The sequence below is a fragment of the Emydura macquarii genome, unplaced genomic scaffold (assembly GCF_026122565.2).
Source record: "Emydura macquarii macquarii isolate MOO-44397 ecotype Brisbane River unplaced genomic scaffold, CSIRO-AGI_Emac_v2 contig_3348, whole genome shotgun sequence".
In the NCBI taxonomy this organism is placed as follows: Eukaryota; Metazoa; Chordata; order Testudines; family Chelidae; genus Emydura; species Emydura macquarii.
The window spans coordinates 5,569,459-5,639,857 of record NW_027133485.1 but is presented as its reverse complement, the minus strand read 5'-3'; the positions used below and the strand labels follow the sequence as shown (position 1 = coordinate 5,639,857).

General features: G+C 42.8%; 3 protein-coding genes and 1 long non-coding RNA gene across 7 annotated transcripts; 3 read left to right on the top strand and 1 right to left on the bottom strand.

Annotated features, from left to right (window-relative positions):
• Positions 1–598: 598 nt before the first annotated feature.
• On the top strand, positions 599–22,753 carry PTP4A2 (protein tyrosine phosphatase 4A2). Of its 2 annotated transcripts, none has more exons than XM_067533921.1 (6): positions 599–781; positions 10,076–10,741; positions 12,720–12,812; positions 17,539–17,669; positions 21,037–21,111; positions 22,319–22,753. In XM_067533921.1, exons 2-6 carry the CDS (start codon positions 10,646–10,648, stop codon positions 22,425–22,427), a joined length of 504 nt encoding a protein of 167 aa, XP_067390022.1. In that variant the 5' UTR covers positions 599–781; positions 10,076–10,645; the 3' UTR covers positions 22,428–22,753. The 2 variants fall into 2 exon arrangements, with proteins under 2 accessions (XP_067390022.1, XP_067390023.1); XM_067533922.1 differs by lacking the exon at positions 599–781 and adding an exon at positions 810–833.
• Positions 22,754–31,589: 8,836 nt separating this feature from the next.
• On the bottom strand, positions 31,590–38,706 carry LOC137143816 (uncharacterized). Of its 3 annotated transcripts, none has more exons than XR_010917267.1 (4): positions 38,549–38,706; positions 37,830–37,988; positions 37,303–37,461; positions 31,590–34,398 (listed from the first exon to the last, which is right to left on the bottom strand). It is a non-coding gene; the product is annotated as an uncharacterized lncRNA (long non-coding RNA). The 3 variants fall into 3 exon arrangements; XR_010917266.1 differs by lacking the exon at positions 38,549–38,706 and adding an exon at positions 38,494–38,539; XR_010917268.1 differs by lacking the exon at positions 37,830–37,988 and having other exon boundaries at positions 38,549–38,694.
• A 265-nt stretch (positions 38,707–38,971) lies between these two features.
• On the top strand, positions 38,972–45,142 carry LOC137143790 (uncharacterized). Its single transcript, XM_067533771.1, has 4 exons — positions 38,972–39,187; positions 39,841–40,720; positions 43,244–44,802; positions 45,120–45,142. Exons 2-4 carry the CDS (start codon positions 40,113–40,115, stop codon positions 45,140–45,142), a joined length of 2,190 nt encoding a protein of 729 aa, XP_067389872.1. The 5' UTR covers positions 38,972–39,187; positions 39,841–40,112.
• A 4,419-nt stretch (positions 45,143–49,561) lies between these two features.
• On the top strand, positions 49,562–68,873 carry SPOCD1 (SPOC domain containing 1). Its single transcript, XM_067533791.1, has 13 exons — positions 49,562–49,835; positions 51,280–51,402; positions 52,207–52,312; positions 56,048–56,192; positions 57,986–58,145; positions 58,796–58,912; positions 59,969–60,094; positions 61,137–61,254; positions 61,899–62,043; positions 63,281–63,434; positions 64,193–64,282; positions 65,268–65,454; positions 67,414–68,873. Exons 1-13 carry the CDS (start codon positions 49,683–49,685, stop codon positions 68,463–68,465), a joined length of 2,676 nt encoding a protein of 891 aa, XP_067389892.1. The 5' UTR covers positions 49,562–49,682; the 3' UTR covers positions 68,466–68,873.
• The last annotated feature ends 1,526 nt before the right edge of the window (positions 68,874–70,399 follow it).

Sequence of the window (70,399 nt, the reverse complement as noted above, 5' to 3'; positions counted from 1 at the left end):
ACCACCGCTATTGTTGGGGCGGAATGGGGCATTCCAACTGTGATCATGAAGTGGAAGGGGCCATCCTGACACTCCTGCTGGGGGGAAGGGGACCTAGGCAGGCCAATGATATTTTGGGGGGAAATGGGTCATTCCAATACTGATTGTAATTCTAGTGGGGTGAGGGGGGAATGGACCAAGCCAATGCTGACTGGGGGGGGGGGGATAGTTCATGCTAATACAGGGAGAGGGGAAATGGCCGGCATTGGCTATACCAACGGATGGGTTATACTAATGCTATATATATTTTTTGGGGATGGAATATACCAATGCGTTTACGGGGAGGGCAACCATACCAATGCCAGTTGGGGGGGGAGGGGCAGGCATGAACGGCACCAATGCTGATTAGAAGGTATGAGCGGCCACATCCTGGCTGGTTGCGGGTAGGAGGCGTGATGATGGGAAGTGACTGTGGGTTATACCAATGCTGGATTCGGGGGTGGGCGGACTATACCAACGGTTTGGGGGGTGGACCATACCAATGCTGATGGGGGAGCGTGCGCGGCAGGCCATGCCATCGCGCGGCGCTGCGCGGGGGGGTGGGGTGGCCTGTCTCTGGCCGAGGCGGAGCTGTTTCCCGCGGGCAGACGAGGCGGCGGGCTCGCCTCGCTCACGGTCTGTGCGGCTCCAGCCGGCGGGGCTCGTTCGTCATTCCCCCTCCGCCGCCGCCTCGCCCCCTCCCCGCCCGCTGTGGGAGGCGCCGGGCCCGCTCGGACGGACATAGCCGCGCTCAATGCCCAGGGTGAGGAGCCGGGGCCGGGTCGGGCCGCAGGGCGGGGAGGGGGCGCCCTCAGGTGAGGAGGAGCCGTGGGGCCGCCCTGGGCCGGCGCCGGGGAGAGGCAGGGCTGGCGGGGGGCAGGCCCGCTCTCCGCGTTTGTGCGGCCCGTGGGAGTTGAGGCGCCGGGTCCCGAGCCGAGGGCGGGCGGGCGGCTAAGGGCAGGGCTCTGAGCAGTGTGGGGCAGAGGTCGGTGCCTGAGTGGGGGAGGGGGGCTGGTGACGTGGGGGGCAGAATCCGGCTGGCTGGTTGTGGGGCGCTGGGCACTTTCGGCTGCCGCGCGGTGGGGGAGGCTGCGGGTCGCACGGCCCGCATGGGCCCGGGGGGGGAGGGGAGGCCGGCCGGCCGGGCCCGGGGGGTGGAGGTAGGGTAGGGTAGGGTGGGGGGGCTGGAAGATAGACCGTGGCTTGGCTTCGGCCCTGAGCTGGGGTCGCTGGGCGGGTCGCTCCTTGGCCTCGCTGGGTTGTGCTGGAGACTTCTTCTGCGGCTCGTTAGCGCCATTAGTCACCCGCTGCCTTTTCTCTCGGGGCATTCTCCGTGGGAGGTGGGAAGCTGGGTGATTTCTTACAAAAGCTCCTGTGAAAATGGATTGTGCACCCCTGAATGAACAGCCCAGGGTCTGACTCAGAATGCGGGGTGGGGGGGAAGGGAAGCGAAGCGAAGCCGGTGTGACTCAAAGTATAGAAATGTTTGACTTCTATAAGCCCAACCGATGGGAAGAAACTATCCATAAGATGCCTCTGTTACCGATTTTCTGTATTGCTGCATCTGAAGAAGAGAGCTGAAGTCTCTCGAAAGCTTATGTCTGCAAATATTAAATGTGTTAGTCTTTAAAGTGCCACAGAACTCTCCTTGTTTTTGCTGTGTACCGACTAACCCGGCTACCCCTCTGGAACTATTTTATAGACTTTGACAAGAGTTAGGACTAGAAACGTCTGATGTGCATGTCTTTTAATGAGACATGGCATTGGCTGTGACTTTTCTGTGTGCCTCTAATAGAAATAGGTCAACTTCGTAAATGTTAATTACCTCTGGTTGTGTCAGTTTTTCAGTTTAGAAAGTGGAATGTATGTTTTCTGTAGTCTGTCTCGGTCTGTCTCACGGCTCTAGCCTCTGTACTTTGCCCTGTTTGTGGAATGCTGCGTTGGCTAACTATTGTAAGGCCTGTGGGAGAGGACTTACTAAAGTACAGTTCTGGAGACTCTATCTAGAGAGAACTGGTATTGTAGATTGCTCATGTAAAGGTGAATTTTTTTATGGGCTTAAATGAGAGAGTCTGTAGATGAGCAAAATGATTCATCAGGCACTATACCTTTTTTTAAGCATCAGATGGTTTCTGCAAACTTTAATGTGGCACTTTTTGATGATTGTTTTTGAGGGGGAAGCACTTTGTCAGCTGTAAGACATGCTAAACTAGTGAATCAGCTTTTTTTGTTATGTATTGCCTACTACAATTAGATTAGTCTGGTACCTTATTCACTTGTTAAAGAGTTGAAGAAAGTGCATAATATCTTCATGTAAATATTACTTACTGTTTGAACACTGAAAGTGCAGCATCTTAAGGTTGGAGATTCAGGGTTAAGGTAACTACCATTTTAAACACACAGGAGTTGCCATGCTCGGTAAGACCAGAGATCCATCTAGGCTAGTATCCTGACTGAAAGTGGCTAATACCAGATACTTCAGATGGGGTGTAAGGAGCCTCATAATAGACCATTTTAAATACTGTAGCCATAGAGGAACTTTTTCTTATCCCTATCAGTTAGTGGATGATTTAAGACCTGAAACATGACTGTTTATATATATTCTAATTTTAATCTTCTCTAATATTAAATGTCTAAGCCTATTCTTAAGCATAGGCATCCATTTCATATCCTCTTGTGGCAGTGAGCTCCATAGGTTAATTGTGTTGGGTGTTTAAAAAAAAAAAAAGTTTCCTTTTATCAGTATTACATTTGTTGCCCTCTCAGTTTCACCGGTGTCTCTGTGATTTATGAGTGTGTACATTAGTGGAAGTATTGGCTTACTCTCTCTGGTCATTGTTTTGTATACCTTTGTCATGTTCTCTTGTTTCCATCCTTTCTACTCTAAGTCATTCTTTTAGGTGTCTCGTACAGAAAGTCTGGCTATGCCTGAAAGCATTGTTGTTGCTCCTCTCTCTGAATTTTAACAATTGTTTATTAAAAACTCAACTTATATTTACTTATAAATTTCAATGGATATTGAACATGGCTCTTGGTGTGCGTGCTCTTGGCAGTTAACTTTCCACTATGCGTCCTCAATTTCCCAGTAGAGACTTGGTAAAATCATACCATACTTTAGTCTATGCTTAAAAAATTAGGTCAACCCGGCTACTTCGCTCAGGGATGTGAAAAATCCACACCCAGAGCAATGTAGTTAAGCTGACCTAACCTTTGGGTGTAGATGGGGGAGGTGGATTACCCATGCCAACAGGCGAACCCTTCCCTTCGGCATAGGTAGTGTCTATATTGAAGTGCTTCAGCGGTGTTTCAAGTGTAGACAAGCTAAAATGAGATGAGTAAAGAACAAAGAATTGAGTTTTCCTGCTCTAACTTTATTTACTGAACACTATCTTTACCCTTTTTTGCTTTAATTCTGTGAAAACACCACTGTGCTTGCTTCCTGTTTGATGGGTTAGTATTTCTCATTTGAGTTGTTATTTTGAATCTTAAGAAAAATATTTGGTTTGTGTTGTCAAGGAATTTAATATATATAGCTCCTGCCTTTCCGAAATATGGCACTGGATGCAAAAAATTTCATACAACTCAGCATCCTTATTTTGGAATGGGCTGTTAAAACTACACAAACCTCACTTTGATATAAGAAGACTGTCAAATGTCGTTTAAGGTCATTTAAAACAATTTATTTGCAATTTAAACACAGTTCTATATTTTGGACATAGCAGCTTTTAAGTTCATCACCCTTCATTAGGTGGGCCCATTGTTGTTGAATATTTTGAAGGTGTTTTCACTTTTAGGAGCCCAGATAGAGTTGTCTGGGAACTGTACTTAAACAATGTTCAAATATGGCTCCTCTGAGCTGGTTTTAGACATGAGGATTGTTAAAAACAAACAAAAAAATTAAAACAGTATTCCCAGTTTCAGAGCTTCTTCTGCCTCTCAGAAAATAGAAACTGTGGCAAAAAGCACATACTCAGTAAACTATCATTGGAAACCCAAATGGCGTATCATTTCCCACTGCTGAACTAGGTTACAGAAATGTTTCCTTTTTCTTGTGTTAAACAGTGTCTGTGGTATTGGTTATATTAGTTGTTTGACTTCACTCAAATTTAGGAAAGGTAAGTGTTTTCTCCCGATCTTCACTGAAGTTTTGATGCATGATTAGTGCCAGATTGGAAAGAGGGTTGTCTTGTGAAAAACACCAGACTGCTTTTATTTTCTCTTGCTAAATTGACTCCTTAGACCGAATATTTGATATGTTTTTCTTAACAAGCAGAAAACTGAGGTAAACCTGCCTTGTTTTACGGTTTAGAACAGAGTGACTTGCTCGTGCAAAAGGAAATGAGTGAGTCACCAGCAGAACTTGTCAGCAAATTAGTAGGGAACTCAGAGGTGGGTGGGTAGCGAGGAACAGTTGAATTTCTTGACCTCACCCCTCTCTTGGCACACGTCATTACGAACAAGCTTCCTTTAGAGATTACGAATTATTTCCAAGAAACTATAGAACTAGTATTCTGTTCTCTATACAGTGAGACAGCATATTTTAGAAAAAAATTGTCATAGAATTCAGTTCTTAGTAGTATGCTGCATGTTTGTCCATTTGCGTTAAACATGTCTAGATTGGAGAACTCTTAGAATCCGGATAAAATCTGTTGCTTACAAAGCACCTTTGAATCCAGCAGAACCCTCAAGGCAGTTCAGAATGTGTCTGTGTAATATTACAGTGACAAGGTAGGTGAGGTAATATCTTTTATTGGACCAACTTCTGTTGGTGAGAGAGACAAGCTTTCAAGGCAGACAGAGCTCTTTCCTGGGACCGACATGGCTACAACTACACTGCATACAACCCATGTAGTATTAACATTCTCACTTCCACCACACGTTGGGTGGAATGTAGCAGTGCTACATGGGGACAGGAAGTGAAGTGTAATGCAGTCAATTGAAATGACAACGGAAGTCTAGTTAGGCCACAGTATAAATGAGAATTGCAATTTTTCTAGGACACAAGTCTTGTAGTGCCTCTCCTCCTTTCCCCCCAAAAACCCCAAAACAAAACTCCATGTCACTTTTTGCAGGTATGTAGGTATAAAACACAGGAATTAAGATTTTTATGAGAGGGCTGGACAGAGAGCAAGTTCTGCAATTCGTGACTATTAAGCAACTTCATTAAAAAAATATCAAATGTAGAATTCAACTAAGAACAAAATGAGTTAAGATAACAGCACCTTGCAATCCAGTTTCTCACAAATACTGAATGTATTCTTTTAATACAGACTGGCAAATTAGTAGGTTTTGCTTTGCATCCTGTGCATGAAGCTATTTTGAAAGGTGATCCAAGTAACCTTTCTCAAAGTATTTGTATCTTGCAGTCCTGGGAAGCTGCAGCTGTTACAATCTGTTTAACTGCCCTGATGTAGCAAGGGAAACACTTGTAAATGTAGGTTTTGGAAGGGGTAGTAAAGCCAGGGAGCCCCTAACGATTGTTGATACTTGCTTGTTGAGAGGACTGTTTGGCTGAACTTGTGCAGGATAAATGCAGAAGTTTAACTGATTTCGCACAATTGAAGGACTTGATTTAGGTAAAGTAGGTAGTATCTGGCAATGACACTTAAGTTTGATTTTATACTTAAAGTTCAAACATTTAACATTGCCTTCTGTCTGTCAAGTCAGGAATCATTTGACTGTTTTTGGTTAATCTAAAAAATAAGTGACAATGATGTAGGATTTTTTTTAAATGAAACTTTAGAAGCTAATATAGGGATCTTCTTCCAACTGTTCGTTTTTATGCATAACTCTTGCAAGTTGTACATTATTTCTGCATATATTTTAGCTAATAAAAATGCCTTTTTAGTCCATATCAAGTGCTATGAGGCTATTATAAGGGGGTCTAAATAGCAAAATTAATCATGTCAATGTGAGGCCTACTCTGGTTTGTAACAGACCAGTCACAGCTTACTGTAGTGCTGAGATTTTAGATGTCGTCTTGCCTCTGTCACATAATGCTTAATGAAATTATCCATAAGAAGACAATGTAGTTGCAATATTTTGGTAGCAATCTACTTTCATTTTCCCACTTTCTGAAGTACAGAAACTGGGAATCAAAACTGTCTGAGAATTTTTCATTTTGTGGCATTCATTGAGGTTGAAGGCATTTCATTCTGATAAATCATGATGGCCAGTCAGTGCTCCCAGGATTAAGTGCTTGTTGGTACCTTGACTGGCAGAGTAGAAGACATTTAAATTGGCTGTCTGGATTTAGGGGCTTTTTGACCTGGCGTGATGGATAATAGAGTTTTCCTAGCCTAATTTCCATAACTTTTTTATTTTATTTTTTTTAAAAGAGTTATCTCATTGATATAAATTATTCCCTTACCTTATGGTATTTAATAGTTTGAGGGCAAATGTTCATATAGACAATCAATTCGTCTTGAGATGCTTATTTAACTTGGCATGCAATATACTTTCTCAAAATGTTCATATATTTCACACTTATAGCATTTCACATCCTTAAATCATTCTTCAGACATTAAATACAAATCTTCACATCTTCAAATAATTCTTTAGACATTAACTAAACACACAATTACTTCCCCCATGGGAGTATTATAGGATTATTATCTCCATTTTACAGATGATGAATTGAGATACTGAGAATAAGGCCTTGTTTATGCTTAAAAGTTAGGTTGACACAGTTACAGTGCTCAGGGGTGTGAAAAATCCTCCCAAGTAGATGCATCTAGGTTGATGGAAGAATTCTTCTGTCAGCCTAGCTTACCGTTGCTCGGGGAGATGAATTACCTACAGCAATGGACAAACCCCTTCTGTCGCTGTGGGAAGCATATACTCTATGATGTTACAGCACTGTCGCTGTGCCACTGTAGCGCTTGTAGTGTAGACATGGCCTAAGTAACTTGCTCAAGGCCACCCAGGGAGCTGTTGTAGAGCCATTAATAGGACTCTTGAGTTTCTGACTCTGTCCCACGCTTAATTCATGAGATATATTGTCTCCTTTGTGTACTGTAATAAAGACATCAAACTTTGTTGATGTTTCTCTTATCCTGGAAAAAGGTACTTGGGGTAGAGAGTAACTGTTTGATTTGTTGTTAAATGAGGAGAAGTGTAACCTCAGTGGCCATATGTTGCTGCAACTCCCACTATTGTTGAATAGAGTTGGAGGAGGCCCCTTCGTTTCAGACAAGTCAGTTGTTTGAAGAATGTCAGAATGCGGGTAGTTTTAGAACAATAGAAGTGTTCTCTCCACCAGAGGCTGTTGTGATTCCATAGTGCTGTCAGGATGCTGGGAACTCTCCTCTCATGTATTGCATGATCAAACTGCTGAACTGTCCCATCTCTTTAAACAGCTTTATCAGGTCCTCAGAAGTAAGGAAGTTAGCTTTGTAATTGTCCTTTTTGATATAACGGTTTTCTTCAGGCCACTGTCTAAAAAATGTCAGTTGACTCTCTAAGTGGGAAAACACTGTTTCTGCCTGAAAGGGACACTGTGCTCTTGCCCAAGAGTTTATAGGTGCTGAAAACATGCATATGCCATGACTTCAGTAATTTTTTTACTAAGTACATCAGAGCTGTAGCAGACTGTAAGACAACACAACTAATCTGTTTGCTTTGAATTCTTGAAATGTGCACAAGATAAATTTGTGACTAGTTTGCATGAATTGACAGGTGCAAGGACTTAACTGTGATGTATTAGTTGGAATTCTTCCTTCTGGGGAGAGAATTTATAATGTAATCCTGTAATTATGAAACTGATAAATATGCCAGGGTTCATTCTAGAAATCTGAATTTCAATCACTTACTAAGAATAAAAACTGTGTTAGGGTTGGGTAAGGTGATTAAAAGCATCCCTGTCTTGCCTCTGGCAACCTAATTAAAAATGTATTTTTGGCTTTGAAAGCAACTCTTTAAGGAACTAATTGCTGTTCTGCAGTTGATTTTTGACTTGGTGTTAGAAAGGGTAGTGTCTCAATATTTAATTTGACTTTTGTTAAATGAGGGCTCCTCAGAATTTTGAGAGCAAAAGGCACCTTAAGAGTTTGGATGGGTGGAAACTTACGATTTTCTCTTAATTGATTGTGTGGGCCAGTTTCAGTTCAAGTTTAGGCTAGTGACTGTCAGATGTCAGTTTTGCATTTCTTATATTTTCCACCATTGGGCAAGGCGGCTGCTTTAAAAAAGAAGTTGCTGTCACACACTTCTTTAGCTTTACGTGTTTTTATTTTTATGCATCTTTTTTTCTTTAGCATAAGGGTCTATTTTGTTTGAAGTTATTGGTAGTGGATAAGACCATGCAGGTGAGGTTTGTCTTACTCTCCGTAGGTAAAGCGGAATTCAGTGTTTAAGGGTGAAAATTTGGTGCTCTTTACTCATTTGTACAACGATTGGTTAATGAAGATTTTTATTCAAAACTTCTTTTCATTTTTACATGAGGAATATGTTACTGACTTCCTTTTTCTCTGCTGGAGGACTTGGCAAAATCTTGGACTGTCATGGTGATATCAGAGGAAGCCAAAACCTGAGTAGTAGCTGTTCCAGCTCAGATTTCAGCCTACTGTCATCACACTCCTCCAAAGGTCTTGCTAAAATTCCCCAGGAAAAGAAGCTCCAACCTGACTTTTCTCTGCTTAAAAACAAGCAGGAAAAAAAAGACACCATAGTTGTCCTGAAGGAGCAGTCAAAGGCCCACTTTCTGTATGCAGATGTGGTCCTTAGGCCAAAAAGTTTGCCCACCCCTGGTCTACACTGAAGCGTTACAGCGGCGCAGTTGCAGCGCTGCAGCTGTGCTGCTGTAGCGGTTTAAGTGTAGACGTAGCCTTAGCTGATGAACGTCCTAACCTTGGTAAGATCAATGCTGATGCAAAGCAGAATTAGAATTTTGCTGTATTCCATTATGTTGTGTGTTCTGTACACTGCTTTGCAAAATGTTAGCTGTGCTGTTATTATTCTCCTTCCTCCTTGTGCTATTCATATTTACTTGAGGGAGGTTATGGTCTCCTAAGTGAAACTCTGTTATCTAGCCATTTTGTGTTGCAACGGAACTTCCATATATAGTTTATGAAAGGTAGTAGGCTGATTTACAGATTAAGAATGGCAGGGATGCAACCCAATGGTCTGGGTGTCCCTAAGCTTCTGACTGCATGAAGCTGGGACTGGATGACGGGGATGGATCACTTAATAATTGCTTTGTTCTGTTCATTCCCACTGAAGCATCTGGCACTGGCCACTGTTGGAAGACAGGATACTAAACTAGACGGACCACTGGTCTGATTTAGTATGGCCTGCCCATCTTGGCTAATAGCCATCTATCCTTTTTGAACTTATCTAATTCTTTTTTGAACCCTATTCTACTTTTGGCCTGCACAGCATCCTATGGCAATGCGTTCCACGGATTGTCTGTGCACTGTGAGAGGAAGTATTTCCTTATGTTTGTTTTAAACCTCCTGCTTATTAATTTCGTTGGGTGACCTCTGGGTCTCGTGTTATGTGAAGATGTAGATAACACTTCCCTATTCACTTTCTCCCCGACATTCATGATTTTATAGACCTCTATGATACACACCCCCTTAGTTGTTTCTTTTCTAAGCAGAACAGTCTGTCTTTTTAATCTCTCCTCATATGGAAGCTGTTCCATACAGATTGTTTAGCTGCTGAGAAAGTCTACTGCTTTCATGTAGCTCATAATTAAACATTTACAATAGTGTGTATGAGATGACAATTATGCTACAAAATCTGTTAATCAAAGATAGAACATAATAAAGGAATGCATCTTGGTACTGCAATAAAAGATGTGATTCAGTGTATCTCAGTGCCTTTCATGGTGAAAAGTTCCAGGGGGTAGCCGTGTTAGTCTGTATACAGCAAAAACAAGGTGCTACAGGACTCGTTGTTTTTAGTGTACATCAAAGTACTTTCAAAAGCAGGCTTGTTTGTTTAAAGATTAATGCTTTAATTACTTTGAGGTTTCTGGGTGCACTGTATTGAATAGCACTATACAATCAGAAACAACAATCCCTTTTAAATATGACATTTTTCTTATTCTTCTTAGGTTTTCTGTTGGAATATACGTCGCACATTTATGGCGATTCTGAGCATCAGGGCAGATTTCTGCCAGGCCCAGCACAACACCCTGGCTGACAAGTGAGCTGGGTGTGGGGGCGTCCTACGTGCCATAATTACTTTGCCTTGAAGACTACAGACCCAGTGGTCCCCTCAAATATATGGGATATCTTCTGCATATTGGAAGCATATTCCTTTTACTGACTGGAGCAAAACTAAGCATCAAGAAAACAAAGTGGAGAGAAGATCTGCCCTTATTTTTTTTTTTGCCTCACCAGTGCCTAAATGTAGTACAGGCTGCCTAGTCTTGCATGTAGTCAGAATTTTTGGCGTCTGAAGGATATCACCTGAAGTTATTGAGGCCTAAACTGAATTCAAGTGGGTTGTAAAGCAAACCTGCTTTTCTTGAAGTGAAAAATCTTAAAGAAAAACAAGTCAATAAAGATAGTTCTGATCAATCCCAGGCATTTTAGTGGTCTTTTTAATGTTTTCTGCTGTGAAACGTTTCAAGGGTTTTTGATTTCTTTTTTGCCCCCACATATACTTTTTGTTTGCCATTATGAACCGTCCAGCCCCAGTGGAGATTACCTATGAGAGTATGCGTTTCCTGATCACTCACAACCCAACCAATGCAACCCTCAACAAATTCACAGAGGTAAGGTAGACACATTTAGTAGTATATTTTTCCATTCCTTGTGTTTTTAAATTTCTACAGCAGCACTAGAGAGACATCTCCCAGATCTTCCATGCGTGATGCCATCAAAAATACCCTTTACAATGAAAAAAAAATTGTCAGGTGCTTTGTTTCATTAAACTGTTTAAAGTTCTCCTGACTTTGTAACGAGGAAGCCTTTGGTGATTTCCTTTCTTCAAAGTCCTGCATCTTTTGGCTGAGACAGGCTGGATGGGACTCCTTTTGGAGCCCATAAATGTGACTCCGCTTAGGCCTGGCCTACACTAAAAAGTTAGGTTGATCCAGCTACATGGCTCAGGCGTGTGAAAAATCCAAGCCCTGACCGTGGTTAAATCAACCTAATCCGTTTGTGTAGACAGCACTAGATTGACAGAAGAATTCTTCCGTTGACCTAGTCACTGCCTCTCAGGGAGGTGGATTACCTATGCCAATGGGAGAACCCCTCCCATCAGTATAGATAGTGTCTACACTGAAGCACTACAGTGGCTCAGCTGCTGTAACATTTCAGGTGTAGACAAGCTCTTATGCTCTGCCATCCCCATAATTTGACAGGTGACTGAGCATGTTGTCTCTATTACTGAGTGAAAGTAACCTTTGTTGTCTGATGAAATAATACAATGCACTAACCCCAGAGAGCCACTGGCTCATCTTCTGGCTTTTAAATAAGGATCTCTGGTGGTTGATTATCCTCTTTGGCCTTTTGACTAAGATGAATTGTAATATAGAGGGGTCAAACTTCAATTTTTTTTTAAAAAAAGTGGTCCCCTCAAACTCCTCTTCCAATCCTAGAATAGTTAACTATTTCTGGTAATGGAGTAGTGATAGTTTAAAAATGTTATGTCTCTAGACTCAACTGAGATGAATGGAGCCAATTCCTCTGTGCACAAGGTCATACCCAAATTACTGTAATTAAAAACGCTTTAAAAATCTGAAGCTTAAATTTTGCAGAAACAGATGGCAGCGCTAGAGAAGTGCTGGTATAGCATACCACTACATCCCATCTTGTTGCAATCCCTGGCATATTTTATAAATCCTTTAGGGAGACTATATCATGCCCTTGCAAGGGGAAGACTTGATCTAATAGGTCTCTTCCATTCTGGTAAGGTCCTGTGGTATGACACTGAGCTTTCACATCAACATGATCCCTCCTTTCAGGAAGATGTTCTTTGTTAGCAAGCAGCTCAGATACTAATGGTTAATTTGGACTAAAACCCTTAGTCTCCCATTAATATGATGATGATTTCATTTTATTGTTATGGATTATATTTCTAATACCATGTCCAGGGGCGTGTAGCCTGGGATGGACATTGCATGTGGTGTTAAAATTTATAAATACAATTTTTGAAGAGCAAGTCAAGTACAGGCACAGGAGGAAATGCTGCTTGAGCTTTCAAAATGAATTGGGGAAGCTTTTGTTTGATCTTCTGATTATTTATCTACCATGATGTGCTACTTATAGTGCATTATAAGGAAGCTAGAATATGGTTCCGTATGTATTCTCTTCCTCCCTGTCTAAATGTCTCAGCACTTCCTGACACAGACTGCTTCATGCTTCTATTTAAAGAGAAAAATAATCTTCATGCAGGGTATAAGTAGCTATTTTAATTTTGCTGTTATATATGCATACCTATAAGGCAGTTTTCCCGCTCTGACCTCCCACACTAGATGAGACTGACATAGAGGTATTCCCTACTCCACTCACCCCCGCCGGCCGCCCAATTGTCTGTCAAGATCACATCCTTCCATCTTAGAACTGGATGAGACTCTTGGTGTTATCCTTGCTCCTTGATTATTTAGTGTGCATCATGGAACTGCAGTTCCATGTACACTGCCATTGATTCAGGGTAGCATGTTTATTTGACTGTTAAAGTTGAGAAAATGCTCTAATTCCTCATTCTGGCAGTACACTTCATATTTTTTCTTCTTCTTGTTCTTAAAGGAGCTTAAGAAGTATGGAGTGACAACCTTGGTTCGAGTTTGTGATGCCACGTATGATAAAGCTCCTGTTGAAAAAGAAGGAATCCAAGTTCTAGTGAGTTTCTTTTAAAATTCTTTCTGAACTGAAAAATCATTAAATATGAACCAGATGTTCCAGCACAGTTTGGCATTCATGTTTGTGCCTGATGATGACCCAGGACTGTGTGACTAGTATAACAATTGGGAGATCACTTTGGGTATGTCTACACTGCCCGGGCTGTGCTGGCTCTGAAGGATCGATGCAGTGGGATCGAATGAGCGGGCAGTGGAGACCCACTCAGTCGATCCCAGAAGTGCTCTCCGGTCGACGCCATAAATCCACCCCTGTGAAAAGTATAAGGCTGCGTCGACCAGAGGGCCGTTTCACATCGGCACAGCGCAGTGGAGATGCCGCAGTAAATTGACAGGAGATACGTAAGCTACATAGCATAGCTTGCATATCTCCTGTTGATGGCCGCTTGCAGTGTAGACCAGGCCTTAGATATGCTTATTCAGCAAACTGCTTGTAACTTTGTGAAATACATCTGTGAAGTTTTTGATTATTACTATAACCAGGTGTCCTATATGTTGTACACCAATGCTAGCATAAAACACTGGTAATAGGAGGGGTCCAACTGGCCATAGAATGTTAGTGGGCTCAGCTCTAAGTGCAGTGTAGCTATTGTTGTCTTCCCTTATTCAGGAGGTATAATTCTGTATCTGTGCTGTTCACGGTTAGATTTGCACAAATCTGGTATTGCTTGGTGTCTCTAGGTTAATTTTTCATTAGCTGTGTGTCCAGATAGGGATGAAGGCAGTTGTTAGCTTCTGGGGCAATGCATCTGAATCGCTATGGTGTGTCAGACGTGACTTTTTAATATAAAAAACCTGAAGTGACTCATCAGTCTCTTTCTCCACTATGATCCTAGAAGCTGCACCTTGTCTAACAGTTGTAGGTAGTCAGTCTTCTATTGCCTCTCATTTTTGCAGCTAGAGACCATGGAAAATTTGGAGGAAAATCCCCACAACTCTGCAGAACTTGTATTTATGGGATCCTTTTTATTCTGCTTGACCCTACTCTTAAAATGATCTGTGACTTCAAAATAAAAGGGTGAGAGAGAGTTATTCAGAAATAAGTACTGCTACTCTTTTTAAATTCAGCACAAGGTTGTGCAGAGCTTCATGCCTCACTGCAGCCTGAAATTTCTCTGCTGGATGATTCTCCCCGCTCTGGCACTACAGTTAGCCATAGTGTTTCCAGAGCATCATCAAAGTGAATGAATTATAGCAGTCAGTTTGCTCTGCTGGGAAAGCACATTGTTCAGGGGCAATCCTGCTTCTATCAGAAGTGCAGTTTCTTTTCCTCCACCTCCACATCTCTGTTGAAATATATATATAGTCACAAAAAACCATAGGAATGACAGTGTTTTGATCAAAATGACTTGTTTACAGGTGAAGTGCATACACCACGCTAACTGGAAAATGAGTCAATGTCAATTATGGTGCAGAGAGGTCAGTTACTTCTGGAATGATGATCGAATATCCATTTAGGAACTCATATTGTCTTGAGCACCATAGTATTTGAGTGCCTTACAAATTCTAAGTTACATACCCTGGGTCCTGCATGATTGCCACACTTGTCCTTGATAACTAGCCTTCTCTCTGTAGTCAGCGTGTAACTGCTTCTAGTATACTATTGTTGCAGGAATGCAAAACAGCAGAGGGAACAAGTCCTCTAGATATCAGACAAGGATAACAGAAAACAAGAGATGACAGAGAAGATTTGCTGCTAATGTCGTACTTGATCCAGATGATTCCAGTGTCTTCATCGCTTAATACATTGTGGTGGTGTTTTGGCATTTCAGAGTGACCCTGAATATTCACAGCATGACCCACAGCCACAGCTCTCTCAAAACAGGCTGCTGTCACCATTCAGAAATGGTGTTATGTTACCAGCTGGCTGAGAAAATGACACATACCACTATTTAAAGCTAATGTTTGTTTACAAAAATAACGAAGATTAAAACCACAGTATGATAGAGATTAGCATCTGTTATTTAAAACTTTTGAGGTCAAAAGCCCTGTGAAACTCCTGAAACAGAGCATTTTAGCAAAGTTTGAGGTTTTTTTTTCATGATACGAGGTAATACACTAGTAAGACGAGGTAATACACTAGTAAGACGGAGGGTGAAATGTGGCAGCTAGTGAGCCTGTCTTGACAGATGGCATAGTGAGAAAGCAGGGAATTAGGCTACATCTAATTCTCCATTTGAACTATGAGTGTTGGTAAACAAGTGTATGCAATAAAGAGATTAAACCAGAGAACTAGGAGGCTGGAATGGATAATAGTATCTTTGTCTTAGGGATTCATGCTAGTTTGTTAAACTATAGTTTAATGTGGTTTTAAATAGTTATGTGTAAATACCGTCAGAGAACTCCAAATACCGGACATAGAGAGTTAAGGCTGAATTCTGTTCTTTGAAACATTCAGGTTCACCAGGCAGAATCAAGTTGCGGGTCATTCTGTTTCCATGAAAGTCATTGAAATTTGTCATTCACTGAGCACCGTGAGAACAGCATTGGTCCTAAATGAATATGGATAATAATTTGTGTTTTTGGATTAAATATTGAATGTGGAGTATAAACTCCTACAAAAGTTAATTTGAAAAGATGTTGAGTGCTCAGTACCCCATATGGTCAGGCCCTGCATCCATATTCTGGACTAATCACCTGCAGAATTTATTTGTGAGAAATGAAGCTTTCAATTTCATAGCTCTAACACTGGCAGATTTGTACCCTTGCAACTAAGGTTGCTCTTGAGTTGAGGCCTTCTCTATTAAGGATACGTCTTCACTGATGGCGGCAAATTCGTTGCCATCAGATCAATTTCTCTGGATCGATTGAATGATCAGTGAAGGACCTGCTCAATCGATCCAGAAATCAATGCGTTAAAACCACTCCCTCGAGTAGCGCAGTGAAGACACCGTCTAGAAGAGGAGTTACGAAGTCGACGGGAGTTATGCAAGCTACTCTGCATAGCTTGCGTAACTCCCGTCGACTGCCGCCAAATTTGAAAGTAAGTGTAGACTAGGCCTGAGTGCCTGATTTCAGCACTTTCTTACAGTAGAAATACTGACTATCTTAATTGCAGTGGTGTTAGAGGGTGATTCCTGGAACTGATAAGCAGATGACTGCTCCTATGCTGATGATATGCCATCCTGTCTAATGGGCTCTCCAGGAAGTGTCAGTGCTAGTTACAATTGCATTACAGAATTAAGAGCCCAGTAGCTTTGTGCTTCTCCAGAGCTTCTGCATGTCTTTTCTAGGCTCCTGATGGAGGAGATTATTAAGTCAGGTTCCTCAAGGTACTGCATGATAGCCATAGTTCTTCTAGCCCTGGGCTCCTTTCACTCTAATTTCTGAGAAGAGAATAAAACTTGGGCCCACCTTAGTCTTGAAATGTAATTTCAGGACATCCAATACTTTAAACAGAGAGCATAGATTCCAAGAGGGAATAATGAACAAGCAAAAAAGGTTGGGAAATTATCTCGCATACAGTTCTGATTTACAGCCATGTTCACATTGTGCAGAGTGATTCAGACAGTTCTATTCGTTCTTGACAATCTTCCATAAAGAGGAAAAAAAGATGCTGCTCAGTTATTCAATTTTCATTTGTTTTTAAGCACTATATTTTGCTCACGAGTAAGAGGCATGTGTTTGTGGATAGTACTTAGGTAGGTATGAATGCCTCTTCCTAACCAGATGCCATGCATTGCAGTTGGACAAGCTGATCAGTGAAATCTTTATTCAGCAATATCTTCAGATTCTTCCTTGCAGAATATATGATACAAATGATATTTTTGCAATGGTAAACTTTAAGGCAAAAGTCTACATAATTGCCTTCATTCTCTTTTAAGTATTAGATTTAATTATAATTTATTCTTTCTTGTTTCATTACAGAATTTCAATGATATTTTAAAGACAGCTGTTTAAGTTTTCCAGAGTCCATACTACAACTGAGTAGTGCAGTGGTTCCCAACCTTTTTGGCTCGAGGGCCACAAATATAATTTTTACACCGCTGAAGGGCCACCAGTCTCCACCAGCTGCCCCCCTCACTCCCCACTGCAGACAGAGGGAAGGAGTTCAGCGAGGAGGCTCTCCCGTTCCCCTGGCTGCAGCAGGGAAACCATGTGCTCCACTTGGGTCCCTAGGCAGTGGCTCCCTTCTGCAGCCAGGGTGACGGGAAATCAGTGCTCCCCTCCCTCTGGCTCCAGCAGGGATCCCAGAACCCAGGGACCCAGGCGAAGCGCTTTGCCAAGCTCCCTGCTACAGCCAGGGGGAAGGGAGTGCTGATCTCCCATCCCCTTGGCTGCAGCAAGGAGCTTGCACTGGCAATACGCTCCACCTGGGTACTTAGGCACTGGCTCCCTTCTGCAGCTAGCGGTAGGGGAGCCGCGGGCCACTCTGAAAGACCCTGTGGGCCATGGGTTGGGAACCACTGGATCAAATTAGCTGTTTAATTTTTAGTGACTTAATTTTTAATTTAAAATGTTTAAGCACATTTTAATTTTGTTGAATATTAATTATGGAATAATTTAATCCATATTTGGAATCCTTTGCAACCAGGAAATGACACGTTTAATAGCAACAGTATAGAATTTGGATGTTGAACGAATAAAATCCTGTGCGGCCCCCCTCCATCCCCTCCCTCCAGTAGACTTGCTGTTGATTGTGGATTATATTCGCTATCAATGTGTAATCCCTGCATGAAGATTAGCTATAATATTTTCTTCCCCCAAAGGACTGGCCATTTGATGATGGAGCGCCTCCCCCAAATCAAATAGTTGATGACTGGCTAAACCTGTTGAAAACCAAATTTCGTGAAGAGCCTAGATGCTGTGTTGCTGTGCATTGTGTTGCAGGGTTGGGAAGGTAAGCGTTTTGCTGTCTTGGTTTTGTAAGGGATTCAGTTTAGCACATACATAAACTAGTTGAAGATTTCATATTGGGAGACAGTGGCACTTATTCAGTTACAAAAAAATCCTTATGTTTAAGTAACATCAACAATTTCATATAATCACAATCAAAGAAGTTTACAGCAATTGTAAAATGGTGGGTGACATGGCAACTCGGTTTCAAAGCTTTTATTTCATCTTGGATTGTTTGTTCACAGTAGTTGATCTGATAGATCATAATGACGCCAGAGGAATTAGAGCATCTACTCAGTGAAAAATGCATTGCATCTCTCTGCTAAAAATCTTCTGTGCATTTTGACAAACTTAATCTATGTATGCAAACCTATATTAGCCAAATACATTGTTTACTCTGGGCCTCAGCTACAGGGTTCTGAGTGCCTTCTATTCTACAATGAGAGTTTAAGATTCTATAAGCACCTTATATATGGTTGGAAGGTAACAAAAAAGAATCCGACTACGAAAGCCATTGGTTAATGGGATTAAATATTGGCAAAAATTTCACTTAGATGAAAGATAGCTTTTTTCTTTTATTAGTGCACAAAAGTCCCAAACTAGTTTTTTAAACTCTTACAACTTTTAGATAGAGACATTCGAAGGTAGACCAGAGCAATTTTCCCCCCCATTTATAAACACTTGAAAAGAAGGATTCACATGGAAGTACTGAGGTCATTGTCTATAGCAGTGTGAGTGATGGAATAATAATACATGAATACACAGCAGGCTAAACCACCTTTTTGGTGGTTACTGGACACAGTGAATTGTCATTTGCTCCATCTGCCCCTAAACTGCCTTTCCTCAAATTGGTAAATCAAGATAATGGTTCTGTGGCTATTTGAAATCCCTTAACTCTTGGGTGTATCTCCTACCCCCAACATATAATTCAGATATCTATTTCCACAGGAGCTACAGATTCCATATTCATCCTAAGCCTAGGACATGTTTGAGATTGCAATGTTGCTTTGTTACCAGAAACTAAGCAAATTGTCATGTGTGTGCCACTTCCCTTTCTATTTTCCTACCTCGCATTTACTGCACCCCACACATAGATAGCATCACTTTCCCTCCAAGCCTGAAAAGGGAGTGCTCCAAGACTGTTCCTGATTTGTGGATTTCTATTGCATCCAATCACTAGGACAGCTGATAGTTTTGAAGAGGTCATTAATAAACCTATAAAAGCCCCAGTTATTAATATCTAAAATAAACTTGTGGAAAGTGGTTTGGACATATTGGACTGTCATTTAAAATTAAAGACCCAAAACCAAGGTCCACTGTGCCTGAGGTCCCCCTGGTATTTTCTGGTGGTATAAACCAGGTGTCTTTCTGGCTGTAATCCAATTTTAGTAATTATATATTGTCTCCCTAAATTTCCTCCTTTGTTTTCAACTAGATATGCTATTCACTTTCTTCTCTAAATTGTTGTGCGTTAGTGCTGTGTGCTATTTAAACGTTGGCCTGTTTCACCCCAGAGGTAGCTGGATTTTAGTGGTGGGTAAAGAGAGGTATCTCTTACATGTGTGCTAATTGATTTTTTTGTGATCCAAAATGCAATTTCCTCCTTCTTTGGGAAGGAGTCATCATGTCTGTGAATAAACACAAAATTAATTTATTCAATTAATTGGTAAAGCTAAATAAAAGAACATCCACTCTCAGAAATGTAAATAAATAAATTCTGTGAACAAATCACTGCTTGTCCTATATGCTGGGAATGAAGAGATAAATATTTGAGATGCGTTTGGTGGGATGGGGGGCCATATACGTCCTTAAATAGGTGGGATAAAGAAAAATCAAGAAAAGTTATGTAAATTGGGTTGGCTGGTCTTAACTTGGTTTTTAAATCCATTTCTTCCCTTAGGGGAGAGGTGAAATGCTGAAGTAGGCAAAACCTGAGTAATGCAAAACCATGGCAATTAACATGATTTGTTACTCCTTTCTTTGTCTTATCTCTATATCAGGATTTTGGGAGAGGAGGAAAGCAGGGTGGAAGATGACCCCATATTGTGGCTCAATTAAATGATTAAAAACCCTCCCGTTTCTTGCACAGCATTAGGTCAAAGTGTGCTGGCATTTGACACCAACTGTTATCACATACTTGAGTTGTAGGATTTATTCATACAGAATGACCTTTCTAGTTTTCCTCGAGTTCTTTTTTTGTAGGAAGAAAAGGAAGAACGTCTCATAAATTTTGCTTAGGCCCTGGGAAGCACTGCACTTATGCCACTTGGGAATGAAACCTCAAATGTCTGTTCTGCTACTTACATTTTTAAAATGAATTTAGTGCTTTTGTAGGGTTTCAGGCTGACAGCAGTGAAAACTGAAGTCGAGTTTATCCAGGTGCTACACAGCAATGATGGTGCAAGCTGCCCAGCCAGAGTTGCTCAGTTTTGTTCCTGATTAACTGTAAGGGCAAGTAGTTCAATCCTTGACCTCTCCTCTGCCCCCAAGGTGCTAGCTGTAATCCTGTGCTATTGGTAATATGAACTGAGCACTAGAAAGTGGACTTGAGAGCATCACCTCCCTTCACATAGCACCCCTGAACAGCCATCCACACATGCTCCCTACTCAGCTGGGCTGATTTCAGAACCGTGACCTGCAGGTGAAAATCTTATTCCATTGCCCCTTAAGTCCCACATATAACCTAGCAAAAGGAATTAGGCTGGTCTACGCTGTGCAGTTCCATCAATGCAAGGTACACAAGTTACGTTATAAGTAATATAACTGAAGTTGACATACCTTGCATCGAGTAGCTGCGCTGTCTTCACTACACTGTCGATGGGAGATGCTCTCCTGTTGACAGTTTACGCTTCTCATTGTGGTGGAGTACTGGAGTAGATGGGAGAAGCACGTGGCAATTGATTGAGCATGTCTTCACCAGACCTGCTCAATCGATGCTGCTGCGGCACTGACAGAGCCACCCAGTGTAGACATGTAATGTCAATGTTGTCATTTTAAAACCAGTGCATCTCTTTAGTCTATATGGGATTAAAACTGTGTTGTAACAAGAAGCTAAATGCACCAAAGATGAGCCTCAAATTTATTTATGGCCACTAGAGTACAAAACTATTTTATAGTGAAAAGGTAAAGAATAAAAATCCATTATTACTATTTCATGGCAGACACTGAAGAAGCTATTGATTTTGGTGCTGGAAGCAGAGCTGTCTGCTGAACAGAATTTTACATTAGACACTGCAGGCAAATGACTTTCTGGAGTAAAATATTTAAAGACTGGATACTTAAGCTGTTTATAGATTAATGTGATCTATTTTGAGGGGTTCAGCATACTGGTTCTCTAGACTGTTAAAATAAATACTGATTTCTCCTTGTAGGGCCCCTGTCCTGGTTGCACTGGCTCTCATTGAGTGTGGAATGAAGTATGAGGATGCAGTTCAGTTTATAAGGCAGTAAGTAAAGCTAGCCAGCTCTCAAGCACAATTCCCTCCTCTTTTGTCTGTATATGCAATTTCGCATTTGTGTAGTTAAGAGCAATGTGCACATACAGTTCTTAAACTGCTGGAAGTTTCTCCAGTAGCTGTCCCCTGCCAGTTCTGGGCATAACTAATGCCAAGGCTTACACGCTTCTGGGTGTGGAGATGAACGGGGGGGAAAAAGAGCCAACCTTTTACATTTGCGTGTGAATTACAGCACTGGTTTGTGACCCAATGCATTTGGAGTGAAAGTAAAATGCTAACAAAAGAACTTACAGGATCAGTTAGTAAAATTCCTGCTTGAGTTGAAAGCTGACAAATTACTAATGAACCAAAAACAAATTTAGCTTGGCCACATACCCTAGCAGCATGATCAATCTACCATGTGAACCCAAAGATCAGGAATCCTAAGGGTGTCGTGTGGAAAGGGCATAGTCTACTCAGGAAATGTTGGCAGCCATCAAACATGGAAACAGTGAAAGTGGTTCTTGAGTGAGAGTGCACAAAGTGTGGTGTTTTTGTAATAGCACCAGATCTTGAAATGAAGCCCATCAGATAGGAAGATACTATATCACCATGTGCCAAAAACATGCTTCATGTTGCTGTTGAAACCCTAAGGTCTTCAGCTGCCTCCCAATACCATTTCACTGTCAAGAGGACTGACTTGGTCCTCCTGAGTTTTCTTTCTTGATTTCCTCTCCCTACTCCTTGCTTTACCTCTTTCTTATTATGCTAAATTACCCTCTTTAACTCACTTCAAATATTTGTATTTGGTTGTCATGTCTTCACTTAGCTAATACTACACATTAATCTTCAAGAGGAGGCTGGGATGATCCTTATGTCATTCAACAACTACTTTTGCTTGTAGGCGAGGCAGTGGACTCCAAGGAAACTAACTCTCCCAACTCAAAGGCATGCTGCAGTCTGCTCAGTAAGATGAGGGAGGAAAGCTTTTTACAATCCATAGATTTGACTAATTCAGCTCTATAGATTGAGTTTCATGTCCCAGTCCAGATTTCCTTTCCTACAGGAGGCAGTGGATAGTGAAGCATGCCGGGTGGCAGCTATGTGGGGCTGGAAAAACTTTGCAGTGCAGTGAGCAGCTATCTACTTTGAAACATACACAATAACTGAAAGCAGTACTTTTGCAATTGATATGATGCCTTCATTCTGTTTATTTTAGGAAAAGGAGGGGAGCTTTCAATTCCAAACAGCTGCTTTACCTTGAGAAATACCGACCTAAGATGCGATTACGTTTCAAAGATACCAACGGTCACTGCTGTGTTCAGTAAAAGAAACCTTAAACAAAGGCTGAAGTTATCATGGCTGTTTTCTGGACTCTTGGCACCTGGAAATGTGAATCTGGAATCAAACTACGTCATCAAATTAGTGGTGGAGTCAATGCTCCTCAATCTCTGTCCTAATGGTGGTGATGATTTAAAAAAAATAATAAAATTTTAAAAAGAAACATTTCAGTGAAGGATTGTTTTCTCCTCAAGCTGCAGTTTGAATATCTGCCAGGAGAAAATCAGTTTCTGAACCTTCTGTATTTTTAACTTTTTTTTAAAAAAAAAAAAATGAAATAAAGTAAAGTTTATGTCTAAGGAAAACCAGCAGAGCATTGGGTTGTGTAGAAGCTGTTTTCTTGGTTCGGGGACAGTGCTTCATAGTTAGGCTCTGGCATGTAGAATTCCCTTTGGGACTTCCTTTTTTTTTTTAATTGAGTTATTTTCTTTCCTTTCCTTGCCGAGAGCTGGCAGACAGAAATAAGGAGGAGCCTTTGTTGCTGTAGGTGAGCAGTCTGACAGCCTTAAGCCCAACTGGGGGCATTCCTAGAAATCCGGTGGTGTATTGTGTTGTGTGTCTACGTTTAGACTTTGCAAATGACAGGATGTTTTTGGTGGTTTTCTGTAACTGAAGACTCTGCCTAATACACTTGGTGAACTTGCTAAAGGACTTTTCTAATTGGTGGGAGGTAGGATTTTTAAAAATAATGGGGTGTGTGTGCGCGTGCGTGAACTAAATCATACTTCTCCAAAGAATTTGGCTGAGAAGTTAACTTTCTGCTACTTGGGTAGAAAAATTATATTTTGGTGGAGGAAGATTCAGACATCCATAATCCAGAAGTGTCCTAGTCAACTAAAGGAGATTCCAGGCAGGGAGTTTTTAATTCCCCTTTCCTAAGAAACAGAAAGGCTGTTTGTGGTAATTGTCCAGATGATCTCTGCCTCTTTGAACATAATAAACCAGGACTTGAAGTGTCTCATTTGTACTGCGTGTGAGGCTCAGATAGTATATATGCAGTTTGCTCTTCTGAAGAAATGCCTAGTATGGGTATTTTCCCAGACTGGCCCTCGTACAGTTGTTTAATCACGGATTGCCTTGTTCTTTTTTCTTTACTAGGCTCTTTCTGAGAGAGAATTGCTGGTTAGACACCAACAATGCCTAATGTGCACACATTGTCAGCAGGCCATAATTTACAGGGTGGGGAAAATGTGATGATTTGGGGGGCAGGGGCTGGAATATATTGTTTGTGGACCAGTGCAGTATTTTCTTTGCAGAGCTATTGCTGGGTTCAGTGCACTAATCAAGACTAGTCGTTTGCATTGCCTCTGAGAGGTAGTTTCAGTAAACCTGGTTTTACCAAATTAATTGTAATGCCAGTTTAGTGTCCTGCCACATTAGCAACCTTGTGTGCTTTCAATTTGACCTTGAGTTTGTAATATTGGTCAGCCACTGAGGACTTGGAATGCATGTTTAGGATTGTCTTGTCCTGTGGTCTCTTGCTGTGCAGCACCAAAGGCTTTAATTTATCGGTCCCAGCAGCGGTGCCAGCAAGCGTAGACTGGTACCCACTCTTTTACTAATACCTCAGATGCTGGTTATGTGAACTGCCTATATACAAGATATTCCTGTTCCAAAGTTTTGTTTTGTAACCTAACAACTGCATAAACACTTTCAGAAAACAAATAATGGATTTTAAAATTCTATTTCGATAAGTGTTTTTAAGTTGAAACAAAAATGATGGTACTAGTCAAACCTTCCCACATAAGGACATGCAAAAAGAGTCATTTGTAGGTTTGAGGCTATAAAACACTGCACCCCCCACAAAGCTCAGATACTGTTCCTTGAGTTCTATTAATGTAGTAACAAACTCCTTCCTGCCTTAAAATGTGTAATGTGCTTGATTTTTGTGTGTGTGTGTGTGTGTGTGTGTGTGTGTGTGTGTGTGTGTGTGTGTGTGTTGTAGAGAAAGGAAGCACACAAGTGTGCATGATGCTAATTCCTACATGTTAGGAATAACTAGTAGTAATGTTTGATTCTGCAAGAGTACATAAGGCTGGAAGCATCTAAAATGAGCCCTTCCCCATGAACTACAAACCAACGTTTTAATTGTTCTCAGAACTGGATTTTTGTTTCTACAAAATCTTGGATTTTGAACTGAATAAAGTATTGATAGCTGAAGCCAGTTTGATAGATAAGTGTTGGATTGGAGGAAAAAGGGTTGTAGCCAGATTGAAAACCAAAGCCCAAACCCTTTTAAAGAACAATAAAAAATCCCTATTTTACATGCTGTATGTATAACTTTGCATTCCCCTAGTTTTACTTTGATGTGTAATAATTTACTGTATTAGCTTGTACTCTGACCCTGCAACCTTAACTGAATTGAGAAAACATGGTAGTCACACGAGTGCACAGACTCTTATACATTGTAGACATGGAGTATAGGGGGCTCAATTTGTGACCAGGGCCCGACAGGCATAATATCTGGTTCAGCACTTGGACATAGTGCAATAAAGTTCTTACTGTAAATGCTCTTACCTCTGGTTCTCAATGAATGTATTCATTGCATAGATATTAAATGCTGTTCTTTATCCTGGTTCCTAAATGGATTGAGACCAATCTGACTATAGATGTTCCTTTGTAGATAGTCTGATGACCACAGCAGTGCACGGTGTGAGCTTGCTTGTGACTCAGTGACTATTTGGGAAGCACAGTTCCATCCAGAAAAGAGGAAGAATTGCTGCAGACATCAGCTGTTTCCTTCCTCCTAAATCACCTGTTTTTTAAAAAAACATGAAATTTCTGTGCAACCTTTCCAAGTGCTGTAAGAAGATCTGTTGCAAATCTCTTCTTGTCTCCTGGACAAGACTAGACAATGTGCCACTTGGCAGTGTGTGAATTAAAGCACTGTCTGGGGGCTACATGGGGGAATTTCTAGAGCCTTGGGTCCTTGTCTATTTCACTTCATTTGTCATGAAGCTCAATAGAATAGAGATTTACAATTCACTTATGTAACTAGGGTGCTATTTTCCAAGCTACACAGATAGAAATTCTAGTCAGCTTTGTTTTATTGCCATCAAAGCAGATACGTTACATACAAATCAGTATTAGATTTCTAATTTTTACATATTTCCTCACCAATGCATTAATGCAAGGTTTCAATCCCCACTGGAGATCAGATAATAAACAACTCTGGCCATAATACTGGAAGCTGTGTCTGTGTAGCTTCATCTCCTTTTCCTGTGTGGATAAATGTCTTTTGTATAATGGGTTTTAATGTAAAATCCTGTCACTTGTTTCTGAAGGACTCTACCTTTGGTTACCACACATGAAAGTGGAGCACATCATTAACCAAAGCCTAATCAGCAGAAAAAGATATATCTAATTTGCAATTAAATCTATTAACTTGATACATTTTCTCCTTGTTGCAGTATAAGTTACCTGTTTCCTCTGTTTCTAGATATTTTCACATCCATTTCTGAAAGTGCAGACATTGATACTCCCTTTAGCTGTAGCTACAATATTTAATAGCATGAGTATTTACCCCATTCAAGGGACTTGGAATGGGGATGGTACGCAGCTTATGGTCAGTTTGCATATGTAAGCATTCTTAATTAAGCTGCAGATTTCAAATATTTCACAATTTTATGGAAGTCTCACTTTCTAATGCTTTTAGTCAAAGGATTTTATTTTAGACGTAGCATTAATATCTATCTACAACCACAAGACTGATCTCGGTAAGAACTTTGTACGCCGATAAACATTTAAGCCAGAGCTTGGGTGACTTGTTACTTACAAAATTCGAAGTAAAATGTTGAATGTAAGATTAAGGTTTGTTAAACCTGTCATAATATAGATGACCCTGGAAATAGGGCTGATTTCCATATTATAATCAACAGCAGTGTGGTGCAGCTGCTCCTAAAATATTTATGCTGAATAGGAGACACTAAATATTGCCCGAATCATGGTCTTCATATATAATATTACTCTTATCACACATGTGCGCACTAGTATCAGTATTGCTGCCACTGCAGAGTTGCATCTGTACTGGCAGAATTTGGGCTTAGTTGTCTAATCCTTGGCTCTGACATGCGAGTAAAAGCTTTGCACCCTGCCTATGTTACACCTGCTATGTTTACTTCCCTGTGTTCTGGGGATGAATTATATGCCCAATTTTTCCTGTTGCTGATATGGCCTCAGCATGAATACTGTTCTGAAAATGAAGAAAAGCAGAGACCAGTCTTCTCAAATCCTGTCTGAGTCTGTAAAGCAATTACCTGGCCCTGCAGAACTTTTTTTTGCCTTGGGGACTCATTGTGAGGATTCCTAATCTGTAACATTTCTGTGGTCACTCTCCTTGCAATAGGCATAATTCCCTTCCAAACAAGTTGTGCTGCTTGAGTGACCACAGGGGTCACTGCATTTTGTAGTCTGAGTACTAACCTAGGGTCTCTGAAGCTCTGGCTCTAAAGAGAATGCAACTATTCTCTGTGCTAGGTGAGATCATTACCCCAAGTCTACTCGGGAAAAGAGTTTTTTATACTGTTGCTGTAGACGCAAGGGGGCTGAATTAAGATAACCAAGACAAGCTTCATTCTTGCTGTTCCTAACTTTTGAGTGCTTGACTTTGCAACATTAATGGTCTTAATGTAGTTTTGTGTGTGTAACTTTTTAGTCTTTTTAAAAAGCAAATTGAAAAAAGAATCCACTCAGATTGACACCCCAAAACTTTACCAGCACACACTGACCTCTGCCACTGGAGCTAATGGAATGACGGACAGCGGGACGAGCTGTTACCCTTTCTGTGGACCAGCACTGCAGGCGCATGACACGTGCTTTTTGCTGACAGCAGAGGAATGGTCAGAATAAAAAACTCTTGAGTTCCATCCCAGGCTCTGAAGGGTTGTGTTCTCCAGTGGGTATAGAGACTTCTGCCTGTTTCACTCCCAAGCTTGACCTCTTCTGCCCTATCCCAATATGGTCTCTGTCCCTGGCTCCACATTCTTGTCTATGCTCAGGCTTCTCGTGCCAGTCTCTTTACCAGCCAGTCCTGGTCTTCCCCCTTTGAGTTTCTGTTTGAGTCCCAGTCCCCCCTGCAACTGGATCCTAGTCCATGTCTCCCTCCCCAGGCTCCTTGCTGCAGTCTTCTCCTGCCCTGCCTCTTTGCCTCACTAGTCCCAGCACCAGCCCCTTGTCAGATCTCTCCTCCTACACACTTGTTCTTCGCCTCAATCTCTTCCTCCACAAGCTTCTTGTCCAATCTGTGTTCCTTCTCAGTCAACTGGCTCCCAGTGCCCCCTTGTTTCTCTCACTTGCTTCTAATCCCAGCCTCCACTCCTCTGGCTTCCAGTTTCCTTATCCAGCCAGTCCCAATTCCAGTTTCTCTCCACCCTTCCAGGGCCACATTAACCAGACTCCTTGTCCTAATCTAATCCTTTCCCTCTCCCCTGCTTCATCTTTTGTCCCCTCTGCAGTTGAATGAGACGGCTTTACTCCTCACCACTGCTGGGGTGCCATTCATTGACAACACAAGAGACATCTTCCTGGAGATCTTGGCTGCATATAGTCCCCTGATTAAATAGAAAACTTCTGATTTTGGGCAACTGGCTCTAATAAGAGGTGTTTCAGTAGATGTTAAAGACCCCTCTTCTTGCAGCTGTTTCTCTGCTCAGTTCAGGCCATGTCTTAACTGAAATATTAGCCAAAAGCGATTAAAATTTCTCATGCTTAATCTAATCCATGTGGCTCAGCCCAGTTTTACCACCAGCAAAGGCTGATCAGATGCTAGCAGAAGTCTTAAGCATAATCTTCTATGTTAGCTCTCTCCCATTGGGCTAGCAGAAATTCTATCATTACGTGTTGGAAAGATGTCTGATTGGGCCCCTCCAAGCCTATCTGTTGAGAATTTTGCTGCTGAGGGATTTTGGCTGATTCTTTATAGCATTGGTCCAAGCTATTAAACAAATAAATCCCGTTTCCAGAAACAGAGTTCTGGATAACTTTAAATTACACAGAGGCCCTAAGCTGAGTGGTCCCGCTACATTTACTCTTTCATCTATAGTTACTGAACAAAATTTGTATTTCATGGGATGGTTTTCTTATTTATTATTTGCATCACTATGGTGCCTCAGGTCCCAACCAAGATCAGGGCCCCACCTGTGTTGGGCACTGTACAACAAAAATGAAAAAACAGCCTCTGCCCAGAATTACTGCTGGTCAGGGAGCTGGCTGCCTGGCTCCCCAGGTATCTTAGGGAGTGAGGGAGTCTACCTGCCCCTCAGGTGGGCAGTCCAGAGAACCAATCGGCTCGGCAGGCCACTGCCTGGAAGTCTCACAGCCCAGCGATCTGGGGAGTGCTGACAGTCTTCCAGGTGGGGTGAGGTGGAGCCCAGCAGTCCATATAAAGAGCAAGCAGCGGAGGGAGCCAGCCAGCTGGTGAGCCTACTGTCTGGGAAGCCTGATAGCCCAGAGAGTTGGGGAATCTCCTGTCTGGGAAGCTGGGCAGCCTGCCAGGTGGGATGCTGGGAAGCTGGGGAACCCTAAGAGTTGGGCAGGCTCGCAGGTAGTCTAAACTTTGTCAAAAGTTTCGCTGGAGTCGACACATTCCTGCAGAACACTTTGATCCCCACAAATTAGCATTTTCTGACAGAAAACTGTTCTGCTGGAAAATATTTAGCCAACTCTAATCTATCCGCTGTCATAAGGGGACAGATTGATGGAGGGAGAGCCATTGACTGGCAAATCAGAGCAACAGATGGGATTAAATTCAGACAGACAGACCTGCCACTATGGAGGACTAGATACGATGCTGTTGGAGGAGATGAAAATACAAGTCAGCTGCAGTCTTACTGTAGTCCTCCCATCCTCAGAAAAGTGCTTCTTCCAGGAGCTGTGAAAACTCTAGGCCACCCCTTAAAGTGCTAATATCAAAATAGATGATGGCAAAACCCACTAAAAAGAAATCCAGAAAAACCCAGCAGCAAACCATGCAACTAATGACATGCTAACTATCAACGTGCAGTCACTTGTTTTTAGTCGTACCATCTCCCTCATCTGCTATTACCCTGGGGCTGGGCCCTCTTCTTCTCATATGCTTCTAAAGTCCCATTTTTGGGTAAGACTAATAATAATCCTGGCACCCTTTATGAATATAGATTAGGATTCAAAGTCAAATCCAAATCTACAGCCCCGGGGGGGGGGGGAAGAAAAAAGATCCCATTAGGAAAAACGTTGTCACGGAAACTGTTCTCACAGCCTCCCTTTATGCAACCAATAACTCACAAAGAAAACGCTCTCCACAGCATATCTCAATACAGCGTGATGTAGGGCTCCACAAATGCTACGGGGACAGCAGGAACTCAGCGCTGACTACAAAGACTTGCTTTGATTACCTTGTGGACTCTATCCCAACCTGCTGTAGCTATTTTTTGCATCTTGAGTAACAAGCCAGACTTGCTTTCCTGGTATGATGCTGGCCAGAAATTTTAAATGGGAGAGGGGTGAGGAGGAAGGTGACATATGTTAGAACAGACTGACTCTTGGTGGTGGTATTCTTCCTGCAAGCATAATTATTTAAGTAAGATGAATACCCTACATTTCAGTTAACTCCTCTCCAGCTTGTGTTAAATCCAAAGGATGCCTTGCATTTGACATTTGTGGCTGCCCTTAACGATGACAGTAAATTTAAACACGGCAGGGAAGCTGTGGATTGCTGCCAGGCCTGTAAATACCACTGTATTTAGATATGACTCCTTTAGGATCAGCAGTATGGGGGAGGCTACAGCCTTCATGAGTTGTACTAACTGAGACCAGGAGCAATAAGAGCATTGATTTCTCTCACACATGCATGCTTTCAGAATCCAACCTCATGTCACTGATAATCAGAGGTTGCTTTCTGGTTACTAAGTAATACCAGTATTCCACGTGAAGCCTTGATTTCTGCAAATGCAATTTTTCTTACGGATTTCCTGTCTGCTTGTTGTTAAACTGAGACCAATCCACTCATTCATTTCAGGCCCCAGACTGGAATTAAATTGGGTTCCCAAAGGCCCAGCAGAATTATCAAGCCTCTTGCCTTTGCTTGGAAATTGTTTTAAATGAATTGTGCTCACAAAAGCCAGAGGCTGATTGAACTGGCTCAAATTAGGAGCAGTGCAGTGGAGCATACAGCTCGGTGAGCGCACCTCAATCTATTCCAGTCCCTCAAGCCCAGCTGTTCCAAAACTGTGGGGCAACATCCAATCCTGGGCCCTCAAACATTGTCAGTAATCAAACTAAATCCAGACCTACAATGAACTCCTCCTGTATTCACGTCCTAGACACCTACACGGCTCTGCCAGTGCACCTCACTCCTGGCTGCAGCATCCTCTGTTTATGCTAGTCCTGATCCTTTTCTGAATAGACTTCCAACAATATCCTATTTTGCCAGCTTGGGCAAGGTTGTTTCTGATGTGTGCAAATATCAATTAGTGACCAGGGTGAATCCCTTAAAACCATTTTCACTCGAACTCAACAGCACTGTAAACCAGGCCTGTGGAGCTGAAAGATGAGGCCTCTAATCTATTTTCCCCACCAACTCTCTTGTATTTATTATTTGTATCCACTTCCTTTATTCCTGTTGCTATCAAACAGGTGATTGCCAGAGGGCAGCTGCTGAAAAATGACTGGATCAAATCAGCAGGTGACATTTTTTCACTGTGATTATCGTCAAGAACAAGCTGGGGCTACAATAAACCGGCCCAGCTTTCATTTACTAGAGGACAAAGAGGCCATTATCCAGTCATAAAAGAGGAGATGAGCTGACTGTGCCTGTGTGTGATATCCCTGTCTAACTGTGAAGAGGGACCACGGTAGCACTGATGCAGCAGCAAAACGTCAAAAGCCATGCTGCTGCAAAGTTCAAAAGGAGAAAAGGTCTCCAGGAAGGAAATATTTTTTAATTTGTTTTTTATCACTCAATCATGTAACAATTATTAATGGCCTCTGAAAGCCAAGAAAGAGAACAGGTCTTTGCATCTATCATTCGTTTACTGGACAATGGATTCAAAATCTCGGCATGGCTCCCCAAAAGTACCATTTGGAAGCTGGGCAGACCTTATAGTCTGTGAAAGGAAAAATGTGAACAAGGGTTATTTAATTTTTAATCTCATAGCATTTTATTTTATAGAATATTCTTTCTAAACTGCATTGATGATGTGAACCAGGGAAAAATTCCTTTATAAGGGATTTTAGATAGACTCAAAGGAAGATGGAGGAAGGCAGTATTTTCAAACCCATACATTCCAAAATCATGTCAGAGTCCCAAATCATGAGATTTGCAGAAACTAATGTGATTTAAAAAAACAAACAAAACTTTTTGGGTTCTTTTTATTTGCTTTCTGGGCTCATAGGGTCACACATGGGTCCCATTTTCAAGCTTTACTCTGCAGCCAGAAGGTCTGTAAACGTACTTTTCTCTAAATGACAACTAAGATTTTCATGCACTCTCTTAATTCTGGCTGCTGTGGCTTTAAGAAAAAGATCACAATGCTGGGGGGAGGGAGGAATGCTTTTAGAAATGAGTAACAAACAATGAATTTTTTATCCTAGAACACCAAGCTGCTTAACTGGGATCTGGATTCAAAATCGAAGTTGGCTAGGGGGTTCAGGTTTGTGGTTGTGGATCCAGTTGTGTGTAATTTGCTGCAAGGCCACCTTTTTCTGCTGTCCACTGAAGGTCTCACCTTTGCTTTCACACGCTGTGCAGAACACGGCTGGTCACTGAGCTGTGATTGGAGGTCAACAGCCATCTCTATCTTGCTTTCTGGCATACCCCCCTATGATCCTCCACCTGCTGAGTCGTTAGCCGAACAGGGGTCTCTCCCCACTTGTTTGATCAGGGAATGGCTTCATGAACTCTGGCTACAGTGGGGCTACAGGGCCTCCCAGGATCACAATGGGGATGGAGACGCCATTAATGTTGCTGCTGTTTGGCAGGGAGAGTCTCCTCCTCTCTGCTGTTGGGGATTCTGTCTTTGTGTACTTTGCCTGGACACCCTATGGGAACATCCAGGAACCTATCACAATGATCCACCAAGCCCTGCATCACCACTGACTAGCACCCCTGCCTGTGTAATGGGCTCCTGGGTTTGCTGGGGGTGGGAGGAGACAGAATGGGCACATGGGTTGCAGCAAAACCCCAACTGTTTAAATATCTCAATTATCTCAGCACACTGGCTACCTTGACCACACACCCCTGAAACACTGTACTGCGCTGCTTTCCTCCATCTCAACAGCACCCACCATGGCCCTCCTGATCCCAAACTGGTGCCCAGCTGATTGCTACCCCAGGTAGTTGCCAGTCAACTTCCAGAAGGCAATGAGCACTCCATTCCACACAGTGAAGGGAACTCTGATCCTTAGGGTTTGGAGCTGCAGCCTCTGGGCTTGTTTACCTCCCTTATGCTGAAGTTACACAACCCAGGCTGCTCGTCCCATCTTGAGAGCAATGTGTTTGGACCAGTCTGGGGCTGTGGTCCTGATCCAAAAGTACCATTGCACCCCACAAATATCATCTTCAAGTGGTGGTGTTTAGATGAAAGGGTGGTTCAAGAGGGGTGGTTAGATGAAAGGGCATTGCCACAAAAACTCCATGAACTGCTGGTCTTGGTCTCCGGCTGTCCACGGATCATACTGGAACAGCCCCCAGAACCTCTCTACACTTGCCTTGCAGAAGCTCCAGCAGAAGCCTTTCTCGTCCAGCAAACAATGAGAGCTGAGCATTCGTACCAGTCTCCAGTCTGAGGACAGAACTAGCATCTTATTTTGCCAAAAGGGAGAAAAGAGGCAATCTCATCAATGCAAATGAGCCTGGGCTTCCTAACAAGCACCCCTAGATGCTGCTTGGTTCTTCCCGCCACCTAGCAGTCCTGTGCTAATTCAGCAAGGCACTGAGATAGCCCACTCTCCTGCTCTGGCAGCAGAACTTGCTGCCTGATTCTTTCTCTCCCCAGATGCTCAAAGCCTGACTAAAACCATCTCCTGAGTGTAAATACCTCAGGAGGGTGAGTGGCAGCCCCCAGGGTCCCAATCATGCTGGAATAATATCATTAGGGCTGTAGGAGGACTAACTGTGCATCTCAGCTTCCAGGTCAATTAGAATCAACTCCTTGTTCTTGGCATAAAAAAATATACGAGGAGCAGCTGCCCACAGGACCCAGCAGTGAATCAATTATGGAAAGTGGTTAGTGCTGCGTTGAGGAAATGCCTCTTTGCCATACAGCAAACAGCAGGCTTGTTTTCTTTTCTTCCTTTTTTGCCCTGTGTGTCTGCCACTTGCCTCACTGGATCAATGCATCAGGAACCACTCAAGCTGATTTCAACACTGACTCCATCTGTCACCCCATTCCCCTCCTGCCCTCACTTTGCCTTGGCTCTTTTAGCATCAGACACACGTTGATTCACAAACAGCTCTCAGAGCTGCCTGAGTGCACAGTGCATTTAGGTAGCAAACATGGGGACCTGTTTCAGATTCCAGCATGATTAGACAGCCATTTTCTGCTGTTCCCATCCCTCCTTCTTCTGTTGTAACCTCTATTGCCCAGGATGCTGGATATTTGGAAGTATATGAGCTCCTAACCTTTAAGATCTCACACATCTCAGTGCCAGCCTATATCTCTGCACTCATTCATCCTATCCTCTCGCTTAATCACTCCTATTGTCTCCTTCTTCCACTCTTGGCTTTGCACCTTTATTCATGCCATCTTTCCATTTTCCTCTTTAATTCCACTTCTTCTGTGGAGTCCTGTTCAATCCGGCCTTTGGGGAGCTCTTTCAATCAGGATCCTGAGGTGACTTTGAGCTGTGCTGATCCATGACCAACTTCACAAAGTCCTGTCCCAAGCATGAATTGGGCTCCATGTAAAATTGTAGTGAGTTCTCTGGGGAATGGTCTCTTCAACAGCTGTTCCAAAGTCCTGGTCAGGATTAGAGAGGATGACCCTGGGGACATTACAAAGCATTCTTACATTGATCTCCTCGCCAATGATACCTCTACATCTTCCACCCACAGGCGATTGTCCCATATATTGCAATTGTCTGTTAGACTGGAAGCTCCACGGGGCAGGGAACTTGTCTTTCTGTACATTCTGTAAAGTGCAGTGTATCTTATGGTGCTGTATAAACAACAGGGCATGTCAGAACATGTTCCCAAATGACACAGGTTTAATATAAAACAGAGAGAAAACAAACAAACTGCATGTGTCCCCTGTGACTCAGCTTCATTCCATTTGGTTTGAGTGCTTTGCTCAAGGTCTAATGCGGACTCAGTTTCTGACATCCAGCACTGTCCTGACATTCTTCCAGGTAACAATTTTGGAGGACAAGTCCAAATGTAACTTCTCAGTGTACTTACTGAAAATGCAATAATACAGAGTAATAGCTTTTTGAGTCAGCTACGGCTTCCTGCCTGCAAAATCTGCAGAGCCTAATGCAGCAAGCAATGGCTTCCTAATTGATATCAGCAATTTCTCAGCTCCCAGAAAACCAGTATTTAATCGATAGGCAGGAAGAATTGGAGTAGCTTTGATCGGTACCTTGCTAAGTCCTTCCACAACGACTGGAAGAAATATATTTGCAGATTTATAAAACGAATTGATTTCCTAAGTGTGGATGAACCAGTGTACTCATTTGCTTAGAATTCTCTGCAACTTTGCTCGCTCTGTCTATCTATCCCATTCTCATCACCATAGTATCTTCACAGTTCATAAAACTTGCTTTATAAACTCAAGTCTCCCTCATGTTTGCTGTGTAGTTGAAGTGGAAAACAAAGGAGGATGGCATAGCAATGCTAATAGGAGAGGGAATTTCTCCTGTGTATGTGGAATTCACAGTATTTCTACAGCAAAAAAATGAAAATGACACTAAAACACTGGTGGGGTTAGTTTAATGCTTAGTCTGCATTTGGTGTGATACAAAGAGGGAATTTTAGATGGATTTGGAGTGACCTGCCCTAACAGAATTCAGACAAGAAGCAATTTCTATTCCTCTGTCAAGGAAGATTCAGGTCACTTATTAAAGCTGGGATCACTGATTTTTTAACTAAAATGATAGTTGAATTACATGCCGCCCTGGGGCTCGAGGTATGATGCAAGTACAGCCCTAGCATAGCAAAGTTTTTGTGCCCCTGGTTATACAGTACATTATTTTCTTGCATACAGTGATAGTACTCTGCAATTATACAGCATCTTCCATTCAGGAACTTTGTGAGGATTAGTGATTTAATCCTCACATCACCCCTGGAGGCAAGCAAGAATTAATACTCCCATTTTACAGATGGGACTTGAGATGCAGTGAGATGAAATGACTTGCCCAAATCAGGATGTCTGTGGCAGGTCCCAGACTTAGATTGCCAGCTCTTGGGGCAAGGACTGTTTGTTAGACATGTGAACAAGTGCATAACAATGGGGTCCCGATTCCTGACTGGGCCCCCCAGGCAGTACCATGATACAAACAATAAGGGTTGAGACTCGAACCTAGCTCTCCAAGTTCTATGCCTTAACCAGCAGACCTTTCTCCTATAACAGTAGGCAATGTAAAATAGCACTGAGCAGATATTTATTTTACAAATATATGGAGGCAAGTAAAGAAACTAACTGCTAACAAAATATAAGATGGTAATGGGGTAGAAAATAGGGCTGGTTCTCCAACTATCAGCCAATGGCTCCTATTTCAAATCAGGTGTGTCAAACATCTAGCCTGCTTGCTGTGCTTAGCTGGCACCCATCACAGATCTAGATTGTTTTCTGTTCTGTTCTGTTTCTAAGTTCTTATCCATTTCTAGGTTCTTATCCTGCTTTCATTGCCATGGTATCTAAGAGCTTTCCAGGATTTAAAAGGAACACAGTGACTAACATCTATCCAGTGGGGTTTCTCTCTTTGTTCTCCAGGGGTGAAATTGTACATATGGTTGGGTTTTTTTTTTTAATTTTATTTTTATTATGGCTTCTCTACAGCTGAAAGTTATTCCAGAAAAAGGTAAGGTGTGAATTTAAAATGAAAGAGCTGTTCCTGAATAACTCCTTATGTAGACAAGCCTTTAAGAGCTGATGTTCTATGCACTATTGTTCAGGAAGGCAAGGTAGAAGAAGTGTGCTTTACATTTGGACTATAAAACGGGGAGGTTAGTGGTGGTTTTTAGATTTTGGAGTAACGAGTTCCACAGTCGAGGGCTGGCCCCTGAAAAAACCTACAGAATGCAAACTTTCACGCTGTAAAGAGTTATAGCCCTTACAGTGATGAAGCTATCATCCCAACGTGACCCAATATTGCCCCATTTTACAGATCCTGAAACAACCCCTCAGTGAGGAGAAATGTGAGTTGCCCCTTTTATCTCACTAGGGTGTTGACTCTTATGCTGCCGAATATTTCTGCAAATTTTGCACTGCCCTCCATGGGATATGTGCTGTGAATCAAGGATAGTTTAACTTAGTTTCCTTTGTAGCCCTGGGCCACTTAACAACTAGAAATTTAATTCATCCCACTGTCAATTTGACAATCCTACCCTGGCTGAAGTTTGCAGCTACATGCTAGCTATTTTTGACTACTGGAGATATGGGGTCTATTCCCGGCTCTGCCACTGACCTACTGTGTGACTTTGGACAGGTCACTTTCCCTCTCTGTGCCTCTGTCCCCTCATCCCTTTGTCTTGTGCAAAATGATTGTAAGCTCTGAGGAGCAGGAACCATCTTTTACTATGTGTCTGTGCAATCCCTAGCACAATGGGGCCCTGATCTCAGCTGGGGTCTGCAGGTGCTACTGTAATACTCATAATATACTCCACGTGACTAATAAAAGTTATCTGAACCCGTGGGACAGCAGCTATTGGGAGAGCACTAGTCAGAATACCTGGATTTCTCTTGTAACTTTTAAATTCTGTGCTGTGGAACGGTGATTGCCAGTCCTGGCGAGTGGAGTCCTCTATCCAGAGACAGGTACAACCTGGGCAGCCCTTTATCTTGCCAACATGTCTCGTCCATGGCCTAGAGGGAACATTTCTTGCCAGAGCTACAAGAATTACAAGCACACTGTCTCACTGCAGAGTTTATGGTTCTAGTCATACCCATACCCATCCCCACACAACAGTTTAATTGAAGCATTTGATGGGGTTTTCCAAATGCGTCTGTTGTTCAGCACTGGTTGGCTTTACCTTGCAATTAAGTTTACGTGGTCTTGAAAGGCTTTCAAGAACAAACTATGCCTGGTGACCCACTTAGCCTGTGTGGTGACCTGACCTGATGACCCATTTTACCCTGGTGTCCAAGCTGGGGTTCTCTCCTGAGCTTAGCATATTTGAATGACCATCTGGATAACCAGCTCCCCCTGCCCTGTGATGCTCAGTCCCTGCTGCATTTGTGCTGGGTCTGGTCTGTCACCTGCATGCAGAGCTTGAGTGTAAATGGAGTCTGGGGCACTCTGAATTGCCCCACATGCACACACAGCTATGAGATTTAGCATGTGGGGTACCGGAGACACCCCTGTGTGACAGCCCACTGCAGAAGTAGGTGGATCATCATCAGGGTTGCAGGGATTTGCTGCAGGGCACAGGAAGGAAGGAAGGACAGAGTGGGTGCTCATGGCAATGTCACCTCCCTGCTAACAAAATTACTCCCCCTTGAACAACCCACAGCCCCCACCTCCTATTAACCTAGTCTCCTAGATACAAACCCCTAAGGACCTCCCACCAGGCCCCCCCTTCCAGTCACACCCATCCCAGCTGCTAGTGCCAAAACCCCCGCCCAGCACCCCCCAGCTATAATCCCACCGCCCTGGGACCCCTCAACCAGCCCCCCCAGGACCCCCCAACCAGCCCCCCCCGACACTTCCAACCACCACCCCCCAGAGCCCCCCCCAACCAGCTGTAACCCCCCTGGGCCCCTTCCAACCAGCCCTCCCCCGAAACCCCCAACCAGCCCCCCCGCTGTAACCCCCCCCGGCACCCTTCTAATCAGCACCCCCCAGCTATAACCCCCCGGCACCCCCTCAACCGGCCCCCCCGGAACTCCCCATCCCAAGAATCCCCTGCCTTTCCCGGCTCACGTGCAAGGGGAGCGCCCCTCCCCCTCCCAACAGTTCCCCGTCGGCGTCACCTCACCTCACCGCCGCAGGTGTGAGCTGAGGCGCTGCGTCGTTCCCGCCGCGTGGGCCGGGCCTCAGCCACGTGACCGTCCTTCGCCAACGGCCGCCTCGGGCGCCTGAGTCACGCGGTGTGTGCGGGGGAGGAGGCTGGAACAGCCGTGAGCGCGGGGCCCCGCCAGTGAGTGAGGGAAGGGGAGAACTGGGCGGGGGTCCGCGTGCCCTTCCATCGAGGAGCGGGGCGGGGTCTCTGTGCCCCCCCCCGCGATGTATGTGGGGGGGACAGTATGCCCCTCCCCCGGCGAGGTCCCTGTGCCCCTCCCACCGCGGTGTGGGGCAGGGCATTGTGGGGGGCTCTGTGCCCCTCCCCCCAGCGTGTGTGGGGTGGGTGGGTGCGACCCTCTTGCCTGACTCACCCGGGATGTGGGGTTGAGGACCGGTTAGCGCCCAAGGGGGGGATGCTTGTGCTGTAGTTATTGCATTTTGTTTATATAGCATCACTGCTGTGCAGGGGGGCGTGCGTGCGTAAGTGTGGAGAATGTGTGCAGTCTTGCACGGGGGCACATGGGTTGATAAAACTGGCTGATCATGCATATGCAAACCTACAGCATGAACAAGCACGGGTTATCAGCAGCATGTACGGGCGTGCGTGAGTGAGGTGTGTATGAGGTGGTGCAAAGCTGCATGGGTGGGTAGAGCACTTTGGGAAAAACAGACATTTTGTTATATCTTTTATATAATAATTTGAAAGAATAATGTAATCATTTGCAGTAATATAGGTGGGAAAAGGGGGCCTGAGAGGAACATTGTGTGGGAAGGCTAAAGCCAAATTTTCAAAATTGTGTGCCTAAAGTATCTAAATCCACATTGAAGTACCTCACGAGTAGTCTGATTTTCAGAGTTTCGGGATCCCACAGCTCCAACGGGGAACTCAAGTTAGAAAATTAAGTCTGTGGTGAAGGAAGGAAGCCTTGAGGAGCTGTGAGTGTGTCAAAACGCACTACAAAACTCTAATGTACAGTGGCAGCGTCCACACGGCGAGTCAGTGCCTGGCAAGCTGCGGCACACTATCTCGCCATATAGACAAGCCTGAGATGTCAAACACGGGATAGTGCGGAAGGGAGGGAGGAATTAGCAGAAGTGATAGGAGACATTGAGCTAGCAGAGATTAGGGGATGAGCTAAGGAACAGGAGACCTCAACAGAAAAGGTTAGACGGGTAGCTGTTAACTCTGAATGTGGAGCTTATGTTGTCCACAGAGAATAATGATTTTGTTACTAGTTATCATGATTCTATTTTGTTTTTCAACAGTTCACTGTACTGTGGGGAACAAGTTTGTGCTGCAGGAGTTTTGAAAAGCGTTTCTGTGCCAGTTACATGAGGAATGAGGTGAAACCAGAAGTACTTCCATCCTGAAGAGAGTTGTGTCTATCCACTGATTCATTCATTACTTGACAGCGAAAAAAAACAGAAAGAAAGAAAGAAAAGAAGAGGAGAACTTCAAGCAGTCCATTAATCCTAACGGAGAATCTGAGGTTTCATGTCACAGCTTGGATGATCAAGCTGTGGGTGCACCAGAGAGAATGGAGGACAACATCATTTCCTGTGTTTCAGCTGAAGGCATAGATGATGAACAGTCAAAATTTTGTCTAAATGAGGACAGTGAAAACATGGAAACATCAAACACAGAAGTGGGTTCACTTGGCGCTGGCAGCCCTGACAGAGACATAAATTCAGAAGAAGAAATGTTTAAGGAAGGGGCTGTTGTGGCTGGTGAGGCTTTTGAAATTCCTATAATAAATGGTATCATTAATGATGATAACAATAAAAGAAGCAGAACTGTCCAGTGCTTCAATATTGATGATGATTTAGATAAAAAGTATATCAAAGAACTCAGTAGCACTCTAAAAATCCCACACCTTGAGGCACTGGGGAAAAACAAGAAGTTACATAGCACAAAAAGCTGCTTGCACGCCCAATGTCCAGAAGAATCAGTAACATTACAGGGAGCAAGAGTGACTGGTTTGGATGCTGTCAAAACAGAGTTTCATCTTAATAGTGAAGGAACCAGAATGAAAGAATTGCTAACTCAAATGGACTTTTCAGGAACTCTTTCGAACTCCTGGGAGCAGGAAACTCACTCCAGGTTGCCTATCCTTGCTGATCTGGAGGAGGAGAAAGAGCTGTTCAGGTTACAGTCAGATTTTTGCTCTTTACCCTGTATGGCAGTGGTCCTCACACTGTGGGACGCACCCCCCTAGAGAGGCAGGGAGGAACGTTTGGGGGGATATGCAGCAGGGCCCGGGCCAGCACCAGCGCCCATGGGGGGGGCAGGGAGGGAGCGCCATCCAGCTCTGCTGTGTCCCCAACCCAGTTCCGATCCCAGCCGCAGCTCCACTCTGCCCCCAGCCCAGTTCTGCCCTTGTTTCCTTTCCAACCCAAGGCCAGCTCCATGTCTAGCCCCAGCTCCTTCCCGATCCCCAGTTCTGACCCCAGCTCTGCCTTCAGCCCAAGCTCCTGTGTTGAGGAAGCCTTGGCTGTGCAGTAATCAGGGGAAAGGGTGTGGACAGATTCCATTACTGGTAAGTGGGAAAACTTTGGGCAGCACTACTTTTTGGCTGTGGAGAATATGAAGAAAAATGTAGGAAGTTCATCAACAGAAAAGTGTAGGATTTCCCCACTGCAGTAGCTTTCTTACCCACCTCAGACAGACCTAATCCAACTGCTAAACTCTTATACAGCCCTCCAGACACTCCTAACCAATCCATCACCAGTTGTGAAAACCCTGTATTCCTTTAGTACCCTCTGTCAATAGACTCCCCTTCCATCTGGCAAACCCTACTGAATCCATCTGAGAGGCTGACCAGCAAGACTCCCCAGTTGCTAAAACCATTCCATGCAGTGGCAAGCCCCCAATCAGTTTCTGCCAGTACTCATCAGACCCCATTTCTATGTTCTACTGTGCCAGATCTACATCTATCAAACCTGACCCCTTTGTAGATTACGGGCACAGGGTGGTTTATGGCACATGGCATCACAGTGAACCCTTGGGGAAGAGGATTCCCTTCACAGGTCTCATGCAGGGGGTGAAGTTTGCCTTGCTCCTGTCTGAAGTTCTCGTCTGTTCTGAGGCTCACTTGTGTCATGTGCATGGGGCTGGTGTGCGGAATGAAGCCAGAGCTGTTGCTTTTTTTTGTCCTGCGGACACCTGGAAGGGGCAGGTTGAACAGGGTCTGTGGAGTCATCTGTATTTCCTGTTATTTATAGCTGCCATTTGTAAGTGATGTGGGAATGAAGGGAGGAGCTTTTACCCTGTATTAAGATGAAGCCCTGTGAGGAGTCTGTCTTTCGAGTGGCGTACTAGCTCAGGGTCTTGTGCCCACAGAATGAGGAAGGGCAGCAGAGATGCAGTGCCCTATGAGGCCCCTCATTCTGATGAGCTCTGAGGGGACTGTCATGAAGGATGGGGCTCAGAGAAGGCCAAAGCAGGCCCAAGCCCATGGCTACTAAATCCCCTGCTGGGGGGGCAACTGATACTTTGTTTAATATTTCCCTTTAAAATGATTAAACAATCAGGAAATAAAAATAACAATGAATAATTAATTAATTATAGTATTTATAAATCCAGTTAATTATTTACCATTATCATTGACTGAAGTATTGTAGCACTAAATGCTCATTTAGGGTCATATACCACTTCCCCATTTAATTTCCATTGATACTGCAAAAGCTGTGTGCACCCAGAATCAGGTAGTATATGGCTCTTTATATAAGCAACAAGTCCAATAATGCACTATGTGAATATAAGTCAATAGAGAGATACTTTGTGTGTTTTGAGTGTCTCAGTACCTTAGGCCAGTTCTGCACTAAAAGGTTAGTCTGATCCAGCTATGAGCCACGTTGTTAAGGTGACCTAACTCCTGGTGTATACAGCGCAAGGTCAGAAGAATTACATAGTCCTAACCACCACCTCTCGGGGAGGTGGATTAACTACAGTGACAGAAAAATCCCTCCCATCACTGTAGTGTCTACTTTGAAGCACTACAGCATTTCTAGTGAAGATCTAGCCTTAGAAATGTATGTTACATCTTTTAATGTGCTTCTGCTGAATCTGTAAAACTCATGTTGAAGGTGTGGCAGTGTCACAGGACTTCCAATACATAGTTTCACAGCAGCAATACAACCCGTATACTTTTTAACCTGCTAAGGTTTAAATATGGGAGAGAGAAGGACCCAAAATGGGGCATAGTACAAATAGCATAAGAAACATGAAACCATGTGGTATTAATTTCTTTAGCATAGATAACCTCCATTTTATGATGCAGCATTTCTGATACCAGTAATTTACAGTATTGAAAGTGATATTACTAGATCTTTGTGGGATAGAGGTAAATTTGGGTCTAAATAAGGAATGTCTCTTCTAATGAGAATTAGTAGAGAGAGGTGATAATCAGGCTTTAAAAGCTGGCCTGGGTACATAAGAATCTAAATGTCTGACTCTGCAAGGTGCCAAGCATTTTCAGCCCCACTAGAGTTCGATGAGAAATCTTGTAGACTCTTTAGTGACTGAGGAACTTCCGCCACCCGTCTAGTCCCTCTAACAGGTGATGAGGGCAAGGCAGTGTCTGTTTAACTGTTAACTCTGATTGTAGCACTAGCATTTCTGAATTGCCCTCACAAAATGAAAGCATTATTCTCTTGTTTCACATCACAGCTTTCACATCACAGCTTGCAATAAGCAGGTTGCAGGCAAGAGAGTGGAAGAAACACATGCCAATGACCGTGTTTCAAATGAAGAGCAGAGTGAACAGTCAGCAGTTACTTTGAAAGTGGTCAACCAGAACAAGGTGTCATCAGAAAATGAAATCAGAGTATCTGGAGAAGGTTCATTTTACAGCAGATGCCCTTTTATCAGAGAAATAAAAGCAAAGGAAACAGATTTTAGGGAAAAGTTGATTGTGACTGGTGGGCCTTCTGAAAGTCCTAAGCAAAATTGTGACAATGACAAGAGGGGAAGCAGAACAGTTCCAATTAAACCCTGTTATGTAGTCTTGACAGATCTCCGGGATGAGTTAAAAGAAAAATATGAAGATTCTTTAATAAGCTTAGATATTGAAATGCAGTCACCAAAAATGCAAAATGAGAGGAAGGCCAGTTTTTCCGACCCATTGCAAGTTCCTTTACATGATGTTTTAGATGAAAACGATGTTAAAAAACAAAGTAAAATCATAAAAATCCAAAACATCAAGGAACTGTTGGAAAATGAGAAATTGAACAACACAGAAGAGAAAGAGATCAAAAGTTCAGAAGAAGTAGTCACTTCAAAAGGACCCAATAGTGTGGATACAAAGATTCACCATAACGCTGAAGAAACCCAAAGAAAAGGGTCACTTATTCAAATGGACTCTCCAGGTCTTTCAGATATGGTTGAGGAGGGCATTTTCTCTAAGCTGTCTCTTATGGAAGAGTGTAAGAGTTCTGCCATAAACCTCTTTCATGTGGAAGAGGAAGACCAAGGGACAAGGAGGTTACAGTCAGATTCTTACCTTCTATCCAATATGACTTCTGAGGTACAGAAGGAAAAAGGTAGAGAGGTAATGCCTGGTGCAATGTTTATGAAACACTGGAACAAGTCAGTTAAGCAATTAGGGAGGGAAGAAATACCTTCTAGCTCTTTAGCTATGAATCCAAATAGAAAAGGATTTAATTTTAGATTTTCTGGAGGACTCTTTGCCAGTAATATTAGTCATTCCAGCATGATTATTCTCGCACCTGGGAACGCTTTGCAGACTGAGGACCTTCAAGGAATTCCAGTGGAAAGTACCTCCACATATTTTTCAGTCAGCAAGACAAAGAATATGTTTGGTGAAGGAAAGTCCCATAATAACTCTCCTCTCCTGCCTGATAGTGAAGAAGCTATAGATGACACAGTATGGGAACCCAGCTGCATTTCACCACCTGCTGTGGAAAAGCTTGAGACTAATCAGAAGGAAGAGCTTCTTAGCACAATGAAGAATCAGATGCCCAGAGCGGAAAGTTTGGTTCAGTATTCCTTAGAGGAATCTGCTGAAGAAATTTCCCAGGGACAGCTGAATGTGGAAGAACAGAAATCCTTAAATGAAAGAAACTTCAAATCCAGCAGTGAAAGCGATAATAGTTCTTGGTTTCTGATGGAAGTTGCAGAGGATTTAGATAGTGTAGATGTTGTGAATGTCACTGATGGACAAAATAAGACTGTGCAAAAGGAGACTAGAGGAGAGCATTTGAATCCTAGTAAGGTCACCTTGCACTTACAAAGCATGGAGATGCCAGTGTCATGGAGAAACATGGCAGAATGTCATTCTCGCTCTGATGACATAAAAAATATCAAGCACAGTGATATTAAAAAAATCACAGCTCTTCATTGTCTTGAACAGGACAGAGATGGACATATTAGTTGTGTAGAAAAAAAAATGAATCCTGAGCCAGCCAAAGAAACCTGCCATGTAGGAGGGGTATGTTTATAAATATAGTCTCTACGGATAATGATCATTAATATATGCATAAAATAGAGCAGATTTCAGGCTCATGTTCCCTTGGCTTTAATTTAGGGTATAGCTTCACAGCAGAATGAGCCCAAAGGATTGGCCCCTGGGTTGGTCGACCCTGGGTCTGAGCAGCCACACTGCAAAGCCACACGCAAGTTCTGCATTCACCCATGCGTGTTGCTAGGACTTCTGGGGTCATCCCATGGCTCTTTGTGCTGCAATAAGATGAGCCACTCTGTGAATGGAGCGTGGGGGGGGGGGGGGAGGAGTGCTAGAGGCAACACCTAGGTAAGAGACTGGGCTAACTGCAGTGAAAATATATCCATCCTGCAAAGACCACATGCCTTACTCTATAATCCTGCATCTTGATTAGAGCCGCTTTTCACTCAGCTCTAGTTGGAGCATTGCATCCTGGGACCTTTAGTCTGTGTAGTTGCGTCAGTTATAATAAAAACAACAAGAGTTCTGTGGCACTTTAAAGACTAACACATTTAATTTCAGCAGGCATAAGCTTTCGTGAGCTTCAGCTCACTTCCTCAGATGCAGTAGGTATAAAGTTATAATAAAGATGAAGGGAACCAAACTGTAGAACTCCAGGGATCATAACTGACCTACAAGCCTCAGTAGAAAATTTTCTCCAGCAGATGATACCAACAGTAAAGAAAGATGTGACCTACATCCTTTGCTGATGGTAGTTTCAAAGTCTAAATGGGCACTTTAAAATGTTAATATTATTGAAATATGTCTGTTTACAACCAGTCACTCAGCTAGAGTCAAGATATTTTAAAAGTATGGGTCCAAATTCACCCATTACGTTACTCGATTGATTTCAGGGAAGTTACATCAAGGATGCATTTGGCTCGTTTCTCACATTTATGCAGAGTATTGCTCAAAAGATTGAAACAGGTGCTATTGTCATTATTAGGTGGTATTACAGGAAGAGGTGTTAGCGATTTGGGTGGCACTCTTCTCCCTGTGTTAATACTGAAACAGTGCACCAGCATAGTTTTAGGGGTCGTTTGGCTGGTAAAGATGCTGTCTGTTGGTTGAGGTATAAAACCAGTGACCTGGCTACTTGTGTTCTTAAGGCATACATGGAAAGAATAGGTCTGTTAGCCTGTTGTTATCATATTTCAGTTAGAATAATTATATTCTGACTTCCTCAAATTTCCTCTGCAGTTTCATTTGGCTGTATTCTTCTTATTTTTTTATGTTAGAACGGTTGTACTGTACCGAATTAGACAGGTGCTGTGGTCCACCCCAGGAGGTGTTGGCATTTCAGTGGTAGTTGATTTTAATCCTCTATATATAGCTTGTATAGATATTTGGGATGAAATGTAAGATTTTTATTGCTTGCTTTTCTGGGATGGACTCTTTGTCTGAATAGTCTCCAAAGCTGGTCTTTCTCAGATGGAATAAGGTGAGGATTTTAATTCTTGTAATTCTTCCTGTTTATTTTCCAAGAGGTTTTCCTTTGTAGAAATGACAGCCTGATTCATTTAACGCTAGTCTGTGGTCACATGGCTCTTTTGTTTGATTGCTTTTACCAAGCTGCTCAGCATGGCTTTACTTGCACCTTACTTCCTTTGAAATCATCAGTCTTTTACAGACCAGAGGAATGGAAAACTTACTCCAGAATTGACCTTGGGTCTTCTGTTTTCCAGCATTGTGCATACTCTGTGTGCGCATAATAATAAATAATAAATGATAATAATATAATATTACAGTGATAGCTCTTCAGTGTTTCATATATGTTATGCTGTCATTTTCAAGTTGCAGAATAAGTTGAAAAGTATTTCATTCTGTAAAGTTTGTTATGAAAATTAATCTGATGAATTTTGTGTTTATTTGGTGAAAGGTGAATTTGGCCCCAAGTAAGGAGGGGTCCTGACAGTATTCCACAAAAATAAAAAAATCGGTGCAGTGTATAACCATTTCCCACCCAGTTTTCTCACATCCTTAGAAGTGACTCATAAAGCCAACTGCTGTGCATTTCTGATGTTCAGTCTGGAGGCCTAAGCATACAAAGTGCTGAACATCAACTTGGGAGGTGCTGAATCCCCTCAACATTCATTGTTGGCTGTGCTCAACACCTCAGAGAGCGGTGCTTAGCATGCTGCAGAATTAGTCCCCGAGAGGTCTTGTCAACACTAGAATTTTTTATCTTGACTTCATTGATTGTTGGTTAACATGTTATAAAAGCTAGTCTGGACACTACCCAAATGTGTGTTCCAGGATACAGATGTTTGCGGTTTACCCTCGGTTGTGCTCTAGGGCAGTGTTTCTTAACGACCGGTCTGTGGACTGGCGCCGGTCCCTGAGATGTCCCAGACACAGTTTAAGAAGGCAGCAAGCCAGTCTCTGGTATCAACATTTTGAGAAACACTGACCGAAGGTGTAGGTAGTTAATGGAAATTCAAACATTCCTAATGGAGGCCTGGCCTACACTTAAAATTTAAGTCAACATAGCTATGCTGTTTAGGGCAGGGTGTGAAAAATCCCCACCCCTGAGCACCAAAACTATGCCAACCTAACCCTGATGTCAGTGCGACTAGGTTGATAGAAGAATGCTGCTTAGGGAGGTGGAGTTTCTACAGCGATGGAAAAATCCCTTTTGACGCTGTAGTCTGTGTCTACGCTACAGGGTTACAGCGGCAGAGTGACAGTGCTGTAGCTATGCTTTCGTAGCTCCCGCTGTGTAGATAGGGCTTTAGTGGAATACATCGTGCTTCTGCAGTAGAAACAGAAAATGCTGGTTTGAGACTGCTTAGGTCGCCAGTCTGCAAATATAGTGTTAACTACAGCAGGATCAGAGAGAGATTCCTGCCTCTTTGCATCAGTTTGGGGGAAAAGGAACTTCATTCAGGCTTTATATTAATAAAAAATCTATAATAAGTCTTGCCTCCCCAAAATAACCCATCCTTATAGGAAACAGTGTGACATGTCAGGGTACAGGGTTTAGTGTGCAAGCACCAATCTGAATGGGACTGTTTCAGTATGCATGGTGGGATTAAATAGGGATCAGACCAGGTGAAGCAGTTATAGAGAAAAGAGGTCCAGGGAATACTAGTTTAGATTAAAGACAGAAATGGTCACCCGGAGCAAGACAAAGGTGATTGGGTCAACAATGTAGCAGAAGAATGTACAACAGATTGGTTCTTCCTACACTTGAAATACAGTGGGTTCCATGTTGTTAAAGAAAAACTGCACGCAGCCTGGATGAAACATTTTATACTGTAATGGCACATACAGAAAACAAAGCCCTCAATATTTTTGCTGAAAGATAAATTTTAGCGAACCTCTTTCTGGATTGCTCTTGCTATAATCTGGAATATCCTTTACTATCCACAGCACCTCTGATCCCCATCTGAGTTGGGCTGTGTGATTTTGTGTCTAAAGTTTTATAGCTGAAATATTGTTTTAGGATTCAGCAGGGCATTGATTTATAGGATGAGACAACTAACAACAGATTAGAGTAGATTCAAATACTGGATTATAATCTCTCTGTTCTCTTTCTGTCCAAGGAGGAAGAGGGCCCTTTGGTTCATCAGTCACATGGTGTGCAAATTGTGTATTACGTATGTTTTATGTTTTCCTTTCTTTTATTGTTATTTTCTCCTTTGTCTTATGTTCCTCAGTTAGGCACAGAACACGCTGATGAAGAGTGAATCTTTAGGCCTAGTTTCAAATGGGAATTTGGATTCCCCAGATTCTTCTTTGTCCCCTATTATCCTTAAATTGCAGTTCTGTAGCCATCACATTAGCTTAGTGAATGCAGTTGGGAAATGAATAGAAATCACCAGTAGGCAGTCTGTGGGAGATGAATCCCACTAAATTCCTTTTTTGAAAATGAGTGGAGGGGAATCGTTCTTCTCAGACTGCAAGAAACAACCATTGCTAATAAGTCAAGGAATAAATAGAGACAGCAGTAACTCACCCGTTGTTCCCGCTTCTCTTGTTTACACTGCTACTGGGTCTTTATGGTCCTACTGGGTTACTCAATGATCATTTCTTATTTCTGCAGGATTAAGGAAGACCTGCCCAAGAGTGTGTCTTTGGGGAAATAGAACAATGCGACTTCATCTGGGCAAAGGATAGGACAGTTTTCTTTCCTGCATTGCTATTCTCTATCTAGTGATCTAATTGTGCAGAAAGTGCCAGGAGAGGATATGACTGTGGAAAGAGGAAGAGGATGTAGACTAGTTACCATTGATCATTTCCTTTGTCCATTCTGTTGTTCTTATAGTTGTGTTAAAAAGGTGCCCTTCATCTGGTTTAGCGCCTAGTTGTTTGTAAACTAGACTGATGTTTTGGAGACTTTTTTCTTATTACTGGTCTGTCAGGAACTGGGTGTGTTGTGGATGCATCATGCCCAGATCCTGAAGAGATCCAGATATTGCAGTTGAACAACCACCACTCTGGCCAGTTCAACAGTAGCTTTGTCAAGCTCCAAAGGGAATCCTGTCCAGCACTCATTGGCTAAAAGAATAGTGACAATGCAGGAATATGACAAAGTTGAAAAACTGGATGAATCCTTGAGGTTCCAAAAAGAATGTGGAGGTCCTGTTGGGGACAGAAGGAAGGTTCTCTCAAGGACTTATTTTACAGCCATTTTTCTGTTTTAAAATGTTTTGCTTTCTCCTTCAGGAAATGTCTGGGCCAGTAGTCAGACTCCTTGGAGTCTCTAGCAAGGCCTGTGAACCAAGGAGACTACAGAGACTGGTAGAACTGGAGGATTCTTCAGATGAAGAGGCATGTGTTTGTTGCCAGTCCACTCAGGTATTTTACCTCACCCTACACCATGATAAAGTAACCCAATGAAATGTGGAACAGCAATTAGGAAAGGTTGTGATTCTTTTAGAAGGAAACTTAAAAGTGAAGTATGGATGGCACAAGGGATGGGTAATGGGATATAGACACTTTCTCTAGCAATGGCTTGAATTCAGACCAGGTTGTTAATGACTAAAAGTCATTAATCTGCTGAATGTTTGTTAACTTGTGTGGCAAAAATTGATGGTCATTATCCATTTCCTAGGAGACAGAAGTCCACATGACAAAAATTAACACCATATTGGTACCCCTGCAGGTAATCTCAGCAGAGAAAGAGCTGGGAGTCAATTTGTAATCTCCAGTATGTGATAGGGAAAATACTTTTCAGAAATGAATAGTAGTAGTTAATTTTCTCTTGCAGAAGCAGCCTCTTGCCATTTATCCAAGGTTCGTTCGGGAGAACAGGTGGTCACTTGTTTTTTTCCCAGTGAGAGAATAATATTAGGAAGACACTGTTGAAGTGAGGATGAAGGAGAGAGACTGTCAATTAAGAAGCAACTAGATAAACATCACTTTAGCTTGCCTGATCACAGTGTAAGATATGGGATATGTCTCTTCCCATGCTTAAACTGTTTTCAGAAGAGGACATGCCTGTGTGTGGGGAGTAGGAGAGAGCATAGAATGTAGATTAGATGTCGTTGATCATTTCTTTTATCCATTCTGTTGGTATTGCCTGTGGGTTAAAAAGATGCCATTCCTCTGGTCTCAGTGGGAGAGGTACCAGTGATCCAGCTAGTCCAGTGTCCTCTGTCCAACAGTGGCCAGCACTAGATACTTCAGAGGAAGGTGCAAGAACCCCACAGTAGGTAGATATGGGATGAATTGCCCCCTCCCTGCCCTTCTCCCCGAAGGTCTCATCCTAATCCCCAATAAAGATTGGTTTAAACTCTGAAGCATGAGGTTCTTTTCCCTACCCAAATTCTTTTTTTTTCATTAACCATTGTAATTTTTATTATTCATATAAACATCCAGTCTCCTCTTCGATCTTACTAATTTCTTGACTTCAACAGCATCCTGCGGCAATGAGTGCACGGTCTAATTACATGTTGAACGAAAAAGTGTGGCTAATGGCTAGCCATTTGTGCCCTGCGATATTATGTGGGAAACCTGGGCAGTTGCCACCCGCTGTTGCTCTCAGTGCTGCGCCAGCAAAGTGTCTAGGTTCTGCAGGGAGAGAAGCCTCAAATTGTTTAGCAGTTGCTTCTCTAGCCTAAGAGTAGTGATTACAATTCAGTGAAGTAAAGATGGAGTAGGAAAATTGGATAGATCCTTCTGGTTGCAACAGGGGCAGGGAGGATTAGGAGATGGAGAAAGTTTCTGTTAAGTATCGAATTTACAGCCCATTTTCTGGTTTGGAAATGTCTTCGTCATTGGCAATGTTTCCGTCCTTCAGAAAATGTCTAGGCCAGTCCTGGGAGTCTCCAGCAGCAAGGCTCGTAGGCCATGTAAGATGCAGAGAGTGGAGGAATTGGAGGATTTATCAGATGATGTATTTGCTGATCTCCAGGTTACTCAGGTATTTTACTTTTCTGTGTGCCCTCTTGATGTCACCCAGTGGAAAACTAAATGTGGAGCATTAGGAAGAATGGGATTACTATGATTTTTTAAGAGGGAAATGTAAAATAAAGCATGTTTAGTGGGCTGGCAATGGGCTATTGGCCTTTTACCTCAAGATCATTAGTCTGAATCTGCCCAAGTTCCCTAGTAAACCAAAACTCTTACCATCTGTTGGATGATCAGCGGCCTGTGTGAAATGAGGTGGTGATTTTTTTCCAGTTCCTAGTGGAGTGTGGAATTTCATAACAATACTTCCCTAATTGCAGCCTCAAGAGCAGGTGGAGGAGAGGGGAGATGATTTTACATTGAACCTTGGGTCTTGCTCCCATGGAACCCAACTGAATTGTCACACCTGTGATCACAGGTCTGCTTGAACTGGTCTTGATCGTGGACAGCTGTCTGTCCGTAAAATGAAGATATTATTCCACTGTTCAGATACTTGAGAGGTCTTAATGGGAAGTAGAGATTATTTCAGTAGCAGAGAAGCAATAAAACAAACAGTAATAGCCTGAAAAAAACTAAACACAAACTCTCAAACTATTATAAGTAAAAGTCTAAGGAGTGTAAGACTTGAAAGCGGTGACTAATTCCAATCCCAGATCTATTTGCAGTTGGGTGTGTGGTATATGGTATCACTGAATTTGGGGCTAGCAAGCTTGGTTGTCTGCATGTGGCATGAGTTCTTCCATATTCCATTCCCTTTTCATTATCCCATTTTTCCTCTCTCTTCCTTTAATCTTCATTGTGTTTGCTGCAACATCAGGAAATTAAGGACAGCGATTACCATCCAACTCCATATAAAAAAGAAATGAAGCGGCTCTTGAAACCATATGCAGCACATGTGCTTTGGCAAAAGCCTTTGAACTCATGTAAGTTGTTAAACATTGAAACCCTGGACAGGTGGCCTAGAAATTGGGCCATCTTATTTCCACTATTTTTAGCTGTGTATGTTCATGTTCTTATATTGTGCGCGGTGTCAGATCACCCTAAGTTTTATGTAGGGGAAATTCAGCTAGAGGACTTCCTTTCATATGACAGTTCACTCTTCACAAGGACAGCTGAAAGAGAAAGGTTACAGAGAAAGATCCTTTCTTATGGAGGAAAGGTAATACAGATGATGAAGCATTAGCTTTTCCCAGGGGTTGAGTTGGGCCAGTTTATGGCCGCTTGACTAGCCATTACTTTCTCTTGGAAGCCAGCTGTCAGGAAATTCAAGTAATTAATAAAGTCATTAAGTCTTTAGCCCTTATGGTTGAGTTAACCTTTAGAATGTGAACTGGATGTAAATGAATTCAGTGGTATCCTTCTGAGTGTACAGGCATCATGAAATAATAGGTCCGAGAGGTGAAAACTGCCCCTATTCTTCTCAATGAGGTATTGAATTTGAAGCCTAATGATGATATTCTAAATGTCAAGATTCTTAGCTAGTTCACATTGATCAACACACCCAAGAAATAAGAGAGCGGTCAAATGATTAAGATCTGCACAATCTACATATTGGCATTACACTGGGACAGAACCTGGCTTACGGAAGGAGTTTGGAAGAGTACCACACTTTATTTTGTTCCAGTTCAACCCTTGTCTTTTCCATCCTAGGAATCTGGGTGTAAACCCTGGTGCTAGCAAAGTAAAAATGAGTTTGGTGGGCATTTGTTGACAACCCCAAGCTCCTACAGAGTTTGGCATGATATAATCCAGTGGTTCCCAACCTTTTTGGCTTGAGGGCCACAAATATCATTTTTACAACCCTGAAGGGCCATCAGTTTATCAACTCATAAAAAATATATTGACGTATACACCATTAAGGACTACAATTCACTACATATTTAAAGTAAACATTTTGATGCTACTGTGCTCATTTTTACATTCACTATTTTACACGTACAAATGACTCACAGTATGTCACACACTCACAGACAAAGCACTAGTGTAGATGAGAGACTGTCACTACACACTGAAGCACATGGCCTGGCAGCTAAGTCATGGTGAGTGGCCTGCTAAGTGCAGGCCAAACCGGAAGACACTGATTTTTAGACTCCTGCCCCTCTCCTCAAGCGTGGTGGATCCTGGATGCTCTGATCCTCTGCCCCCCACTGTAGTCAGATGGAAAGAGTTCAGCGAGGAGGCTCCCTCCTTGCTGATCTCCCGTCCCCCTGGTTACAGCAGGGAAACCATACGCGTCCTGTAGACCGGTGCGCTCCACTTGGGGCCCTAGGAAGTGGCTCCCTTCTGTGGCCAGGGAGATCAGTGCTCCCCTCCCTCTGGCTCCAGCAGGGGACTCCAGCAGCGCTCTGCTTAGGGACCCAGGCAGAGCGCTTTGTCATGCTCCCTGCTGGAACCAAGGGAGGGCAGTGCTGATTTCCTGTCCCCTTGGGTGCAGCAAGGCGTCTGCCCCGGTCTTGCAGCCCTGTGGCACCACGCTTCTCCTGGGTCCGTAGGCAGCAGCTCCCTTCTGCAGCCAGTGGGAGGGGAGCGGCGGGCCACTTTGAAAGACCCCACGGGCCACATTTGGCTCCTGGGCCATGGGTTGGGAACTACTGATATAGTCTATGCTGAAAAGATGCCTAGTACTTGAACAGCAGGTAGTGTCACGACTGAGGTGCATTAACCAAAGTTGTATAGAGAAGCTTCAACAACCCATGCTCACCCTGCGACTGGCTTTGCTGGGACAGTGGCACTACCGCAGCTAAAACACTGGTATATTGCTCAAGCAGCCTTCTGCCCCTTCTCAGTCCTGCTGCCCCTCTAAATTAAGGGGAATCTGCTAGCAGTGTTCCCGGGGAAGAAACTTCAAGAGGAATTAACACTCCCCCTTCAAAATGGCAGGAGCTTTATGGAGTGAACTTATCACTATACTATGCTGAGAAAGTGCATCAGCTGTTATGAAACTGTTCAAGTGGCATTATGTACCGAAGAGGGGCTGTCAGGAGTCAGACTGGGGGCTTTTCTTCTCACTCATAGTCCCAAAGCACATTTGCTCAGTTTACATGTTAAAAGATGATTTTTCTAATGGATGGAATCTTCACTTAGATTTTGAAAATCAAGCTGGGTTCCTTCTGCCTCTCGGTTTCTCTTCAATACTAAAGATTCTGCAATTTGAATAGATGCTTTTGATGATACATGAGGTGGCAGGGAATCCAGCTTGCTGTCTAGCAGCATGAGCTCTGCAGAGGAAAGGTGAATAAAAATGGGTTTAAAGTCCAGTTGTGCAACTTTACTGACACTGAGTAGTACTCAAGGCAGGAACCTTGAGCTCAGTGTGAATACTGGTGTAAAAGTACTATGCAAAGTGAGTAGCATTTGCAGAACCAGGCCCTTTGTGAATAAAGGCAGCAGACTTGACTCAGACACTTGCTGTCTTATCAGCAGGCAGCACAAAAATGAAAGTTGTTTCCTTTATTGGATCTTCAGTAGCAAAGCAGTTACCACAGGAGACTGGTGACAGTTTGCTGTAGTGTCCTGCCTTTGTTGGTAGCATTTCTGCGATTAGCAGGAAAGACCTGACTTTTACACTGACTGAAGTGGAGATGATCTTTTTTTATTTATAACTGTGGCCCCGTAATTTCTCAGGTAGCAGATGAACAGCAGTGTTGTCCTGAAGCACACACAGCCTTGGCTCTCTATAAATAGATTAGACCTTAATCCTGAAAAGATAAACCAATGCAGCTACTTGGACAGATTAAATAATGTCATGGAGAATTTTCCAGTTTGTACAATGGAAGGAATGAAGCTGGGAAGCCGTAATTTAATTCCAGTGGCCAAAGCTTTGTAGTAATCTGTCAATTCAGTTGTCATACAAATAGGGTAAAGTCTTCACTCCAGACACATGGCCTTCACCCCTTGCATTTTGATTTGTTAGTGTAATTATGGCACACAGAGTATTTTGGCAGTGCAGAATATTTCTGTCAGTGCAGTGTATACCTATTACAAGATATACTTGAGACTCGGTTTCATAGGTTACAAGAATCTGCTGCTTGTTGTGGTTTGTATGATAGGTGGATGGGCTTTTCTTAAAGGACCGGAGGAACATTAAAGGGTTTGTATTCAGCTGTAAATCCATTCTGTGTTTTGCCACAACCCTTTTTGAATTAAATTGGTATAATGTGGAAATTCCTTTTTGTGTGGAATTTTAGTTTAGCAACATTATAATTTAAGAATGTGAATTTTTTCTGCCTCTCACCAAACCCTCTACAAGTGATGATGCTAAATCCTTTTATGTTTACTGCAAGTGCCTATACTGACTAGCCTTCATATTCAATACCAAGATCTCATCTTACCTTAGATTACGTGTTGCTAGCTAGAAGGCAGTTTTGTTTGCATTGACATTATTTAGTGATTTGAAATTCAGAGCCACTGTGTTCATGGAAGTGGTTTCAGACAAAAAGTTGGAATTCTCCCTTTGTGTTCAAGTCATGCAATTTTTTAAACCAAGAATTGGTCTTTTTATTGCTGAAACTCAAAAATTGCTTCACAAATCTGTCCAAACAAAAGCTTAGCCCCCTGCTCCCCACCCAAACCGGGGCTCAGAATTGGGCTTTATAGATCTCCCTAACAGTACCACAGGGAGAGCACCTGAAATTTTAGGGATTCTCTTTTGTTTTAAGATGATAGTAGTGTAAAGAAGAGGAGGGCTATGAGATCAACCTCTAAGGAAGCTTCACCTTCAGCTTCCGTTCATAGTTTGCAGCTGTCTGAAGAACAAAGCCGAATTAAGGTCATGGACTCATTGCGTGGGATGCTACAGAAAAGGTAAAGTGGCTTATGCATGATAGTGGCAGGGAAAAGGCTGGGGACATTTTATATGATAGTCACATGCAATTATGGAGTAAAGTCTTGTGTCTGATGCTGGTTCTCATAAATGCTGGGCAGTGGGAACTTCCTTGTAGATTTGGTTATTGTTATACAGTAGCAGAGCATCTCTGAAACATACAGCTCTGCGACATCATGAATCTAGTCTTGTTTTCCATAGGAAATGGGTTCATTCTAAGAGGAGGGCCTCGGTTTTCTTAATTTAAACTCCTATGGAACCCTGCATCACAGCAACCATTCTTCTCTGTGGAAAATTGGGTGGAACTCCCTTCAGAGTCCATCTGTGCAATTCTTTAATCAACCAGAGGGGCGGCTGTTGAATGATGTGAAAGTCCTCCTATCTCCTAAGGTGAATGTGCTACTTCTATACCACAACCAGCCCTTGCTGATTTTAGGAGCAAGGGAGCTAGTACTGAAAAATGTGGCCCTTTAAGCGGTTTCAACTTTAGGTCATTCCCTGTCATGTATTGTACTGACAGAGATGTCTGTATACCAGAATTATTTATTGCAATAGATCGCTCCATTTGTTATCTCACTCTTTGCTACTGTTAATGTTTAATTCATTTGGCAGGATTAGCCTTTTGTCAGGTAATCATGTAAAAAGATTATGCTAGTACATAATAAATTGAATCAAGGTGATGAAGAGCAGTGAGGTTAATTCAATAAATTTTAACAACTGGATAGCCAGCTTCATATCCTTAGTAGGTCAGAAGTGGAAATGAATTTGGTGGGTCACATCCTAGGGCCTGATTCTCCACTATCTTGCATAGTTACTTGCACTCCCTTTTTCCAGGTATAAATGCCTACATAAAGTGAAGGCAGTGGAGACTCAGGCCCTTAGTCCTTATTTCTCCACATCACAAAACTACCACATGATTCTCAGCCTTTGTTAAGTGGTCTGGTCCAAAGCTCATTGGAGTCAATGAAAAGTCTCCCATTGACTTCAGCAGGCTTCATGTGAGCCCCAAGAATTTTACATCAGAAGTAGCAGGCAGTGCTGCTGGCCATAAGGGACGTGTATTGGCAGAGTGAAAGGCATATGCCAGCTAAAGGAATAGAATAGCAGGAAAGCTGCACATGAGAGTGGAGGTGCATTGGCAGACTGTGTAGGGGAGACGTGCATGGGTGTGCCCACTCTAGGCACTGCTATTTATCCTTCTCTTTTATGAGCACTACGTTTATCCATGAAGTTTAAAACCGGAATATTAGTTTGATCTAGTAACTGCCTGACTTTTTACGAGCCTGTTCTTTGGTTAGAGTGAGTTAGATGCCCACATGGTGGAATTCAAGTTATAATGATGTATTTGAAGAAGTGATAAGCTCAGATCAGTATACACAAGTTAGGAGGGGCCCCAAGCTTAAATGCAATTTTCTGCATGGGGACAGGGAAGCATTTCCTTAGGGTGTGGGCTGGAGCACATCTCTGTGGCCCTCTCTACTGGCAAACCCTCTGAATATGATATGAGCATAAACAAGACAAATGCTGCAGGGCTTTCTGACATAGCACAGTTTGAACAAGCTATTTCACCATTCAAGGGATTTCTCTTCTAGATCCCGGGAAGGTTAAGTTTCTAAAAGACCCTGGGCTTTGATTGCTTCCTGTTTGGTGGAGGTTTCTCAGGCTCATTTATTTGGGATTTTAACAGAAAAGAACATGTATGTTTGTAAATTGGCTCCTGCGTAGCAGGCAGATCTGACACGTCCACCTGTGGTTCTTGCTTTCTGTGTTCCAGATTGGAGGAGTCTCCTGATTTGGATGTCCATGAAGATACGATATTGAGATTAGCAAACAATGTGGAGAAGGAAATATTCAACCTCTTCCTTTGTGTTGACCACCGATACAAAAACAAGTACCGCAGTGTCCTCTTTAATCTGAAAGCTCCAAAAAATAAGGTAAGAGAATGAGAAAATCTGCCTAATTTTCTCCATTACATTGGTGTGTGGGGATGTCTTTAAACTTGTGGCTATCTAGAGCATCAACATAGAAAGAGACTCTCCAATATTACAGTCTCATTCTGTTCCCTGATCAAGGAAGGCTATGCTACTGCACATCCAGGCATCCCCTTCTTTGGTCACTCATGATCATTTGGGGTCTTATCCAGGATTCCAAGGCACTGCTTAATCTTTCATCACTGGCGGCACTTATCATGGCTACCATCCATTAGTTGTCTTCCTTTGTAAGTGTGTAGACACATTTGGTCAGCACCAAACACCTGAGTATCTTTATCTTCTGTGTAGCACATGACATCAGGTTTGCATTGATAAACATATCTGCCATGTGAACCTGATGGATGGATAGAGAAGTCCAAATCCCTATATAAACGTTGTTGCAAAACTTAGTCTCTCCAGGCATGGCACAAGCAATCTAAGTTCAGACCTCCTGAGAGTTCACGTTAATTTCCTGAGTATTGTGATAAAGTCTTGAATAAACATTTATTGGGAGATAGAAATAGAGAGATCTTTGGAAGCAGACTGGCTATGTGCATGTCCCACATGGTCATTGTTCTTACACAGGATACCTACCTTTTCTTTTGTTCTTTCAGCTCCTCTTCCGCCAGGTGGTTCTAGGAGAAGTCTCCCCCCAGTGTCTTGTTCAAATGAATTCACTGGAGATGGCACCGAAGGAGTTGGCAGAGTGGAGAGTTAAGGAGAGCAAACATGTAAGTCAACCCAGTGCAGCTGAGAGGGATAAATGCGGTGCCATCCCCCTTTCCGAAAGACCTCTTTGTGATGCCTTTATGGACCTTGTTCTTGTATTGAAGATACAGAGGTGATCTAAACCAAAGTAATTACAGTATAAAATGACACCTTTTATTGCTTTAGGAGTCTAAGTATAATTTAGATTTTTTTTAAAATAGGGAGATGGATTGGCTAGCAGAGTTGGTGCTTTAATTGCACCTTTGCTTTGCCTCTTCCTAATTGGTTTATATTTTGGAGTCTTCTGAAACTTTGATAAAACTTAGAAGAGTGTGCAACACTCTTTTCCTTACATACAATAGGAAGGAGAGGAAATTGGCTTCCTTGCTTCCCTCTTTCTATGACATCGTGGGGTTTATGTTTACAAAGCAATGATCTTTCCCTCTTAACAGAGGAGCACTAATTAACATTGTCATGCTTTTGCATTTCTTGATGCAGATTCGATGGATGAATGTATAGAGAATGGGATGGCCCAGAGGATAGGCAATGGGACCCAGAGCTTTTTTTTGCCTCTAAGTCACCAGTTCAAATGCAGCTCTGGCTGGTATTGACTGAAAGTTGTTAAACCAGACAACTGTTTGGTTGACTGTGGGAGATGAATGTGATGATCTCTGTCCTGTTCCTAATGGGCAGGGGACCACATCACAAAAACCAGCATCGTTACTGATATTAAAGAGCAGCCCTGTTGGCTAGTCTCTGCATGGAAGCCAAGAATTGAACGGACCATGGATACTGAACTTCCTTCTCAGCCTTGAGAGGTCTCCAAGTCAGGTTTAAGGCACGTTACTGGGAGAAGCATGTACTGCAACTGTATTTATCTTGTGGCCAGCTAGAATTCTTTGCTGTTGTTTCAGTAAGAGAAGGACTTTTTCTTTAGAACCCCTTCTCTTTAAATCCAAGTTTGCATTTCCATTTTGGCTTTCACCTGTGTTGATTCCTTAACAACATTTTTTTTCTTGAGTCCTTGGTCCAAGAGATATCTGCTTGGGTCTGTGTGTACTACAATGTGATTCTTTCAGGTGCTGGAGGTGATAGAGAAACAGCAGAGAGAAGCACCAAGGTGTTGCCCCACAAAACTGACCCACAAAGGAGAAATAGAGATACACCGAGAGGTGGACGAGGACTTTACTTTGGAAGACCTGTATGTGAGTAGATGGCCATATTTGACCTAGCAGATTCAGTAAGAGTCCTGTGCATGAAGGTATAAGGGAAGATTCTTGGGAAATATGTAGGTTCTTAAAACCAGCTTGTTTGCTGAACTCTAAAATTCAAATGTCAGGTGTCTGAATCTTCGTGCAGTTGGTTTTCCGAGCAGTGTGTTGATGGGAGTGGTGGGCCAACTGCTATGATGGTTTAATGCAAAGGCTACTGTCTCTGAAGTCTTCAGTTCAAATCTTGATAAAGTCACAATGAAATCAAGTTTGATTATTTTGTTCTAGTCCATACTGGATATTTGCCTGCTGAAAAAACACTATGCAGTACGTGGGTGATAGGTCAAGAGAAGCTCTGCAGTAGAAAACAGGGGGCCTTCAGGTCATTGTTGAGATAAGGAAGCCCTTTTCTGCACTCTAATGGGTTCTGGTCTATTATTTATTTATGTATTTATTTGTATTATTGTAGGACCTAACAGCCCTAGTCATGGATGAGGACTAGGCACTGTACCAACATAGAGCAAAAAGAAGAGTCCCTGATACCAGTCCTTCATTAGTATAAGAGTTAAATATAGGAGTAAGAATTCATCTAGTTTGGCATTTTTAGAGGGCTTCAATCGAGCTGTGAGCTTTATTAGAATGGAGGCTCTTTTTGTACACATATGTTGTACTATTCTGGTTTATTGTACAGGGGATGGAAGTTGTGTGTGGACAATTGTGTCTCCATCACTTCAGCAAGAGGTTATGGTTAACTGATAGTTTACTACTAAGAGAAGGGAGAGCCAGCACCAATTGCTGTTGGATGGCCATAGACCTCTTTGAAAGATGGGAATCTGAAAAACAGCATTTCTCAGGGTGAATGGGAATTCCCCCCAAGTCTTTCTTCTAGAGAGTGTGGGTGATACCAGCAGGTGAATGAGGAGGGTGTGAATAGATGCTTAGCCATGACTTCTTGTAAGACTATTAGGGGAGCATAGGCTCCGTGTGAATGAAGTCCAACATATATCTGCTAGTGACTGTCGTACATTCCGTTTAGGAATCAGCGTTATATATGGACCAGAAACTTAGTTCCCAGCCTGCTGCAGAGTCCAAAAGAGACACCACAGACCAGCACAGGAGTCACTTACTGGATCCAGACTGCCTCATCTGTACAGGTAAGGAAGCTGGGAGAAGGGATCTGGTTGGTTAGCTTTGAAGATTTGAGTTCAAATTCGATACTAGGTAATCCTTCTCCATATCACAAATCCATCACACAGATTGATAGAATTGTTCAAGAGGCCCGGAACTATATTAGCAGGGGATGTTTCTTGTCGGGGGATGAGGTGTATCGGTAGTTTGTACATTACTAGCCTCAGATGATGGCTGGTTCAAGCTAGTGTTATTAGTTTGTCACGCTCATGATCACTAAATAGAACTGGAAAAATGTTGATAAACTCAGGCAAAGAAAGCGGGGAGAGCTTGAGAGAAGTCAGCAGGACTTCGGCTTGGGCTGGAGACCAGGGAAAATGCTTTATTTCTCACTGCTAATCCCAGTCCTTTTCAAGCCAGATATAGGCAGCGGGGATAAATTTATGGTATGTAAACAAGGGCAGCATAGCTAGGACCTTATGCTTGCTGGTAGCCTGGGCAAATGTTATTTTTGGCCATAACACAGTAAAAAGTGTCAATTCCAAGATGATTTCTATGTTTATATTTCACCCCTTCTCATTGACATGGGAACCCACTTTGTAACAGAACAGTGTTCTTGCTCTTGTGATCACACTCTACAGAAACATCATTGTTTTTTCTGACTTTACAGGAAGGATGGCTCCTGATGGCGAGAGAGGTTTTAACCTGCCACGGAGCAAATCAGTCCCAAAGAAAAAGGCAGCCGACAGCTCCGCAAGATTACATACAACCGCTATCTACTCTGACAAAGGGAGAAAACATTTGGAGAAAGACAGGTCTGTGTGGGACTGTGGAGGACAAGATTTCACCTTGTGTTTTATCTTCCTGTTGTGCTTTTTGTCTTAACATCTGGCCTGTCTATTCCCCACTGTCTGCACAAGTGTTTTAAAAAGGGCTAAGAACTTCTGTAATTATGTCATCTAAGAGATGTCAAAACCAAAGCTGCTTGGCATAAACTGGTGAGTTGCATTGCAGGGGTGGGGTGATTTGGTGAACAGATCCCCACCTCAGTCAGGTAGGGGTTAAAGAGCTCCTCTGAGCATAATCGGCCCCAACCGGACACACCGGTGAGGCTTGTCAAGCCTAGGGATGGACAGGTTTTTAAAAGGGAGTGTCCCAGCTCAGTTTGAGAGTTTATTTTGAAGGAATAGGGCTGGAACTCAAAGTTCCCTAGTCACTGAATAGGGAAACTGCTTGATACCTTGGCTGCCCAAGCCCTCTCAGAAAGGAGACAGGCTGGTTCTTCTCTCTCTTTTCCCCTCTCCCCCCTTCCTCTTTTGCTTTAAGGCCCAGGACTCTGCCTTTTGTGGGCTGTGGAAATTTGACTCTTTTCTTTGGGCTACCTTAACACCCCCCCCCCCACCCAAACCACCAATAAGGGGGCAGATGCCCTGAGCACCACACCTGGAGGCCTGTGCTCCAGACCTCAGAACAACCCCACAGCAACACTGTAATCCCGAAAGGGAATTCTGAGACAAGACTGGGGTTTATCTCGCTTTGAAGCATCAGGTATTGATCTGTGCCAGAAGCAGGATGCTGGACTCGATGGACCAGTTGTCTGATCCAGTACAGCAAATGTTGTGCCCCTTCACGACCATTTTGCATCATGTGGTGATGGAAAAGTGGTGGGGGTACGGAAGAGAGAGGTCTGGAAAATGGAATTCATACCTGTTATTCATCCTCACTGTTACCCCGAATTCCTGCCCTTTGGATTTCCATCTGTGTCCCCTTCTAAATGGGGATGGGCTGGCAAAAGAACTGTTGTGAATCCCTCATAGAGGGAGGAGAGATGGATGTTTTGTACCCCTGACTTACATGTTTCAAGGTATAACAGAGGTAACAAACTGGGCCAGGTGGCAACCTCCTTTCCCCTCCTTTAAAGTGCAAACTATGCAGGAAAAGAGGTGGAGTTTCTCAGGAAATAAAAGAATAGCACAATTAAGGCATATGGAATATTCAGACCTACATGAATGGCTCCACTATATAATATACACAAACCTTACTCTGTTTTAGGTCTGCCTCAGCTGGCATCCTCAAGAAGAATCCAAGGCTACAGAAGCAAGCCAAGGACTCTGTGCTGTGGGAAGGATTCATTCAGATGTTCAGCATTAAACAGTTTGTGGCAAAAGCATATCCTGTTTCAGGCTATGGCAGTCGCCTCATTCAGGTATGACCCTTGTTTTCTTTTACAGGACAGGAGGGATTGTCTGTGTATTTAATAAAACACCACACATTTCACGTGGTGTTCCAAAGACAAAGCATCAAAGCTCAAGTACTTACATCAAGTTATAACATGTGTTTTCATACTGTAGACCCAAATCCTGTGGTCCTTACGCAGTTATTACTCATTTGTTCCTCATGCAAACTGTCACTGAAACCACTGGGAATTTGCCTCAGTAAGAACCGATTAAGGACCTCAGCATTTGGCCTATGGATAGAACAACAGGAAAAGGGAAACATTTCTGAGATATCATAGGATACCTAGGTGCCTTGATGATTTGGACTGGTTTGAGGATTTTTATGCTCAACTCCAGTTGAACTTCCATGGATACGAGACTATAGATTTTTTAACTGAGTTTTCATATGTACAAGCAGGACCAGCTGTAGAATAGCAGAATCATAGGAAGTAGAATTGGAAAAGACCGGTTAGCATCTAGTCCATTGCTCCATTTTCTGAGACTAAAAGGAATCTCACAGAAAGCACAATTTGGGTTAAAAGGGTTCACTTTCCCTTGTTTGTTTCTGATCTAAACAGTGTAAAGTGTGCCCAGATACTAGGATGATGGCCTTTATAGATGTGAAAAAAATAACTATTAATAACAAATAATGATCTTAGTAGGGGATTGCCTGAGTAGGTCTTGAGTAAATCTGCAGGATATCAAATAATAAATAATTGTCATGTTTTTGTCTTTCTGGTTTGGACAGGCTTTACCAGAGCTGATTCAGTCGAGGGGCTGTATTCTCCCGGAGGCTGTCTGGGATTATTTAGACAACATATGGCCAGGTGAAGCCAAGGTATCCTTTCAAAAGGTTCTTGTTTTCAAGTGCGGAGGATGATATGTCATGTTCTAAGCTGATCTGTAAGAATATCTTTCCTGCAGCCTGTGTGCCAAGACGTCAGAAGAACTGAGTTAGTGCAATAATAACCCTGAAACCTTTCATCACAGGAGAACCCAGCTGCTGCTCACCAGAAGCAACCTGCATTCAGCAGCTAAAATGGCTGTCAGCTTTACATGTTCCAGAGCGTGTCTGTAAAGAGTTGCACTTTCTCACATTGGCATGGGGCCAGCAGTGACAGCTGTAATGGTTGGCTAGAATGGTATTTTGCATCAACTGAAACAAACGACATGCTGTCCTTTTAAGTGTCAAGTAAAAGTTAATAGTATTTAGGCTCTAGTTCTGAGAGGTTCCATGGACCTGCAACGACCACTGAGTTTCTGGGTTCTTGGATTGTGACTATACATTGCCCCTGCTCTGAGCTGGGGCTAAATGCCAAAGTATAGCTCTGTGTGACATGGATGGAAGACACCTAAAGCCCTGGATTGGAAGTCTTTCCACTTACTTCAGTGTGCTTTGGATCAGGCTTAGTGGTGTGAACTGATCTAATACAATTCAGGGACTTACCATCTGCAGGCAAAAATTGTCTTTTCCGTATAGCGAGGTCTGTGGCGGTCTTTCTCTCTCTCTTGATTTTGCTCATACTCTTGTGATCTCCACACAGAATGTAGAGTCTGTCAAATGGTTTACGTGCACCAAAGTCTGGTGTGTGAGACGAACGCTGTTCACCTTGCCAAAGTGCAGTGAGTTAAGCATATAAAGGAATTGAAGTTCCCCCTTGTAAATGGGATTATGCTTGAGCCTCTCCTAATGTAAACAGAGTTCCTAGATGCCTTGCGTTTGTCAGTCTTTTTTGTAGAACTTATTTATTGCTAGATGAACAATGTTAGCAACACTGCTTTCAGACAGTCCACACAGTCTCCTTCTCCCTGTGTTTGTTTAGGAGATGAGTGTGATACAATTCTGCCCTACTATGACCAAAGACTTCAGCACTTACAACATGCTATACTCATATTTGAACAACAAACAGAGATACGGCATCGTGGACAGCAGTCAGATGGAAATGTTCATGGTACCTCTGCCAGCTTTCCAGCCAGTACCTGCCAAATTCCATCCACTTGGTGGCCCAGGTATGGATTTGAAACAAGCTGGCTTCCCTTTCTGGTGTGTACCCCAGAGAGGCTCAGTGAAATAACTTGCTGTCTTCAGATGAGGATCACAGGTTCCAGGGCTATAAATAATTCAGTATAATATAATCCACATCTTGACAGAGTGTCAGAATGCTAGGGGCTCTAATTATTTCTCAGAGAGACAGATTTTGAAAAGTAAGGTTGTGCAGGACACAGGGAAATGCTTCACTTGCATGTCCTTTGCTATAGAAAAAGGTACTTAAAATATGGGTAGTTGGATCTTGTGATTCATGGAAATTTACTGTGTTACCACATGTGTAACAGAGATCCAGTGGGTCTGATTCTCCTTGTGCCAGTGTAAATCGGGAGTATCTCCTTTGAAGTAAATGGATTGACAGCAATATAAAATGAGAGTAAATGAAAGGCAAATCAAACCCAGTAATCCCACATTGCCCTCATTCCTATGACACTTTCTTTCCCTGCCTGGCTTCGTGTCACATGACCTGAGGTAACTGCCACATATAACTGATAAAATGCCTGGTGCTTGGCCTGCAGCACATCAGGATGTAAACTCATGTAACCCCCTGTCACATTACAGTGTGTTCCCACACAGTTACTCATCATGTGAAATGTCATTTGTCAGAGCTGCAGCTAATCCCCATCCTACCTCCATCATGTGATGTAACATCATGTAATCTCTGTATCAGGTAATTGCACTCAGTGCAAACTTGAACCCAGGCTGGAAACTGGTTACATTTTCCAGTAATCATTGGCAGAACCACCTTTGAGATGCAGCAGAATTCATCAGTGATTGACCTGGCATCTGGCTTACCCCTCAGTCAAGTAGGAACTCAGTCATCATGGAAAAGCAGATAGTTTCAATTATAAATTATGTTATCTTTGTGTTCCTGATCTGGGACAGTCCAGAGCTTCACCATCAAGCTGGGGCAAGACCAAGAGACTGTAATGTCTCCTGGGCCATTTGAAATCAGCTGTACTTTTTTCAGCCATTGCACAATGCAGGAGAATCAGATACCCAGCTACAAACCATGATGGTTGAAAATTGCAGGTCATTCTTGTTTTTAGCTGTGGTCAGTCACACGTCACAGATGGGTAGGAATGACATGATTGCAAACAGAACTGAAGTATACCTACTGATTGAAAGTGAGTTTATGTGATTAGTGTCAGTGTTTCCTTTGAGAAAGAAATACATCATTCACCTTTAAGAGTAGTATATTTATTAAACTCTTTTGATTCTACTTCTGACCTAGGTTGGAAAAAAATCACTGAAAAAAATAAGGGCAAATTTTTCTACAGTGGTCTCTAAGGTTGTGCCCGCAATTTTGTGCACAGAAGTATTTGTATATCCATGTGCGTGCAAAAACATGGATTTGCATTCATCAAATGCAGATTGTGAACGACCTAATTTGCACATCTAACTGATGCACAGTTCCACTCTTGTGCATTCCCGAGACTTTGGTGTGAAAAATCCATGTGTAAAAACAGACCTGCCCAAAATTGCAGGTACAATTTCAGAGGCCAAGTTAACATTCCTTTTAAAATTTGTCTCTCACCATTGAATGCAATTGCTGAACTGTGGATGAAGAATAAAAATTAAATCTCAATGTAATGTAGAAAATGTGCATGGAGTTAAAAAAGTTACATGAAAACCTATGATCCTTATTTTTTTAATCAGTCCTTACTCAGGCAAAGCTTCCATAAGAATGGCCATACTGGGTCAGACCAATGGTCCATCTAGCCCAGTATCCTATCTTCCGACAGTGGCCAATGACTACCAGAGGAATAAATTTAGGATTTATCTCAGTGGGAGTTTTGCCTCAGTAAGTATTCAGTAAAGAGTGAGGCAATACCTTAGGATTTGGCCCAAAGTTAGGAAGTTTCCAGCATAAAATGTGGAAAAATCTTCCTTTAACACATATTTTTTGTTTGTTTTAATAGGTCTTGACTCACATCACTCTTGCTTATTGTTGGGACTGATTCTCCCAAAGAAAGTCTCAGGCGGCCCCTCTGCAAATAGCACGGGGCCCAGCCTCATAAAGGAAACAAAAAGAAAGACAGTAACTTTTAAAAATAACCTTGAGACCAAATGCTTTTCACCTCCTTTGCACAGTTCTGGGAATATCAAGCTGGCTGAATCATTTCAACAGGTATCTTCCAGGACATTCACAGGCAAGTGGGGGTCTAGGGATGAGTATCCTCCAGCAGTTTCTCACAGCCAGGAACCCCTAGCAAACAATAATATGTTTGCTCTCAGTGTGGCAGTGGGCGAAGTCTTAAATGGAGGGACATCCCATGGAACATCTTCTTCACACTGCCAAAATAGAGAGGAGGAAACTGACCAATCTATGCAGGATTGTGCTTTCTATTCACTGAGCAACCTCTCCTGGATGGGAGGGCAGTCATACAGCATGGCTCAGGAACCATTGGGAAGGCAGCAGAATACGATGGGGGGACATATGGAGTTTCAGGCTGACACAGGGTCAGCCATGTCACAGAACTGGAATCTTGGACCATTGCCTTCATGCTCCTTATGCTCACATGAATGTGGTGGCAATGTTGCTCTCAGTGCCAACGTTTTAGATATTCAGCAGTTATCAAGTATACTTTATCCTGGAGTTACATCTTCTGGAGTGTCTCAGGTACTGTCTGTGCCCCATCTTTTTTTCCATGAACCTTCTGCTGCCTCTAACCTCCAAAGTCATGCTGCAACTGGAGACACCAATCCAACTGTTCCTGTGGAGGAAGCATTGTCTCTGATCCAGCATCTGGAGGCACTGGTGCAGCTGAATTCACAGATTCAGAATCAGACTCTTTTTTCACTTCCTTCGTTAGATCTTTCTGCAACCCTGCAGGCGACCACACCCGAGGAGTCTCAGATTGTTGGAGAATCCACATTTCCATCCCGCCAGCAGGAAAGTGGTGTGTATCCCAAGTCTCAGTCGACATATCCTCCCTTCTGTGGACCAGTATATCCCTCTTCTGGTTGTTAATCACTCCATGCCCTCTAGGGAGTCCCCAGAGAACCAGCTGTACAATTGATAGAGTATACTTCCGACATGAAAGCAGCATAATCAAAAAGAGTTTGCAGCTTGTCTTAAAAGCTTCAACTTCTGGAATTTAAAAGGGCCCCCCACAAACTCTTGAGAGTTGTGGATAGGTTGAAACATGCCCAAAAGGAAAGACGGTTTAGAGAGTTATTTCACGTACACTGGGAACAGATAGAATAATGAGCGGCTCTAAATACAGCAGCAGCCATATGCAGAGGTTAGATATTGATCAGAATAGGAGAAGTTGGGCAAGTGTTACATTACGTAGTGTGAGCTGTTTTCTGGTCACACTGCTTTCTGTGGCCATTGAAAAGGAATTTTTGGCCATTTCCCTGTGCACTGGGTGGGATAAGGAAGTACTGTGCACTAAAGAAAGTGTGTGTGTGGGGGGGGGGGGGGAGTGGATCTGAGGCTTACTGAGAAACAATGTGCTACTGAAAGAAGAGATTTTTTATTTATTTTTTTAAAAATTCCACCCAGCTCTGGTGGTGTTTGGAGCATTGCTTTATACTAAAGGTTTTTAGATGATTGTCTTACAATTATACTGAGCATAACTAGTTTCGCCCACTGGTGGAAAGGGACCTGCCGTTGAGATGTTAATGGCTTTACCATCACCAGCAATTGCAAAAAATGTTTTGTCTATTTACAATACTTAACATTTAAAAAAAAATGATGATGCAGGATGTAAGGATCCAGATTTTTCACAGAGGACGGGTGCTGGTTTGTTAGAAGCACCTGTGATGTAGGCACTGTTATTTTATACTATACCATGACAGATTTTTTAAAATATTGTACTTGTTCTTTGACCAGTAACCATCACTGTAACAACGCTAGAAGACTGAGTTCAAACATAGGCTGGATTCATATGTGATTCGCAGTCTGAATCTTAGAAAGCATGGTGGATTGTTCTGTTTTTACGTTATGGATCCTGCACTATTTAGAAATGTTCAGAGTAATACAAATAAAGATTGTTTAGCAGTTTGGTTTTTTTTAAAGACATGCAGAGCACCGTCCTTGAGAGGTTCTGGGCAAATTCGGAGCAGAGCTGGTTACAGCTAGGTTTGAAAACAGTCTCAGGATGGCTTTCTGGCAGAACAGTTTGTAGATAGCATTGTTTCAGCATGGTTTTATTGTCCCATGTCGACAAAGATTTCTGTTTAGACAACTGTGCTAACAAGAACAGATCAAGCCCAGGGTGAGACAGAAGAATAGGATCGCTTTGCATCTCAGTGCAGGGGGCTAGCACCTACTCCAGGGTCAGAAATCAGAAGGACTCTGCAACTATCCTCAGGCCTGACCTTGTTTTTTACAGCGTTGTTGTAGCCATATTGGTTCTAGTATATTAGAGAAACAAGGTGGGTGAAAGTTTCTCTTTCGCCAAAAGAAGTTGATCCAGTAAAAGATATTATCTAACCCACCTTGTCTCTCCCATTCCTGACACAGTGTTACAGTTTGACTTGGAGGAATTTTTTCCCTGATATTTAGCCTCAATTTTCTTAATAGCCTCCTTTTCCCTCCCCGTCATCCTCCTGCATTCCATATGAGCTAACCTGCTGCGGTGTGCAGAGCTCGCAAACACTTGTCGGCTGTTATCATGTCCCCCCCTAGCCATTGTGCAGCCAAACTACTCAGTTCTTTTTTTAGTCTTTCCTAAGCCCCTCTGATAATGTCTCCAGGCCTTTGTCACTGCTGTTCCCTCTCTCTATTTGCTTCTGAGTCATCTTCCATGACATCAAGAAGGTCAGCTATTAAGATAAAAAACAAAAGGACAAGCAACTGCTGTTGGGATGGTGGCAGGCGGCAGGTCCCAATGGAAAGCTTAGCTGAGAAACACAAATGCTGGGTCTGCGCTAGAGAATTCAGCTGCAAGTAATTGC

Bases quoted from the DNA above. Each gene is read 5' to 3' on its own strand.
- PTP4A2 (XM_067533921.1), top strand. From the start codon at position 10,646: ATGAACCGTCCAGCCCCAGTGGAGATTACCTATGAGAGTATGCGTTTC. The intron at 10,742-12,719 runs GTAAGGTAGACA...TTGTTCTTAAAG, and splicing joins CCCTCAACAAATTCACAGAG to GAGCTTAAGAAGTATGGAGT. The intron at 12,813-17,538 runs GTGAGTTTCTTT...CTTCCCCCAAAG, and splicing joins AAGAAGGAATCCAAGTTCTA to GACTGGCCATTTGATGATGG.
- LOC137143790 (XM_067533771.1), top strand. From the start codon at position 40,113: ATGGAGGACAACATCATTTCCTGTGTTTCAGCTGAAGGCATAGATGAT. The intron at 40,721-43,243 runs GTTACAGTCAGA...TTCACATCACAG, and splicing joins GAGGAGAAAGAGCTGTTCAG to CTTTCACATCACAGCTTGCA. The intron at 44,803-45,119 runs GTAAGGTCACCT...GCTTTAATTTAG, and splicing joins AGGAGAGCATTTGAATCCTA to GGTATAGCTTCACAGCAGAA.
- SPOCD1 (XM_067533791.1), top strand. From the start codon at position 49,683: ATGTTTTGCTTTCTCCTTCAGGAAATGTCTGGGCCAGTAGTCAGACTC. The intron at 61,255-61,898 runs GTAAGGAAGCTG...CTGACTTTACAG, and splicing joins AGACTGCCTCATCTGTACAG to GAAGGATGGCTCCTGATGGC. The intron at 62,044-63,280 runs GTCTGTGTGGGA...ACTCTGTTTTAG, and splicing joins AAACATTTGGAGAAAGACAG to GTCTGCCTCAGCTGGCATCC.